Source organism: Lepidochelys olivacea, assembly GCF_965140295.1.
Source record: "Lepidochelys olivacea isolate rLepOli2 genome assembly, chromosome: 19".
Taxonomy (NCBI): domain Eukaryota; kingdom Metazoa; phylum Chordata; order Testudines; family Cheloniidae; genus Lepidochelys; species Lepidochelys olivacea.
The window spans coordinates 16,028,976-16,100,160 of NC_140429.1; the positions used below are offsets into that span (position 1 = coordinate 16,028,976).

The following is a 71,185-nucleotide window of genomic DNA, read 5'->3' on the forward strand; positions in this document are numbered from 1 at the left end:
GGATAGAACCCCAGTTTGGGGAACACTGCCAATCTCGGGTTCTGGCTGCCAGCCCCTTGCCAGCCAGGGCCCCTCTCAGGCCGCTGCCGGCCTAGGTGAACGGAACCCCAGGCTGGCAGTGGGCTGAGTGGGCCGGCAGCGTAAGATCAGCATTTTAATTTAATTTTAAATGAAGCTTCTTAAATGTTTTGAAAACCTTGTTTAATAGTTTAATAGACTTATAGAGAGAGACCCTCTACAAAACGTTAAAATGTATGACTGGCATGCAAAACCTTAAATTGAAGTGAATAAATGAAGATTCGGCACACCACTTCTGAAAGGTTGCTGACCCCTGTCCTAGATGCAAACAAAGGAAAATTTAGACTGAATGTTAGAGAAAACGCCCTCCTTTTGCAAGCTGCAGAATAGGGTGCGCACATGTCCCACGGTACAGCCTGCCGGTTAGGGTGCTGCATTAGGATGTAGAGGTTTGAGGCAGCTGGGCCAAATCGGCAGCCCGAGGCAGTTCTCAGAAATCTGCTGCCTTAGGCTGCAGCTTAAAAGTTGGGGGTGGGGAGGTGAGGGGTGCAAACTAAGGTTGTGGGGACAACTTCTGCCCCTTTCCTCCCCATAGTAAATGACTCCCCTGCTCCCCTCTAGGCACCTAACTTAAAGGGCTGGGCTTTCAGTGTCCCAGTGGGAGCTGCTGAGTGCTTTTGAAAATCTGGCTCTACAATGGGATTTTTCAGTATCCTAAGGAACCTAGGGGAGTCAGGAACCTCAAATCCCATTGAAACTCCATGACAGTGGGGTGCCTTACTCCCTTAGGGCCCTTTCACCACCCTTGTGATTTCACAGGTCCCAAGTAAAATCCCTCCTGCTGCTGACCCACCTGGGGATGCAGCGTTACTGAGTGGGTGACAGTAACGGTTAAGCTGTTTCCTTTTGGCAGATGGGAACCCCCTCACCAAGGTCAAGGGAGCCCCAGGCTGGAGCACTCTCCTGCCAGAGCAGTGCTGAACTAGACAAACAGGGGCAATCAGTTATGTCTGGGCATCTCTCTGCCAGAAGACACTGATGGAGGGAGTTTAGAGAAAAGCAGCACAGATTATATGGGGAAGTGGTGAAGGGCCTGGTTATAAGGAGAAATTCATGTCTAGCTTGGCTAAGCAATGACGTGTTACAGGAGGTGCGGGGGTGGGGAATGTTAAAAGTCACCAAAGACCTGAAGGATGTGAACGTCGAGGGAGAAGAAGAGTTATTCTGGCTAGTGCAAGAGCGTGTAACTAGGAGCTGGGGAGGAACCAAGAAAGGGAAAAGTTAAGATAATGAACATGCAAACAGCCCTGGCAGTGAGATTTGTCAGGGCGTGGAATGGTCGTCTGAAGGGAAGGGGCAGAAGAACCATTTTTCAATAAGACTGCAGGACGGGGTGCTTTTGCAGGCAAGGCAATGCCTTGCAATGCAGGAGACCTGAGCTGAATTTCTGTCTTTGCCCTGAGTTACTGTGAGACCTTAGGGAAGTTACTTTGTCTCTCAGTTTCCTATCTGTACAGTGGGGTTAGTAAAACCCTCCTCTCTGTCATAGATGTTGGGCGATGCTCGGCAGGAAGGCAACAAGGGCTGTGTACATATCTAGTTTGGTTTGGTGGAGAGCACTGCAGTAAATGTGCAAAAGGGAACAGTGCTGCTTTGGCAGAGTCACGGACTAGACGGGATTTATCGCTCTTTCATCTCTAAGCTCTGTGACTTTTTTTTAAGCCACAGATTCTCCTCTCTAGTTCAAGGGGAAGCTGCAGTTTAGCATTTCAACAGGACATGCTACGCTTATAGCCCTTTTCATCAGTAGGTCTCAAAGTGCCTTACAAAGGAGGTCACCATAATTATACCCTTTTTACAGGTGGGAAAACTGAGGCACAGAGCAGTGACTTCACATGCCCTAGGCCACCCAGCTGGCCAGTGGCAGAGTCCCAGTCCAGTACTCTAGCCAGTAGGACATATTGCCTCATTTAACACCCTGCTTTTACCTTCAGATATATCTGTTGCCTCAGGTGAGATTTTTTTATTACCCCTCCATGAATTTCATCTTGCGGATTACTCTGGAGTCTCCTTCTTTGTTAATCAGACAACTCTGGACACTGCAGCTCCTAGGTTTTTGTTTGCACAAAGCAGTTTTCCAGCTTGCTCGGAGTGACTCTCATTAGTCACCATTAGCAGAGTCTGCATTCTTCTCCCAGCGCTGTCAGAATCCGCCTCTCCTCCCCATCCTTCCTGGTTTCTCTGAAGCCATCAGTCCTACCCCTGTTTTGACACCTGCTCATTATTCACCAATATCAGTTAAGGCAGACGCTGCGCCAGATTCTTGGGAATAGGAACCTGCTTATAGGGCTCCCAGTTCCCTAACAAAGGACCTCTGGCTTCAAACCACCCCAGCTTCTTCTTATTACTGTTTGAATTGCAGTAGCAATAGAGGCCCTAGCCAAGACCAGGGCCCCATTGTGCTAGGTGCTGTATAGACAGGCAGTGAGTGATGGTCCCTGCCCTGAAGAGTTTACAACCTAAATAGACAAAGAACTGTTAAAGAATTAAAGGAGAGGGATAGAATTAATGCCCATCAACCTGGTTCTATGGAAAATAGTCTTGTCAAACATACCTGATTGCATTCGTTGAGATTACTGTTTCGGCCGATAGAGGTAACTGTGTAGCTGTAACATACTTAGATTTTTCTAAGGTGTTTGAATTACTGCCACGTGACATTCTAATTACAAAAATTAGCATGATACAATATCAATTAAGCACATGTTAAATGGATTGAGAACTGCATAACTGACAGATCTCAAAAAGCAATTGTCAGTGGGAATCATCACTGAATGGGGGCCTTCTTAGCATCTGCACCTGACATAAGAGCTAATGTGAACACAGGCAGTGCAGAAAAAGGGTAAAACACCCCAATATAAATATAGTGGGTTCCAGTTCTTCAAGCCTCAGATAATAGGGACTGCAGGGAATTGATTTCATGGAATACACTTAATAGGGTTTTAAAACCCTTTTAAATGGAAACCTTTCAAGCCCTTGTACTGGGTAAGAGGGGCAGATAGAAGCTGAGGCCAAGAATTTAAAAGATGAGTGTCTAAAGTTTGCCTGTATAGTCTATAATCGGGTGAATAAAATGCTTTGTTCACAAAACAAATAATGAACATCGCTCTGAAGGTCAGTTGCTGACATAGCAACAATCAAACCTATTTGATGTCTGGAAGTCTGAACAAGAGAATAGAAATAAAAAGCTTCAGAATTTGCAGTTTAGTTTATGCTCAGGCTTATGCAGAACATAACCAAAGAGATGCTGTATCTGTATGTGTGTGCATTATTTACAGATTTCTAGTGTAATAGCGACTAGGGTGAGACCTTCACGGTGGACTGATTATCCCACAGCTGACTAATAACACCTAGCTCTTATACTGTACTTTTTATCCATAGATCTCAAAGCGCTTTACAAAGGACATCAGTATCATTTGCGCCATTTCACAGATAGGAAAACGAAAGCACAGGGTGGGGACATGACTTCCCAAAGTCACCCAGCAGGTGGCGTTTCTTCTGCTTCATCAGGTGCTGGCCACTGTTGGAGAGAAGATGCTGAACTAAATGGACCTCAGGTCTTATCCATTCTGGAAATGCCTATGAAAAATCCACAGGTCCCTGAGGTTTCACAGGGTGCCCATTTTACATGCTGGTTCTCCACATTCCTCATCCAGTCCCCCAGTTTTGGATGTTTCATTGCATTCCTCGTCTGTTTGGCAGGCTGTTCTCCTGGGCTGTAGCCATTCATGGAGGAGAGCTGTTCATTGATAGTTTTTCACTGATTTTTTTTTTCAGCTGCAGAGGCCACATGAAAACCCATACTTCTGTGGTTAAAGCTGTTTAGTTACATTGGGACACATCGTGGCCACATTTGGATATCTAAGAAATTAATTCTACTGTACAGGGAGATGGGGAAACCATCTTCCTAGAGTACATTGTTCCCCAGCGATCTCATTTCTTTAGGGCTCTGCCTGTTCTTACCTTGGGAGAAGTTTTCCATGGATCAGTCATACAACCAACTCTTACAGGGTTTCCCCATCCTAGAGTTTCTCCATGTACTTTCATTGCTTTCCTAGGAGTATGGAGGAGAATGTGGAAATCTGCATTTGACTGGGTCACATAACAACCTCATCATCATACTAACTGTTACCCCTTTTTGATTGGAACAGTTTGCCAATTTTGGAGGCTCTGCGAGTTGTTTCCATTAGGAGGAGAAATGGACGATATGAATCAGGTATTTCTCTGATGCAATCTTGTTTATTTACAAAGAATGTGCAAAGACCTGCTTTCCTGAGCACAGTAGGAATTAAACAGAAGATGGTTTCCTTGTTCAGAGTTCCACACCTCTTTTCAGCTAGCACTCAGCCCCAAAGCTTTCTCTCAAGGTTTTTTCTATGAGCCATGCTCCCAGCACTTGTTCCGTTTATTCCTTAGCATTCTGCTCCTTCTCGGTGTCTGTTTCTGTGTTGCTTCTTGCTGCTTCTCTTTCTTTCTCTCACACACAGACACACTGCTCCAATCCAATCACTCCCCTGCCCCAGCGTTTGTTAGCAGATCACAGTGGAACCCCCTTGGGCTGCCTAGCTCGGCTCCTAGTCTAGCCTTGCACATGGCTTTGTTTTGGGCAGGGGCCCCTATTATTTCAGTTACCTATTCCATGAACAAATTCAATTGCTTCTTACATTTATTCTGGATGAAAGGCAGCTCTTCCGCCCACCGGCTCCAATGAGTTTTAACCCCACTCATAACACACCAGTACTTAAGACTGACATAGTCCTAAACACCTTAACAGCAGCACTTCATAAACATTAACCAGTTAAGCCTTATAACACCTCTCTGAGGTATTTTCCCCATTGTACTCATGGGTAAAATGGGGAAGCTGAGGCTCGGGAGAGCTTTAGGCTAGATTTTAAGGAACTGAGCTGTTTATTAGTGGAAGCAATTTTGGTTACCTACATTATCAACATCTCTGCCTGGGGGCGCTCAGGGTATGTCTACACTGCAATAAAACACAGGTGGCTGGCCTGGGCTAGCTGACTTGGGCTCCCGGGACTCTGGCTCCAGGGCTACAAAATCACAGTGTCTATGGCTGGGCTTGGACTGGAGCCTGGGTGCTGAGACCCCAGGAGCAGGGAGCATCCTCTACACTGTATTTTTACACCTCTGCAGCCTGGCCCTGAGTCAGGTGACCCAGGCCAGCTGTAGGTGTTTTACTGCAGGGTGGAGGTTCCCTCATGCACCTAGGTGTGCCAGAACCCAGCGTGACTATCCCGCTTTATCCTGCTGTAACTAAAGCGGAGTAGACGTGGGCTGTAAGTGAGTGAGGCCGTGTGTGCCCAGGACTCACAGCCAGGGTTGAACGGGGATCCTGCCCTTTGATTAGCCCCGACCCCCCTGCCATCACGGACTCCTTTGCTGCCACATGCAAAATGCACCATCCCGGGGGGATGCTGAGGGGAGCCCTGGCCAGCTCGGAGGGGGAGCGGGGCATTGCACGCCCCAGGCTCTGGCACAGAGCGGGCTGGTCTCTGGAGGCTGCAGGCACCCAGGGGCCGGGGAATGTGGCCGCCCTTCGCCTCCAGCGGGTGCGTGGCCAGCGGCCAGCCCAGGGACCCCGCGCCAGCCCCGCCCGGCCCATGCGTGACTCAGGCCGGCGGGCCAGGTGCTGGGCGGGCGGGGCCCGGCGGAACGAGCCGAGCGCAGGGGCGGAAGGGGCCGGAGAGCGGCCGAGCGCCGGGAACATTGTAACCCCGGGAGCCGGCTGGAGCGGGGCTTGCTGCGCCCGGAGCGTCCTGCGCCATGGGAGCCTGCCTGGGGGTCTGCTCCCTGCTGAGCTGCGTGAGTGCCCCGCTCCGGGCAGCGCCCTCTCCGGCGTGCCCCGCCGCCCGCTCCCCTCTGCCCTTTCTCCGGGGTGCTTCTCTCGATCTGGTCTGCTCCCGCCAGCCTTCTGGGTCCCTCTTCTTCCATCCCCTTTTCGTTCTCTGTTTCCCCCGTCCCACTTTTCCTATCCCCCTCTCCCCTGCTGATTGTCTCTCTCTGCTCCTTTCTTTCCCTCCGAGTTCCCTTTGTTCCCGAGGGCGAAGATCTGCCTTTTTGCAGGGGCTCAGATTTGTTCTTCTCTTCCCCCCCTGAAATTGACTCTGTCCCGCTAAGCCTTGTTACCTGCGCCCCGCTGGCTGTAACCCTCTCTTGAGTTGCTTTTTGTTCTCTGTTGAAATATAAAGAGTCATCTGGAAGTTTGATATTTTTTTCTTCAATAAATGAATGTGTTCTCCACTTCTCTTCAAGACAAAATGCTTCAATCACTATAATTTCTTAAAGAGAACAGGAGGACTTGTGGCACCTTAGAGACTAACCAATTTCTTAGTCATCTTTCCAACCTCCGAAACCTTCAAATAAAGCCAACAGTGTAAATTTGGGGAGTGAGGTCAGAAGGAAGTCCATGTATCACCATATGTTGTGCAACATAAAAACTTGTGTGGGAGCTTTTTTGTATCTCTAAATATTTCTAAAGTGTCTAAAATATTTATTGCAAAACTTGATCATGGTATTTAATTTCCTGTCTACAAATTCTTTGCAAATTTTGGATTCTCCCAATCTCCCTAAACTTAAAAGCCGGAGTGTATAAAATAATACAGAACTGTGTATGGCTTATTGTTAAAGTGACTAGTTAGTTGTTACTCAAAGCTTGCACATAGATATACACACACATACGCACACTTGGTTTTAAAATGAGAGAGGACTGTATAGCCAGTAATTTGCATGAAATTTGTTTCTTGTTCTTTCAAAGCCAGAAACTGCTTGTGTTTGTGGCATGCATCTTTTGTGACTGTTTGAGACAAACCTCAAGGAAGTTCTTTATCAAGAAAGACTGTGTGGTTTTATGGCTTAAATCAGCAGTGTAATGTTTTTACATGTTGACATTTTAAAACAAAATTGCAGATTTTGTTAAGGCAAATAAAACCATGAGGTGTAAGGAGGCAGGACCCAATCCTGCGAACACAAGAATGAGTACTCCCAATGGGACAACTCTCATGACCTCGGGTTTGCAGGATCAGACTCGAAATTGGTAAATGTGGCACTAGCATAAATTCTTCACAACAGAAAGTAAAGAACTCTTAAAAGGTAAAACACCCTTCCACTTCTCAGATAGCCAAAAAGAATCCCCTAACCCAGTGGTTCCCAACGCGGACCAATGCCATGGCGCCCACCAGGGCATTTTTGTGCGCCCACAGGACACCACGCCGTGGAAATGCCACCGCCAAGCGTGGCCACCGGAGAACCGCCCACCGAAATGCTGCCGAGAATATGCTATTCCCACAGAAAGGTTGGGGACCGCTGCCCTAAACATTACTAGTTTTTTTTCTTTAATGTAGGTATTTTAGTTAGATCAAGCTAAAATAAGTAATGTTTGTCTATTAAATACCAGGGCTTTATCAGTTTTTAGTTTTCTTTCAAACTGTGCCATGTGTAATTTTAATGTGTGGGAGGGTCTTCTAGACTTTTGGGGTAATGTTTGGGAGTTTTCTTTAGCAACACTGTCATCTGATCCAGGCTTTCAGTGGCGTGTCCTATCTTCCTAGTCAAATGTTTCCAGTGCTTCAGACCTGTCTATGATAGGCACAGTAGTAGGGTGAAAATGCTTAGGAGCTTGAAAACACACACACACACACACACACACACACACACTATATATATATATAAAATATATGTACAAATGTGCTCTGAATCTTCTTTCTCATCTGAAGAAGTGTTTTTTTACCCATGAAAGCTTATGCCCAAATAAATCTGTTAGTCTTTAAGGTGCCACCAGAATCCTTGTTGTTTTTGTGGATACAGACTAACACGGCTACCCCCCCTCCCCCGATACCTCTTTCTCATTGAATCACACGTGCTTTTGCAATCAACTCACACCCTCCTTGTGTGTGAAAGCACCAAGATATTATTAAAGGGACCTACCCAAGATGGAAGTTTAAACACCAGTTTGTTTTCCTCTAAACACACCTCTATGTGACTACCTGTTGGAAGGAGGCCAATGTAAATTAACTTCAGAACAGGATCACCAGGGCCTACTTGTAGCCGCCAGGCCTAGTAATTATTGCAACACAACTGAGAGTCGTATCAGGTGGCTGATACTGGCTGGAACTGAGATGGTTTCACAACCTGACAAAATGCTCCAAAGGCAGTTGCAACAAGTGGCCTGCAGCCTCCTGCGTTAGGGTGTTTAAAGCTCAGTTTGTATGATTGTGAACAATGTTTGGAGGCCTCAGGTAGGAAATGTATTGCAGACTCTAGCTGAACGTTCTGTGTGCACGTATGTAAGTGCCAGATAATCAGTCTGTGGTCTGAGAGCATGTGCTGGCAGTTTGCAACCCCCGTTCTGGTTTTCTCCCCCAAAAGCCAGAGGGTCATTCTGGGGGCAGCCTGGAGGCTGGGATTGTGGTCACTGTGGCAGATCCGCAGGTAGCAGAAATGGTTGTATTTCCATTGACGTCAGTGGCGCTGTGGCGGTTGACACCAGCTGAGGATCTGTTCTTTTATGGTTACGCATGCGGGCCCCTCACCAAGTGACAGGAACGATGCAACCTCCCTGGCACAGATTATTTGTGCTGCTGGTGGAAATAATCCATGTGGAGGCTGATCCTCTTACCAGCCGGGATCTAGTTCTGTACTATGGTATGTGAGCACATAGCTGTGAGCCTATTTTTACACAGTGCACCAGAATTTGGCCCCCAGTGTCAGGTTCCGTAATATAACAAAACACATTAGCTGCTCAGTTTCATTTTTGTCTTAAAGCAACCCTTCCTCCCAGTCTTCTGGAGGATGCACTGGTGAGGGGGGAGAGATGTGTGTAATGAGTGGGTTCAGCAGGCTTAGGTGAAGTGGTTATGGCCAAGCTTCTTCTGTCTAGAAAGTTTTTAAATTGCAAGCACATGTGAGAATGGAACTGGATAAGTCCCTGGAGGATAGGTCCATCAGTGGCTAGTAGCCAGGATGGGCAGGGGTGCAACCCCATGCTCTGAGTGTTGCTAGCCTCTGTTTGTCAGAAGCTGGGGGTGGACGACAGGGGATGGATCACTTGATGATTGCCTGTTCCGTTCATTCCCTCTGAAGCATCTGGCCATTTTTGGAAGACAGGATACTGGACGAGATGGACCATTGGTCTGACCCAGTATGGCCATTCTTATGTTCTCTCTTAAAGTGCAGTAGCCTGCTCTGTGAACGACGAAAGGTATGGTAAGATATCAAAGAGACCACAGTGCCCAAGGATTCAGTATTACACTGGAGATTAATGATATTTAATACAAAAAAACTGTTAATGCAACACTATAAAGCAGTGGCTCTCAACCTTTCCAGGCTACTGCACCCCTTTCAGGAGTCTGATTTGTCTTGTCTACCCCCAAGTTTAATCTCATTTAAAAACTACTTGCTTACAAAATTAGACATAAAAATACAAGTGTCACAGCACACTCGCATTGAAAAATTGCTGAGTTTCTCATTTTTACCCTATAATTGCAAAATAAACCAATTGGAATATAAATATTGTACTTACATTTCAGTGTATAGTAGATAGAGCAGTATAAACAAGTCATTGTCTGCATGAAATTTTAGTTTGTACTGACTTTGCTAGTGCTTTTTATGTAGCCTGTTTTAAAACTAGGTAAAATTCTAGATGAGTTGATGTACCCCCTGGAAGACCTCTGCATTCTCCTACGGGTACACGTACCCCTGGTTGAGAACCACTGCTATAGAGCACCCAGAATTTAACCAATAGGTAATGAATAGTCATGACAGAGAATTTAAAATTAGACTCTCTACTCAGTATATGCAAAGTTCTGGTATACTCAACCACTGTAACATTGTTTACATTCTTGTAGATGTTAAATGTTATGCCTTTGCCAACCACATTATAATTATTTTGCAGGTCACTTTTTAAATTCAGAATGAGAACTATAACTTGAGTTTCCTGACTTTTGTGCCTGTTGATTCTTGGCAGTAATGCTGCACTTTTGGGGGAGATGGGTAATTTAATTTCTTAAGGGTTTTAAAAAGGAAGAACATGAGTGGCCACTGAAATAAATGTTTATAGATCACAGCATACTTTGGTCTGTAAGGAAAGTAATGTCTGGCACATGTGTCACATGTTAACTTCCTTTATGCAACTTCTTTAAATAACTTTTCTTTTTCAAGCTTAGTAGATCACACATTCCGTAGCGAGAAGACGGTGAATAACTTTTTTGACCGAAAATCACTGTTTCTGGGCTATCCAACAGGAAGAAACAGCTGCATAAACTTTCAGCCCAGAAGTTTTGTTTGAAACTGGTCCGCTGGAAACGGGAACAAAAGTACAGTCTCGGCTGTGAACGTAGCTTTGCTGTCAGGACTGATGTCTCCCAGGCGTATGATGGTAGCATTGCCCTGCAGTCTGGTGCTGATAGTAAGCTGCACAGCACTCTTAACTGTTCCATTCTCAGGTGATGTCTTCCCTACTAAAGAGTCTGTCGCTGTGGGATAACTTAACTGATGTTGGCTATCCTGCTATAAAATCCTAAGTGGAAGCTACACACCTGTAGTGCCTTCCACGAGGTCAGCCCTGTACCTGGCCCGCAGATGACCTCACCTGCCTCACAGGAAGTCTCCACTAGGTTTTTACAATGGGGTCGCTAACATAGTGAAGATGAAACATTGGAGTCTGATCTGGCTGGACTTCAGTTGGGCTACTTGTGTCAGTAAAGTGAGCAGGACTTGGGCCTTTGTCTTGAAAGAGTCTCTCTCTCTGAAGCTGCTCAGCATGCCACAGCCTGTTCATATTGTAGGTGTCTGTGACTCCCTTTCCCCCTCACGGAATAACTTTCTAGCTAGATTTCAGAGTAACAGCCGTGTTAGTCTGTATTCACAAAAAGAAAAGGAGTACTTGTGGCACCTTAGAGACTAACCAATTTATTTGAGCATGAGCTTTCGTGAGCTACAGCTCACTTCTGAAGTGAGCTGTAGCTCACGAAAGCTCATGCTCAAATAAATTGGTTAGTTTCTAAGGTGCCACAAGTACTCCTTTTCTTTTTTCTAGCTAGAGACATTCCCCCGCCACCAAGTTTGCTCTGGGGGCAGTCTGCTGAAATGAAGCCAGCTGTATTTATTTTGCTACTTCTGCCCTGCTAGTGTGAGGGAAGTGAGCTAAACGCAGAGGTAAAACTCGACTGGGTAGAGATTCTATTTTAAAATAACAAATCTCTAGACGCCCTGGCTTTAACGCCTTTAAAGTCTCCGTCTGCTCTCAGATGATACACAAAGCTGAGTGACTTTGCAGGTGGGTTCACTTAAGAAACAATTTATTCAGCTGCTGCTCTCTCTGGAGCTGAACCACTAAATTCTGACACTTGTACCAACTGGCTTATACTTAATTGGATCCTCCTTCACCCCTGTATAAAATCTGCTTGACTTCACCAGCACCTCACCCCCCCAGTAGTTCACACCATGCAGGGTCGGCATATACGAGATTATAGGATCTTTTTGCATTTCTCCATAGATGTGCTGGTACATGGATTTTAAAGACAGACTGGTAACATGTTTGAAAAACGTTTTTCACATTAAACCTGAAGACTAATTGGTGCATTGTTAGGCTCCATTACTTAGTCAGAACTCTTGGGCATAAGCTGTGTGGTGGTGTTTCCTGGTCCCCTTGAAACATTTCTGAAGAAGAGTTCTTGGCAGGTTTTGAGCATGTGCTATGACATATGCTCCTGGAAAATCCTGTGTATTTTTGCCTCTCTATTAGAATCATAGAATATCAGGGTTGGACGGGACCCCAGAAGGTCATCTAGTCCAACCCCCTGCTCAAAGCAGGACCGATCCCCAATTAAATCATCCCAGCCAGGGCTTTGTCAAGCCTGACCTTAAAAATCTCTAAGGAGGAAGATTCCACCACCTCCCTAGGTAACCCATTCCAGTGCTTCACCACCCTCCTAGTGAAAAAGCTTTTCCTAATATCCAACCTAAACCTCCCCTGCTGCAACTTGAGACCATTACTCCTTGTTCTGTCGTCTGCTACCACTGAGAACAGTCGAGAGCCATCCTCTTTGGAACCCCCTTTCAGGTAGTTGAAAGCAGCTATCAAATCCCCCCTCATTCTTCTCTTCCGCAGACTAAACAATCCCAGTTCCCTCAGCCTCTCCTCATAAATCATGTGCTCCAGCCCCGTACTCATTTTTGTTGCCCTCCGCTGGACGTTTTCCAATTTTTCCACATCCTTCTTGTAGTGTGGGGCCCAAAACTGGACACAGTACTCCAGTTGTTTTTAACACTCTCCAAAAATATTGTGGATGTATTTTTTTCCCTTGAGGATAACAGAAATGTAGTGAGGAACTCAAAACAGCTGTATTTAATTTTTTAATTAGCATTTGCTCCCAGTATACTTCCTTTGGAATCAATAACAATCTATACGTTTAACATCCTGCTGCCCAGGCACGTCCGAAACTGCTTATGGCCCCAACCAAGCAAAGCACTGATGTGCATGCTTAACTTTGGTCTTGCACTCTTGTGATTGTTTTGGTTAGTGTGAAGCCCCAGATGCTTGAAAAGTCACTGCATGAGAACCCCAACTGTCTTTTAAAAATGAAAAGTAAGTATCTAGCTCTCATAGTTGTGGAGAAAAGCCTGAAAATGTGAATCAAGTGTGCCCTAAAGGCTCAGACAGCAAATAAAAAGAAACCCAAATTAAAAACAATAAAGATCTCATATTTTTTTAGGCCCTACACTTTAAAAACAAACAAACAAACAAAAAAAATAAATCTTAGGATTGAAATGCACAGGACTATTTGTGCTTAAGGATAAGCATGTGCTTAAGTACACTGCTGGATCAGGGCCTACATTAGTCAGTAGCAATAAATCAGAAAATACCCAAGGAAATTACTAAGAAGTTAAATAGAGAAGCATTGCTTTGTTTGAAATACTTTCTTGCATAAATTGCAAGTTTTCCGATGTTTGCATTATCAAAACCAAACAATAGCTGTTTAAAAATTGGAAGCAATTGACAATGCCCTCCCTCTCCCAGCAAACATTAATTTGCATCTTTCTCCCACACAAATGATCCCAACAGAGCTGAACTGAACATGTCTTCTGTATGTTCGGGGTAGTGATGCTGTCATTTCCAGGGAGTGGCATTTCGCTAATGTGAGCTCCTTGTCACTGGCTTGTTAGAGGGATCAGATCAAAAATATTGTAGGCTCAAGATGAACTCTGGCCTTACATGTTCCAAATTGACTAACAATTATTTGTGCCCAACTTGACACCTTAAGGAGATCTCATTTTCAGAAACCGTTGAGCACTTGCCCCTTCTAAGGTGTCTTGTGTCTGGCACTCAAAACCCCTGTTCTTTTGAGAATTGAGGCCTTTGTGTGTCTAAGTAAGTAAATTCTCAGTGAGCAGGTGGACTATATGGTCAAGAGTCATAAGATCTCTGGCAATATTAGATGATTCTCTAATTTGACGTTTGCATAATTTTTAATTCAGGTGACCTGTGAAGTGGGGCAAAAGTGGGTTTAGTCCATTTTTGCTTTTTAATTAGATACACAAAAAAGTCTGAAAATAGTTTTTTTTCCCTTTCTCTTGTGGGTGTGGGTGGTTCTGTTTGGTTGTTATGTTAGAAATTCAGATGGTGTCAATCCTGTTTTTCCTGTTACTCTGTAAATGCCTGGGGGATCAGTAGCATTATTATGTCACAAATGCCCTGGAAGTGAAACTGTAGCCACTTCTGTACATCATAAAAAAACAAACAAACAAACAAGCCCTAATCTTTCCATATTAGGTTGTCCTTATTGGTGGAACTGTTGATCCTTATTGATGTATGGTCTGGCTATTGTCCGACTCGTGGACATAGCAAGGCTATTTGCTTTGTTACTGCTCCAGGGCCTTGCTTTAGCAGCATAAGATGGTGTTACGTTCTGTGCAGAGAAGTGTTGGGAGGGTGTCACCAGCAGCAGTTATGTTGTAATTCAGTTTCACTAATTCTAACATACTGGTTTCCTGGCTATTTTTATCCCCAAATATGGATGTAACATCACTTGGATGTGTCATGCAATCCCCGAGTACGGTTGTACTGTGCCCGTATCACACAGCAGGAGCAGGACATGTCCACTAGGGTGAAGGGTGGAAAATAGTTTCTCTTCTAGCCCCTTGTTTTCAGATACTCATAATTCTCCAAAACACACAGTTTTAGGACTGAAATTTTCCGTGGCTGATCTCTGACCATAGAATCATAGAATCTCAGGGTTGGAAGGGACCTCAGGAGGTCATCTAGTCCAACCCCCTGCTCAAAGCAGGACCAATCCCCAATTAAATCATCCCAGCCAGGGCTTTGTCAAGCCTGACCTTAAAAACTTCTAAGGAAGGAGATTCTACCACCTCCCTAGGTAACGCATTCCAGTGTTTCACCACCCTCCTAGTGAAAAAGTTTTTCCTAATATCCAACCTAAACCTCCCCCACTGCAACTTGAGACCATTACTCCTTGTCCTGTCCTCTTCTACCACTGAGAATAGTCTAGAACCATCCTCTCTGGAACCACCTCTCAGGTAGTTGAAAGCAGCTATCAAATCCCCCCTCATTCTTCTCTTCTGCAGACTAAACAATCCCAGTTCCCTCAGCCTCTCCTCATAAGTCATGTGTTCCAGACCCCTAATCATTTTTGTTGCCCTTCGCTGGACTCTCTCCAATTTATCCACATCCTTCTTGTAGTGTGGGGCCCAAAACTAGACACAGTACTCCCAGATGAGGCCTCACCAATGTCGAATAGAGGAGAACGATCACGTCCCTCAATCTGCTCGTTATGCCCCTACTTATACATCCCAAAATGACATTGGCCTTCTTGGCAGCAAGGGCACACTGCTGACTCATATCCAGCTTCTCATCCACTGTCACCCCTAGGTCCTTTTCTGCAGAACTGCTGCCTAGCCATTAGGTCCCTAGTCTGTAGCTGTGCATTGGGTTCTTCCGTCCTAAGTGCAGGACCCTGCACTTATCCTTATTGAACCTCATCAGATTTCTTTTGGCCCAATCCTTCAATTTGTCTAGGTCCCTCTGTATCCTATCCCTGCCCTCCAGCGTATCTACCACTCCTCCCAGTTTAGTATCATCCGCAAATTTGCCGAGAGTGCAATCCACACCATCCTCCAGATCATTTATGAAGATATTGAACAAAACCGGCCCCAGGACCGACCCCTGGGGCACTCCACTTGATACCGGCTGCCAACTAGACATGAAGCCATTGATCACTACCCGTTGAGCCCGACAATCTAGCCAACTTTCTACCCACCTTATAGTGCATTCAGCCAGCCCATACTTCTTTAACTTGCTGACCAAAGGAGAGTGAGATTGTTTTGAAGCAGAAAATGGGAGAAACAATATTTGTGTTACTGCCTTTAAAAAAAAAAATCACAACTTTTGTTTTTACCCATTTAAACTATAGGAAAACTGTATGAAATTTTAAAATTGAAATTTGGCCTGGAAACAGTGAGAATTAGCATGGTCCAGTGGACTGAGTCTATTCCTAGTTCTCTCACTTGGGCAAACCACTTAATCTCTCTGTGTCTCAATTTCCTAATCTGTAAAAGGGTTGGTACTCAGCTTTTTTTGAGCTCTGTGGATGACAAGCGCTGGATAAGAGCCAGCTGTTAGTATTAGAGTATGATCTTGATTTGGAAAAAAGTTTTGATTTGCCAAAGTTATGGGCACTGGGCAAATCATGTATGAAGTTATACATGGGAGAGATTTTCCTTAGCAATTTAGCTCGTGTACACTGCCATGTTTTGGTCTCTGCGCTGGGACAGAATTTGACAACCTTAAACACCCTTAAGCTCAAAATTACAGCAGTGACTTTTCATTCCTCATACTTGTCTTAATGTTCAGCTCTTGATTAAAAGACAAGGTCATTTTTTTGATTCCCTTGCTTCTTCCAGAAGTTTTGAGCATGTGTCAGTCAACTAAGGGTGGTATCTTTCTCCTCCATGGTAACTTAACCTTTTCTTCATGGACGTGCTGTCCTAACAAGGACCTACTGCTTGTGTTAGCTTCCTTCCAGATGGGGTAGTGATCGCTGCTTAGGGAGTCATAGATAACAGAAACTGCTTTCTATTTTTTTATTTTGCTTTTTTCTTAAATCCTCTTGTTATTTCTCCTGCTTTAAAAAACAAACCCTTCGAACGTTCCATACAAATGAGCCACATTCAGAGAGCAATCAAGTTGCACAATGCAGGATTGAAAAAGCCAGGAAGTCAGAAAGTTAGAGTAAGACGAACACGCAACTTTAGCTCTTCCCCCTTGTGCGCGTGCAGGGTCACGCTGCCTACTTTAATACAGTACTGACCGTTTTTGCCTAAAAATGTGCAATTTAGTACCCTTTTAACTCCTGACCAAGTGAAAAGTCTCTAAGGGGCCACACGTCCTCCTTTTCTTTTTGCGGAGACAGACGAACCCGGCGGCGGCTCTGAAACCTGCCACTGACCAAGTGAAGTGAGGCCTCAGTATCAGCTCCGGGAGGCATTTCTTGTCTGTAACGTGATTACTCTTGGACACCACTCGGACCAGTCCAAAGTTTCAGGCACCAATAGGCAGAACCCTGTTGATTTGGGTGAATATTGGAAAAGCCACTTCTGCATAATGAGAAGTTTAAAACTAGGCAGGTAAATCGTGGCTGTAATATGAAAGGTTGGGTAACGGAGCCCAGCTGAGGTAAACACATGTAAGCGGGGGAACAGGCCCGCTATTGTGGGGAACTTTCCTGGCTTCTGCACTACCCCGGTGAAGTGGGCTAGCGAAAGGATCCGAGTCCTCGCTCCCACTTCCTTTATCCAGTGGCCTCCCTGCCCTTGAGGACTCCCCTTCCACTCTCCTGCCTGGCAGAGTCCTCGCAACCCCAACAAGGACGGGCCCAGGATTCCTGGGGGGCTCGACCCCCAACCCTGCTGCGGTCACCTAGGACAGGGGCTAGGGTGTCCCCACTCCGGGGTACTCTCTCTGCACTGGGCACTTCTCTGACCCACTGACCATTACATACAAGTTAAAGCAAATGAAAGTTATTTAATCAACAATTAATTTTTTTAAAAAAAAAGGGAAAATGGGAAAGGTTGAAGGAAACACATCACCCTGCTCTGTGGCAGGGAACGTCACAAACAGTGTCCCTGGAGTGTCAGGGCAGTTCACAGTCTGTTCCTTGTAAGTCCCAGGCCTCCTGCTCAGGCCCTGGCCGTGCTGCAGGGCTGCTGTAGGTTGGACACTTGCTCTGGCGGTGGCTACAGGCTCTAGGTGGCAGGGCCCTTCTTCCCAGCTTTGCCCCCGCCCGCTCAGGGTTACCAGTCCCCCTCCGAGTCTGGCCTGCAGAGCCTCCTGGCTGAGGGGTCTCCCTGTGCTGGGCCCACTGCCCAGGGTCCCCCGCGGTCTCCCCAGCTGCTCACCGCACCCAGCTCCTGACGGCTCCAGCCCCAGCTACACCACTCGGTCTCAGCCCTGCTGCTGCTGCTCTGCCTCCAGCTCCCTGGGCTGCTTCTCTGGCCCCTCTGGCTCTGGGGCTGCAGCTCTGCTCCCAGGACAGGTCTGCTCTGCCGGCTGCTTCCGTGACTCTGCTCCCAGCACTGACCTGCTTCCTGGGCTGCTTTTCTGGCCCCTCTGGCTCTGGTTGCTGCTGCTCTGCTCCCAGGGCAAGTCTGCTCTCTTTGGGCTGTGCCTCTGGCTTTGGGGCTGCAGCTCTGCTCCCAGGACAGGGTCTGCTCTCTCTGGGCTGCTTTTCTGGTCCCTCAGGATCTGGCCCAGCTCTGCTCCCCAGCACAGCTCGGGCCCCTGCTTGCTCCTTAGCTCGGCCCCACTCTGTCTGACCCAGGCAATTCCAGCTCACACAGAGGACGGGACCTCCCTGGCCTCCTGACTCCCTGATTAGCCTGCCCGCCCTGTCATTCAGGCTGACCTGGAGCCTTGGCCTCTCCCCATTGTTCCTGGGGGCTGTCAGTCTCAGGGTCCTGATTCCCCATCGACCCTTCCCCCTTTTAGTACTGGGAGCTAGCAACAGTCCTCTTACGCACAGAAGCGTGCGACTCTGCAAAGAAACTCCAAAGAAGAGAACTTCCTTTCCCAGCCTCTGTCAAGCAGCAGTCAGTCTGTCATGCTAGGGGTTTTACGGGTTCACTTTTCGCCCCACAAAAATGCTAAAATTTAAATCCACTTTCAATTCCTGTAACATTCCCCCCCATGACTTAACTTCAAATGCTCTTTTTTCCTTTATGCAGCTTGTCATATAACATATACACACTCCTCTCCAGGAGGCCTCTTCAATTGTGTAACCTGAACAAGACAGTACTTCCACCTCCCATATTACACTAGAGGCTGTCAGGAGTGGCTCATGACTCTGAGTGCCTACCACAGGGCAGACACCCCAAATCAGTAGTGTTGTCAGGGTTCCCTCCCACTCTGAACTCTGGGGTACAGATGTGGGGACCCTCATGAAAGACCCCCTAAGCTTATATTCCACCAGTTTAGGTTTAAAACTTCCCCAAGGCACAAATTTCTTCCCTTGTCCTTGGACGGTATTGCTGCCACCACCAAGTGATTTAAACAAACATGCAAGGAGGGGCCACTTGGAGCCCTATCCCCCCCCCCCAAAATATCCCCCCAAGCCCCTTCACCCCATTTACTGGAGAGACTTGAGAATAATATACCAACCAAATAGGTTAACAAGGTGAGCACAGACCAGACCCTTGGGTTTTTAGGACACTAAAAACCAATCAGGTTCTTAAAAGAAGAACTTTGTTATAAAAAAAAAAAATAAAGTAAAAGAAGCACCTCTGTAAAATCAGGATGGAAGGTAATTTTTTATAGGCTAATAAAAAGATTTAAAACACAGAGGATTCCCCTCTAGGCTCAAGTTCAAAGTTACAAAACAGAAATAAGGCATAGGGAAAATTCACAAGCTAAAACAAAAGAGAATCTAATGCATTTCCTTGCTATTACTTACAATTTCTGTAAGTTTAGATGTATCGTTTCAGTAGGAGCTGAATTACCTGCTTGGTCTCTCTCTTTGTCTCAAGAGGGAACACACAGAGAGCACAAACAAAACCTCCCCCACCCCCCCCCCAGATTTGAAAGTATCTTCTTTCCCCATTGGTCCTTTTGGTCAGGTGCCAACTAGGTTAATGGAACTGATTAACCTCTTACAGGTAAAGGAGGGATTTTATGCTACCCTTAGCTGTATGTTTATGACAGGTGTGTTCTGGAATTAGATTTCACCAAGCCGGTAACAAATGTGATTTCCTGGATTACCATAACCGTCTTACCATGGAGTCACAGACATTCCCCTTAGACTCTCCTGTCTATCTTGTCACCAGTACAAACTGGATTTAGTGATAAATGTTCACTTACCCAAAAAAACACATCAGGTTCAGGTTGCTTCCGGTCCCAAGAGACCAGTCATTTACCCCCAGATGAGTTGGTGCCCTGGATCTTACCCCAAAGACAACGCCTGTAGCCAATCCTGTAATAAACTACCTAAACGTTTATTAACTAGGAAAAAGGAATAGGAGAGTTATTTACAGGTTAAAACAAGCAAACATACACAAACCAATGAGTTACCAGCTAAATCCTAAGAGTGATAGAGTTGTAGTGATCTGTCCATTCAAAGTGTCTTTCAGGGCAGGCCAAGGAATGAGACCCTGGAGATCTTTGGTTTCAGTTTAGAGCCTCTAGCCCTTTAGAGTTTAAACAGCCAAAAAGATGGAAAATTTTCCTGTGGCTTTGTTTTTATTTTCTTCATTCAGCTTCCAAGCTGACAGAAGGAGCTTCCTTGCAGGTAGCATTTCCCAAGTGCAATAGGGCCATGAACCAACCGATCATTCTTTATGGGCTGTTTGATATCGAGAGCCCTTCTGGGTGGACAGGGTGATGATTCCAGAGCCTGAGTTCACAAATTCAGGGCAAACATTTTTTAAAGTTATGAACCAAAACGTATGTGTTTTCTTATAGCCTGGAATCCAGACGTTACGAGGGAGATAAACACAGGCAGCAGTTGACAAGCATTTCACAGAGTCTAAACACTGAATACATTCCTAGGAAACTAATACCTACTTTGAGCAAAACTAACATACAGGTGACCTTTGCTGGTCTCCAGCTACGAGGCTGTTAGTTCTTAGCGAATGCCCGTAGCCTGGGCAAGAGCTGGCATCTGGCCTGCCAGCATCACAGAGTCCTTTTCAGGTATCCTCTCAATCCAGTATTCAGACTCTGTTTGCAGTGCACGGCCCGAAGGGAGGAAGGATCCCCCTTGGCAGTGGAATGACCATGTAGCTGCTCTGCTGCCACTTCTTCAGCCTATGCTGAATTAGCTAAGCCACTGCTCTGCACTCTGGTGCCATGGTGCTGGCAGCCTGGGAATCCAGAGCAGACACGGTCTGACTAGGTGAAAGTGGAATAGGTGCAGTGGAGGCAGTATGGCCTGGTGGCTAGGGCACTGAACTGAGACTCGAGACCTGGGGTCTATTCCTGGCTCTGCCACTGGCCTGCTGTCTGATTGTGGGCAAATCACTTGACAGCTCTGTGCCTCAGTTTCCCCATCTGTAAAAAGGAGGTAACGATACTGACCTCTTTGTAAAGCACTTTAGGATCTACAGATGAGAAGAGCTAAGTAAGAGCTAGGGATAATTATCATCTATACAAGGCAAATTGCCATGCAGAAGCCCGTTATAGTTTGACCAGCCAGTGTGGTTGGAAGCAAACTGTAATAGAACTCACTAAAGCTCTGTGTCAGCACTGGCCTTTCCCCTAGGATTTCCCACTTGGGACAGCTCTCTGGGGGAGCTCTGGTGTAGCAGGCTGGGAGTCCAGTGCTGTTCACCTGTTCAGAGCAGAGTTGGACCACATGGTGGTGAAAACACTGACTGCTAGTCCACACTAGTTCTTCCATCCTCATTGCTACCACTAGTGCTCTAAGACACTCGGGGCCAGACTTTGACATCATTCTGGTTTAATTCCTTTGATTGCAATTGAGTTATTGCAATATTTGATCAGTGTGAGACCAGCATCAGGTTCACAGGCTACAGTGCGCTAAAGGATGGTCTTGTGGTTATGATACCAGCCAGAGACTGGGGAGTTCTAGGTTCAATTCCTGGCTCTATTACAGACTTGCTATGTAACCTGGAAATCAGCTCCTCTGAGAGGAGACTTGGGGGTGGATGTTCAGCTGGACATGAGCTTCCAGTGCGATGCTGTGGCCAGAAGGGCTAATGCAATCCTGGGATGTGAGAACGGGAATCTCGAGTAGGAGTAGAGAGGTTCTTTTATCTGAATTCAGGGCAGTCCTCAGGCCTGTGTGATGCAGGTCAGACTGGCTGAGCACAGTGGTGCCTCTGGCCTTAGAATCTCTCAGCCTGGGCTCTGCCCATCCCACTGCTTGTCAGCCAAACCTTGTCATACCCTGGGTCTCTCACCGCCCTGCCTAACCTGTACCTTCCCCTTTGTATAATGGCCCCTCACGGTTAGGTTTGGGGTGACAGAGGGAAGCCCTCTCCTTTTAGGCAACCAGGTGCCGTTTCTTCATGGGGGCAGGGACTGCGGAGTCCAGGTTCTAGTCCCGTGGCAGGAAGCAAATGGGCCATGGCACCCAATACCATCTCTTGTTCTGCGCTGTTTGCTCAGTTTGACTCTTCCATTGCCAGGTGTCATGTCTGTGCGGCTCAGCTCCCTGCCTCCTGTGCGGCTGCTGCCCCTCCTCAAGGAACTCCACCATCTCCCGCCTCATCTTCACCTTCTTCCTCTTCCTGGGCACACTGGTATCCATTATCATGATCATACCCGGTGTGGAAGAACAGCTGCACAAGGTAAGCAGCATTTCCAATGTCCCGCCCTACCTCACTGACGTGGGACCTCTGAGCAAAGGCAGAAGCAAAGCGTGAACTGAGGTTGTGAAGGTGGGTGTCAGAAAACGTAACGGGGAAAGAGGATTTAAATAATGAAGTCCTCTGACATGTTGAAGAAAGGAAAAATGATATTAATACTTAGCACTTAGTGTTCCCTTTCCACCACCCAGAGATCCTAATGTGCCTTATAAAGAGAGGGTGTTATTAACTCTCCTTTCAGATGGGGAAACTGAGGCACAGTGAGACAATGTGACTTATCACCCAGTTCTCACAACTCGCTGTCCATTGGGCCATGCTGCCTCAGTCCCATTCTGGCATTGTAACTGGCTGAGTAACCAATGGGTCATGAAGACTGAATTAATAGATTAAGTCTAAATTATGCTGTTAGGGGGCTTATTCCTTCACCCGCTTCCTTCCCTGGTCCTTCTCGCATGAACAGAGAGCAACGATACCCGAAGTCCAAAGGTGCAAACAATTCGATATTTATTGGGGTGAACTTCCAGTAAGCATGTTTCCTTCCTTAGTGTCCTCCTTCCCAGCTCTGACACCACAGAGCCTTACACCTGTGTCCTTGTTCCCATTCCTGCCCTTAGCCAAACATGATTCCAATTTCCTTACCCACATTCCCTGTTCCCATCTCTCCCTTTAGCAAAACATGATTCCAATTTCCTTACCCACATTCCCTGTTCCCATTTTCCCCATACACACCCACCCCCTCACTTCCTGATTGTCTGCAGACTATATAATAAAACTTGAGTTCAGCTTAACTATACCTTAACCAATCATTTTCCTGAAATTTAACTAACCAATCCTAACATATTGAAACATGATTATGTAACCAATTATATCCCACCACCTTAATTAGTTTACACCCAGCAAAATTAATTATACAGCAGACAGAAACAATCACAGAACCAGACAGATTATACAGACAAACAGTAGCAAAGTGGGAACTATAACGACAAAACAATACAGAAGTGAGGATTTCACATCCCAGCTATCGATAAATGAGTTCTTGCCAGACAGGATGCTATCAAACTAAGTTTCCTTTTACATTTTCTAGGCACTTCCCTTTCTCTGGAGGTGATAGGCACTATCAGGAGAGGATTGTATTCCCAACAGTTCAATAGCACCTTCTTTCAATGTGACTAGTTTGGAATGTGAGGAGGTGACCAGTCGCTTCCCAGCTTATGGCTGCCTCTGCTGCTTAGCCAAAGGTCTTAGCCTAAGCACAGGACCTCAGACTGTCACAGTAAGAGAAGGCCCTTACACCGGCAGACAGTGATTTTGATTCTTTCTTTTGTACCTCTATAACTAGCCAAGTGATAAGAATACACCTAAATTCTTAGAGTATAGGCCTTTACAGACAGGCCTGAATATCTATATCCTAACATATGCTAAACTAATTTGCCCTGTGTTACGCAGCTCTTAGAATGTCACCCCATAATTCCTATGTGGAGCCCAAGAGCGTGTGGTTCAATGAGGGGGTGTCTTTCAGGACCACAGCCAGTCTTCATTTAAAGATTCCCAGTGATGGAGAATCCACCACATCCCCTAGGAAGATGTTCCAGGGATTGAAGTGTGCATTTTAACTCCCCCCCCACCATTGCTAGAAGTGGTCACTCCATATTAAGGCTGAGGCTCACTGGTGGGAGATGATACTCCCGCTGCTAGAGCTGTCTGTGTCTTGCGGACTGCACCCTTGCCAGCAGCACATTCACTAAATGTTTTCCCCCAAAGAGGAACAGTTACATTTCTGGTGAGAACTCGGGGAATTCTCGTCAGTCCTTGTGTACAAGCTACAAAGAGATGTTGTGAAACCAGTCAGACTCTGGCTACCACCTCCCTTTGCCTAAACTTGTAGAGAATTAAAGGCCCCATGTCCTGCAAATAACTCTGCCTTTGCACAGAAACCGTAAAGGGTTTGCCAGCACAGAGCTGCTTGCAAGACCGGGACCTATTTCCCCTGAAATCCCAGTTAAAAAGGAAAAATAATTACCTAGCATGGTGGAGTGACTAGGGTACTAGACTGGGATATGGGAGGCATGGGTTCTATTCCTGGTTCTGCTGCTGGCCTGCTATGTGACCTTGGCCAAGTCACCTCACCTCTGCTTCCACTCTCACCCCTTTGTTTTGCCTATTAGCTCAAGGGATGGACTGAGTCTTATTCTGGGTTTGTCTACATGGGGAGTTATTCCAGAATAGCTGTTCCTGACTAACTCAGTTCCAGAATTAGAATGCCTTATTACAAATCAGCTGAATGCACTTATTTTTTGAAAGTTGGTTAAGCTAATTTGGAGGCACTTGTTCTGGAATAAGAGCATCCACACATGCAGTTGATCAGGAATCATTAATCTACTTCAGATTCACACCTTACTTTATTCTGGATTAATTTTCATCTGTAGACAAGTCCTCTATATAAATTCACTGCCTAGCGCAATGGTCGTGATCTTGGTGGAGTCTCTAGGCACTGCTCTGAGATAATGTTCTGAGGTGCTCACAGAAGTGTTTTCTCCCCATCTCTCCTTGTAACAGCTTCCTGGCTTTTGTGAAGGAGGCAGTTCAAATCTAGGCATCCAAGGTCGTGTCAACTGCAAGTCCTTCCTGGGTCATAAGTCTGTGTACCGCATGTGCTTTGCAACGGCTGCGTTCTTCTTCCTCTTTGCCTTGATCATGATCTGTGTGAGGAGCAGTAAGGACCCAAGAGCAGCAATTCAGAATGGGTGAGGCTACTGTGATTTATCTCACCTCCCTGATGTTAACAGGAAGCGCTTCACTTAAGTCACAATTATTTTAAAATGTTCTTGGCATGTTACTAACCAAGCCACTGATTGTTCACAATGAAGTAATTAAAAAAAATCTTGTCTGCTTTATATTGCGGATGCTTTTTCATCTCCATGGTGGGAATCTGCTTTTCAGTTTTCAAGACCAGAAAGGGATTCTCTGATCTGACCTCCTGACTAATGCAGACCACAGAAACACACCAAAGATTTCCTGCAATGAAGGCAATTAGGATTCACCCCCTTTGTAGGGAAGGATATTGAGTCCAATAACTAGGCAGCACCCCAGTTTTGTTTTCTGTTTCTCATGCTCTAGCCCAGGGGGTTTCAGACTTTTGAACTGGTGACCCCTTTCACACAGCAAGCCTCTGAGTGCGACCCCCCCCATTATATTTTAAAAACACTTTTTTATATATTTAACACCATTATAAATGCTGGAGGCAAAGCAGGGTTTAGGGTGGAGGCTGACAGCTCGCAACCCCTCCTCCCCCCCCGTAATAACCTCGCAACCCCCTGAGAAGTCCTGACGCCCAGTTTGCTCTAGCCCAATTGCATTGTTTAGTTTGCAAACCCTGCAGGGGAACTGGTACAAAGGTAAATCTCGTAATGGTAGGTATGTAACATTTCTCTTAAAATAAACAAACACTCAAATTTTGGCCCTGAATTCCCTGCAGCTCTCATGGTCGAAGCAGATGTTACTGCAGGGTAATAGCCTCCTGCTGCTAGATAAATATGCGGTTCTTACTCATTTTAAAGCAGGCGTCGCTGATCTATGACTGCTCTATTCCATAAAATGCTGACTAGAGCGTTAATTATTTTCCCTAGTGAATGCTGGTGCAAGAAAGGAACAGTTCTTCTGTCTCGCATTATTTAATAGCTGTATTCTGATTGGCTGCTGCATGTAAACATTCTGTTTTCCAAGCCAATCACAGAGCAGCTTATCTACAACAGCAGATTTTTTTTTTTTTAAAGGTAACTATTTTCCTGACCAGAGAGAGGTGTGGCTTATTTTTGACTGGAAACAGGGCAGCCGGCCAACACCTGCCATGGATTCCATGCGCTATAAATAGCATGAGTCAACTGCACTTCTGCTCGTTGGTTGAACTCCAAGTAGAAGTAAAGAGCGTCAGTGGGCGTAGGACTCGGCCCAGATGGGCCTCACCAGCTTGCTTCCCTTCCTCGGTCTCAGATGGCTTTTCTTGGCTCTTGTCTTCCCATCCAGGTTTTGGTTCTTCAAATTCCTGATTTTGATTGGAATCACAGTGGGCGCTTTCTATATTCCTGATGGATCGTTCACGTCAGGTAAACACACGTACATGTATAAACACATCCATGCCTGTCCACGGGTTACCTGCGACCTAGGCTGTGCCTTAATACAATTGTACAGTCAGTGTTTACAGGCTGCTCTTGCTGTTGGTCCTTGGAGTCTTGAACAAATATCGGGACGTTCTCAGGCGAGGTCATAGAATCATAGAATATCAGGGTCGGAAGGGACCTCAGGAGGTCATCTAGTCCAACCCCCTGCTCAAAGCAGGACCAGTCCCCAATTTTTGCCCCAGATCCCTAAATGGCTCCCTCAAGGATTGAACTCACAACGCTGGGTTTAGCAGGCCAATGCTCAAACCACTGAGCTATCCCTTCCCTCTAAGAGGTCCTGGCCTCTTAAATCCACTTTCCTTGGTGGTCTGCTGGAGCCCAACTTTAGCTAGCTCAGGGTCTTGATGCACTGCTGGTTCAAGCAGGTCTCATACCTGGGGTGGGGTGCGTGCCCTGGGGTGCCCATTGTAGGACAGATAAAAGAGCCACGGAGAGTGTCTTTACCAAGTTGCCAAACTTTTGAGCACTGCTCATTTCCCCCAGCTGAGGGCAGTGGTGCATATACAAGTGGGACTGACTAGCTACAGAAGCGTGGTATTAATGCCTTATTAACTGCTCGTGCGCCTGGCCTTCCAGGGATAGGAAAGTCGCTGCTGGTGGGTGTGCACCCTGCAGAGCCAGGACAGGCCACACACTCTCCTCATGGCTGAGGCGGGTTTTAGAATAGCTTAGCTGACTAACAGCAAGAAATAAGTTATGACGCAAACCCAGTACTGATGCTGCTGTAATCCAGTGGCTGTATTCTGTGTCTTAGCAACTGGTCCTTGTTTGTATAAGGGCTTGTCTGCACAGGGGACTTAATCCAGATAAGATAGGGTGTGAATTTGTAGTACTAGAAATATTCTGCTATAACTGTGTGGGTGGACACTCTGATTCTGGAATAGCTATTCTGGTCAGGTTCCCTGCGTAGACAAGCCAGAAAAGTTAACAAGGGGGAACAACATGGTGTCTTGCAAGATCCATAGCAACTGTAAGCTGGTTGATAAAGTGTGTCCCTTTACACCTGCCTTATGGCTGCATGTTCTTGGGCCGGCCCCATCGCACTCTGCCCAAGGCATTCCTGTTTTGCAGACACAGTTATTTGCCCCCTGAAGTTGTTACCTGGAGCGCAGCTGCCTTCTGTGGTGGGAGTAAATTTCCCAGCATCCCTCTCTACCGAGAGAGCAGGGCTTTTATGGCTCCAGCAGGGTGAGATCTTGTTGCACGGTAAATTGACAAATCCGGCTCATCATTCTGGTGCAGCAGTTTTCAGTGCTGGGAGAAAGCCCTTCAAGGTGGGAGTGGGGACCAACTCTGTCCTGTGTATACTTTCCATGCCACACTGCTGCTGTGTCTGTTACAGCATTGTCCTCTGGCCCTGGATTTGTCATGCACCCTTTCTGTTCATGCTTCGTATTATGGTTCTGTGTATAAAGTTTTCATCTATGTTTGAATCAATTGCAGATTGTCCAGGGGGTCACTAAGTTGCTTATAACCATTTACAACAGCTTCTACTGCTGTGCTTATAACCCTTTGTAATACGCCCTCACTCCTGTCTGCAACATGCTATAACAGTGTCCCCAACCTTTCTTGTGGGAATAGCATATTGCTATTCCCAGAAGACTGTGGCGGGCGCCAAACACCCCGCCGCCGAAATACCGCAGAGAAAAAAGCAGCTGTGGGAAGAAGCGCCACCGCTGAAATGCCGCCGAGAAAGGGCAACGCTTCTCAGCAGCATTTCAGCGGCAGGGTGCCCTGCGGGCACATAACAATGCCCCGAAGGGAACCATGGCACCCGCGGGCACGCGTTGGGGACCCCTGTGCTGTAACGTCCATTGACCCGTTCTCAATGGGGAGCCTTCATGCGAAGTGTGGCCCAGTTTCCTAGGGAGTGGCCACGGATGGGAGTAGTCAGAGTGCTGCTAGGGGAATGTGAAGTGGGGGAGGCGCCGGGGGGGGCTTTCCGGGCCACCCTGGGATTGCTCGTGCCGCCTCCGCAATGTGAGCGATCGCTTCAGAGCCGACTGAGCAAGGAGAGGCGGGGAGAACACACCCAGAGCCCGCAGTGACCCTCCCCCGGGGCAGCAGAGCCACAGCTTCTGATTTCAAGAAAGAGGAATGGTTTTCACGCCTCCAGTAACCGTGCCTTTGTTGCCCATTATATTCGCTGGAGTTGTTTGCATTGTGAATCGCAAGTGATGGCGTATGAGAGCGTGATATAAGTATAAAACCAAGCCCCTCCATTAGCTGGGGTGGGGACAGAACGTCCATTAGTCCCTCCATAGGAAATTATCTCCCATTTCTCTGCCAAAGCAAAATTCCCATTTGGGGGAAAAATATCTAACTAGCCCCTGGCGCAGCCTGAGCCTTTGGGAGCAGGCTGGGATGTAATAGGATCAATACTGTGTGTCTGATCACATGGGCACACTGGCAGCAGAGCGACATAAGAAAATGACTCTCCAGGACAAAAGGGTTTGCGTGTTTCCTGATCTGGTTCATCTGTGCGGTTAGTGTGCTTGTGCTTGGCATAGCAGTCACGTGTTTGCAGTCTCACGACTGTGAGAGAAAAAAAGCAGAGATCTGGGAGGGAACATCCAGCTGAAAATAGAGCCAGGAGCAGAGTAAGAAACCAACATAGCAAGGCTGTGAAAAAGAAGCAGGGAGGGAGAGAGCTCCATTAAATGGAATGATGCGGCATGGTGAAGGATCCTTCGGGTACCAGCCTGGCTGTCTGTTGCAGGTGAGAGGGGGTGGCTGTCTCCAGTGCAGTCTCAGGCGAGGTTAATTGATTGTTACAGTGACTCTGTCGCTGGGCTGTTTGATCTCAGACTGGCAGATCAGTCTGTCTATTGCTGGGTGCTCTTTGAAGAGGCTGCGAAAGGTGACATCCGGAGCATTGTATGGAGGCTCTTCAGCTGAGCTTTTACCACTCTCTACCGGAACAGCATAGAGAGGGAGAGCGAGCTGCTCTCTAGCTTGAGACACGTGGTAGTTTTTTGACTCTCCCTTGGTGGGTGGGTTAAGATTACAGGTCAACAGGTTCACAAACTCAAGCTAGTACTTCAAACCCCAGAACAGCAGTGTGAGGCATGTTCCCCCAGGTTGGTCCCATCCTCCCCCAACCCTTCCCGATCCTGCCACACCTCTTTGCTGGGCCCAGGTCTTAGGGCTTATTTGTTTTTGCTGATTAACCCAGGTCTTTACAGACATGTTAACCACCTCGCCCCAACACTCCCTGAATGCTTGTTCCAGGGCACAAGCTCTTGGGGCAGGGATCGTCTTTCTTTTCTGTTTGTACAGTGCCTAGCACAATTGCGCCCTGCTCCGTGACTGGAGCTCATAGGCTCCAGTGCAATACAAATAATAACTAATGTTCTAAGCTGAGCCCTAGGATACCCCATGGATGTTTGGGGAGTGCCAAGCTAGCCTTGTTAGATGTGTTCATTACGCTGAATTAACTGGTAATGGGGTAACAACTGGTACAGTGTTATCTACACTCAGGAGAAGTTGTGTCCTTGACTCAGGTTAGCTAAATCTGGTTAAAATGGCATTGATGACATGGAAATTCTGCTTTTAACTCAGGTTAGCAGCATGAGTTCATCTCCTGCCTCCCATGTAGACTTTAACCTGTGGTACAAGACAAGTGGCTATGTCTTCACTGCTGTTTTAACCCCAGTTAAGAGCACACCTCTTTTGTAGTTTAGTCAAGGTCCCAGCATGAGCCAGTATGTGGGGTGGGGGCTGAGGGAGAAGAGAAGCTAGCCTAAAGACTTATGATGAAGTCTTAAGCACCCCTTTCTGCAATAGGAACCTTCCCTCGTGTCCCAGAGGACAGACAATTGCCCATAAGGTCTCCTTGGAGCTGATCTCAGTAGGATGCACTGTGGAGTGCTTGCTCAGAAAGGATGCATCACTGACATGCATCACTGTCCCCTCAGCAGCTCATTGCTTGGGCAGAGAAGCTAGGAAGAAGTCTCGTCTATTGGCTTCATCCCCAGGGGACTCATTGGTATTATAGAATCATAGAAGATTAGGGTTGGAAGAGACCTCAGGAGGTCATCTAGTCCAACCCCCTGCTCAAAGCAGGACCAACCCCAACTAAATCATCCCGGCCAGGGCTTTCTCAAGCCGGGCCTTAAAAACCTCTAAGGATGGAGATTCCACCACCTGCCTTGGTACCCATTATCAAAAACTTATAAAAATTCCCAGCATTAACTCCTTTCTCTCTTTCTCCCCACTCCAGTGTGGTTCTACTTCGGTGTGGTGGGGTCTTTCTTCTTCATCCTCATCCAGCTCATCCTTCTGATTGACTTTGCCCACTCCTGGAGTCAGATCTGGCTTCGTAATGCGAACGAAGGCAACGCCAAGGGCTGGTATGCAGGTCTGTACAGAGCGTATTTTGCTTGATCCACCCAAGTAAATTCCTGTCTCTTTGTGAAATGGGGAAGATAAGTTGATGGGGCCCCTTCAGTGTTAAAATCCAATCAGCTTAAAAGTTGGGTAAGACCCTGCTCCTGCCCGTTGTGGTGGCTTAAGGATCACGTTTCCCTGCCGGTAGCGTTTCTCTTCCCTACAGCTGTGGGACCGTGCAGGAAGACAGTGAAAGTGACTACACACAAGCTACAAAAACAGACTAACCCCTTTCTGTGAGTTCTAGGGATCTCAGCGGTAACCTGTGCCCATAGCAGGTCAAAACTTCACAGGGTGTGAAACCCATGCAGGGCGTGTGACGTTTAACTCTGGGCTGGTGTCTGGGCTCAGCCAGGTTCTGCCCCCTGTACAGGCCCCCAGAGAGCACTGCACCTAGTTCCATCCTCTCTCCTCCCCAGCCCTCTTCATCTTCACCTTCCTCTTCTATGCGGTCTCCCTCGCGGCTGTGGTGCTGCTGTATGTCTACTACACCAAGCCTGACGGCTGCACGGAGAACAAGGTGCTGATCAGCCTCAACCTGATCTTCTGCGTCATCGCCTCTGTCGTGTCCATCCTGCCCAAGATCCAGGTGAGGGGGAACCGGGCGGCTGTTGGAAGCCTGCCAGGGCACAGGCTGCTTCGCCCCCTGCAGCTCGCACACCATCTGGTGGCTGAGCAGGGAACAGCGGCTGAGCTGCATGCCTGGGTTAGGCCCAACGGCAGGCCCAGTTCGCAATGGTGATGAGTTACCGATGCTGAAGTCGGTTCAGCCCAGCCTCTGTGAAACCGTCTCTGCTGGACTGGCTGACATGAGGGACTCTTGAAAGCAGAGTTAATATTCAAGCAATGGTCTGCAGCAAGGCTGCTCAGATCTTGGCTCACAAGCGGCATGTGGCCACATAGAGCGTCTCAGCAGCTCCAGCAGGGTGTGCTGGGCTCCCTGCACTCTGCTTGTGTCTGTCCGGCAGAGTGCTGATCACAGGAGCACTCTCTGTGCTGCCTGATATGGGCAGTGCAGAGTGACTGGGCCTGTAATACAGGGCCCTGCTGTGGGATCCTCTAGTTCCTTGTAGCAGCCAGGAGAAGGGGAAGAGGCGAAGGGAACTTCTGCCGCTCCTCCTGGCAGCCAGCTTGGTGAGATGGGGAAGGGTGGAGACGCTCTAAGGCTGTGCCATAAGCTGGCATTGGTAGGCAGCGCTGGTCCAGCCTTCCAGATTGCTGAGCCAAGGTCACCTGCTGCTTTTTGGTCCCTCTGGTTGCTCACCACTGAGAACCCCTGGCTTGCGGTGTCATCAGGATTGGGAGGGGACATCTTGCAGGATTGTTTGATGCTTCTAATAACCCGGCACAAAATTAACCTGTGGAATTTGCTGCCACAAGACCTCACTGAGGCCAAGCGCCTAGCAGGATTCAAAACGGGGTTAGCCATGTCTATGAATGATGAGCATATCAACAGTTGCACTACGTAGGGGTATAAAACCTTCTGCTTCAGGGCATAGGCCAACAACTGACTGTTTGGGGTCAGGAAGAAACTCTTCCTTCGGGCAGGTTATCCCAGAACTGCTGCCGCAGGGTTCCTTCGCCTCTCTCTGAAGCATCTGGTGCTTTCAGTTCAGATTTGCTGGGTTTGAAATCAGTGGCTTGTCAGGGCCTGTCTGGGACAGGGGGCTAGTCCAGTTGCTCGGGGTCTGTTGGGCAGGGGTCAGGCTAGCCCTAGCTGTGCTGGGGCATACTCAGGAGCAGTAATGGGAGGAAGACTTTTTCCTTTCCCTCCACATCCCCCAGGAGTCTTTTGCTGGAGTTGCCCTGGGCTGGGCTGGTAGCGTGTGGTGCTTTGCCAGTGCCGGCAGTGATGCTGCCTGCTGGTCTGAGCCCTGTGGTTGGTTGTGCTGGGGACCGGGCCGACTTTGAATGACCTGCTCCTCGCCTTTGCAGGATGCTCAGCCTCACTCAGGCCTGCTGCAGGCCTCCATCATCACCCTCTACACCCTGTTCATCACCTGGTCAGCCCTGGCGAATGTACCAAGTAAGTGATGCTGGCGCTCGAGGACTTGCAGCCGATGTCTCGAGGGTGAACCTCGTGAACCCTGCCTCAGCCTCTGGGGAGACCCTGCCCATGGAGCCTGGCAAACCAGCTCCTCTGACGAGCAGGGGGAGGTAGCATTCGAAGGCGCGGATGCTGGCCAGCAGAGGCTGCAGGTAGCCTTGGATCAGCCTGGGATGGCACAACACCGTCCAGAAAGGCTAATGCAGGGGGTGTCTGTCTCCTAACCCCCCTGACCAAGTCCTCTCCTTGTTCATTCCCCTCTCCCAATGACTATGTGACCTTTTACTGTCTGGCATCCAGCTGGCTTCATTGCCCCTCATGCACCCAGCTCCCCTCACTGGCGATTGTTACCAGTTACCAGCTAGAACCGAAGCCAGCGAGTCCCAGGAGCTGTAACTGCTGCTTGGTGCTGACCCTTTCCAGTCCTGCGATGGGTGGGTTGTAGCTATAGGCCCCACTGGCTGGGCATTGTGACGCATGCCCAGATCCAGCCCAGCCCAGCGGGTGAGGGGTGTGCACCAGCCCGGCACCCCGGCCAGTCCGGGGCTCGTGTGTGTGTTGCATGAGGATTGTTGTCCCCACTCCAGCGTGAAGGGGGTCTGAGCTTCAGAGGCCGGGGGGTGGGAGGGGGGCAGTTCAGTAGTGTTGGGCTTTCCCCTTCAGGTCTGTATTGGAAAGCAGACCTGGGGGGAAGGGACACTGGTCTCTGTGAAATAAGCCCGGTGCAGTGCACACCGAATACCTTTGCAATTGGCTCTCACCTCAACCTTTGTTAGCAACCTCCGCAGGGCTCCCTGAGCTGGTCAGTGCGTTGCTCCTGACCCTCTCTCCCCGCAGCAGGGGTCCTCCCAGGGCCGGGTTCACTGGGATGGCCGGAGGAGGAGTAGGGAGTTACTGTGCTGCTGGTTGTGCCTTTTCTCCAGCCTCCAGGGCCGCCAGCCCAACACCTCCCGCCAGAGCCGCAGTGACCTGCTGGCCTGAGTGGGTGGAAAGTGTCTTGCTGCGTACGCTGGCTTTTGAATTCCTTTTCAGACAAGTACTGTAACCCGACGCTCCTGGTGAGGAACAGCACCGCCGGCCTCGCGGCTGACGGGCAGGTGACTCAGTGGTGGGATGCCTCGAGCATTGTGGGATTGGTCATCTTCCTCCTGTGCACACTCTTCATCAGGTGAGGGCTGAGGCTGCTGCGGCTCTCCTGCCGTGGCCGACGGGGAGTGTCTGCTCGAGTCTCTGAGCCATGCGGGAAACCCCCTGGCTCCTCCTCCCCAGCGGTGCTCAGCGTCTTGTCCCCTGCCGCGGAGCAGCCAGAGCAGGGGGACTCCGGAAGTTGGCGTGAGGCATTTTAGCAGTGCTGGCCTAGGAGCTCCTGTGCAGTGTCCCCCCACGCAGGGCTTTCTCCTGAGGGTCGTGCAGCCCGGGCTTGACAGAGACGTCCCCTGAGTGAGATGTAACTGAGGGCACAGCCTGGCCTGCTGTGGCATTTGGCTAACGACCCGTTTGTCGTGAGTGAGCCACAGGGATGGGCGAGGAGGGGAGGGGAACTCACCTGCAGGCAGCGTCCAAAGCCGGCAGGAGTATAGAGCTTCTGAGCCTCTCTACAGTGGACTTAACTTCTCCCTGATGTCTCTGCTCTCAGCATCCGTTCCTCAGACCACAGCCAAGTGAACAAGATGATGCTGACTGAGGAAAGCCCGGCCATGCTGAGTGGTGGGGCCCTGGGCGTGGAAGATGGGGCACATCGGGCCTATGACAACGAGCAGGACGGAGTGGCCTACAACTACACCTTCTTCCACATCTGCCTCTTCCTGGCCTCCCTGTACATCATGATGACACTCACAAACTGGTACAGGTAGGAGCTGCCACCACCTCCCTCTGAGTCCGCACTGGTGTCCTGCTGCGAGTGCCAAGAGCCGGTGCTTCTGGCTGGGGGCTGCAGGGCAGAAAAGGGGGCCATGCCTGCATGGGATCCGTCTTGCTTGGCAGCACAGCACAGTGCCCCAGCAATGACTGGCTGTGTCGAGGCATTTCCGCGGTGATTTGGGGTGGAGGGAGCAGTCAGTGGAGCGTCTGTGTCCCCAACCCATGGTGTGGCTGTTCTTCCTCCCACTCACACTGAGCTAAGGAAGTATCAGACCCCTCATTACTGCCCACAGGAAAGGTTAGGCCTGCAATGGGGTTATCCCTGAAGCATTTTAATCTCCTCATGTTCTTGGGTTGGTGGATGAGGCACTGGGCTGGAAATCAGGGAAGCTGGGTTCTATTCCCAGATCTGCGTCGCAAGAAAAATACTTCATTGCTCTGTGCCTCGGTTTCCCCATCAGTCAAACAGCGATGATGCCACTGAGTCACCTTTGATTTCAATGGCAGGGGAAGACTCCCCCAGACGCAATCTGTGTTGTAAACGTGCCACTGAGCCCCCATCGCAGATACTGAGAAGCACAGGGACAAACGCTCCCATCTATTTAACCATAGCAAGAGATCTCTGAAGGCAAAATTCACGCCAGGCAGAGCCCTGTGAGGCTCCAGCAGGACTTGAGTGGTGCATAGGCCTTGCGCAGGTCCTCTGCCCCAGGAGAGTTTCACCCTAGCTGGCTCCAGCGCTGGTAATACGGCCCAAGGCTCCATGCCTTTCCCCGTCCCGTCCCTGCCGCTCCCCCCAGCAGGCCCATAGGGCGAGAGGCAGAGGAGTATTAGGCGCTCTTGGCCTGGTGTGACTGACAGCTTTCCCAGCTATTCAGCAAGCCCTAGCTGCGTGCAGCCTCCCAAGCGACTTTGTGGCTCTGCTCTGAACGTGGAGTTTGTGAGCTGTGCAGCTCGGCTCGCTGGGGGCATGCGGCCCATGGCAGGCTCCCCCCCGCCTTTTTGCTGCCACAGTAGCAGGGTTGCCTTGGTAACCAGTGCAGAGCGGGGGCAGCAGCGGTGCAGGCTGGGTCCCCTTGGAGGTGTCCTCAGCTGAACTCTGCCAGACCTGCGAGCAGGGAGCTTGCAATGGAGCGTAACCTCTGGTGAGAGTCTGGAGATCATTGCCTGGTGGGGGCTCTGCAGGCTCCATTGAAGTCAAGATGATCTGGCTGTTGGAGAACTTCACCTGGGAGACTAACTGCCCCCTTTATCTGGGTCTGTCTGTCGCTGCCCCATCCTGCCCCTCCCCGCTCTCCCTGGCTATTTCTAAAGCACTAGTCACTCAGCCGCTTCTCCTGTCCCCACTCTGGCAGCACAGTACAGCTCCTCACTGCCCTCAGCTCCTCGCTGACAGTCTGCCTTGTCAGTGCACGCGTCAGAATGAGCTCCAGTTTGCTCCCCAGCAGCTGTGCAGTGTCCAGCGTGCTCTCCCCTTAGCTGGGCCCGTGTCCGGCTCTCGCTGTCCATGGGGCAGCCTTGGCTCTGCAAGGGGAAGTGGGGGCAGGTGGTTTCAATTGGCAGTAACGCAAGCTGGTGTGGAGTGACCCTTGTGCTCACAGGGTAGCACCCGTTTAACGAAAGGTGGGAATTTAAACTGGTGCACGACTAGTTAATGGAATCCCCCACACTCCTTGCCCCATGCATGAATGACCCCTACAATCAATGTATCCACTTGGGTACAGGATTTCAATTCCTTATTTCTCCCCCAGCTACAGAGCTGGGCACAGGGAGGGGAATGGGCAGGAGATACTAGTTGGAACTAGCCTACCCGGTACATTGCAGTGACCCAATTTCACCTTACTGCGGGAGGCTTGTGTTTGGTGTTTCAGGCCCGATGAAGGTTCCCAGACAATGACGAGTCCGTGGACTGCAGTCTGGGTGAAGATTTCTTCCAGCTGGGCTGGTCTCCTCCTCTATCTCTGGACCTTAGTGGCCCCCATCCTACTCCCTGGCCGAGAGTTCAGCTAAAAAGGACCTGCAGACCACCATGATCCAAACCTGCTGGACAGCTCGGACTCTCCAAGCCAAGGAGCCCTGTTGCCAAAGGCCAATCCCTGTCCCTATACTTGTGTCTGTAGCTGGGTTTGGTTCTCATGGTGGGAAAAGCCTTAGCTATGGATGAACCCTGGACTCCTGTTTCTGCACGGAGACTTGTTCCTCGGAATTGTGCCTTTCTTTGTTTATTGTTTTAAAAGGGAAAAAGTGCCAAGCAGGGAAAGTCTTTAGCTTGTGGGTGAAGTTGGAAGTGTCTGAGGAAATGGGTTTATGGGTTGTTTTACTATTGTAGATCTCCAAGTTTGTCTGGTGTTTCAGCGTGGCCTCCATGCTGCTCTTTTGCAAGGAGGCAGTTGAATCACCTTTGAGAATTTTTGTTTTGAATCAGATGCTTGTACAATGCATTCTTTGACTCATGTTACCCAGGAAGCATTTTGTATAATTCTTGCAGAGCCCATTTTGGCATGTACCTGTCTATAGACCTGCAAAGATTTAAATAAATGGCCAGAATTCAGAATCAGTTGGCATTGGTTGAGTATCAGCCATCCCTGTATAATCAGCGATCGGCGCAAGGGAATATTCTAACTTCATAAACCGGCTTTCAATAGATCAAACTGTCTCACTGTTACAAGTCTCCAGACACGTGGCTGAGGAAGAGCTGTAGCCTTGGAAACATAGCAGAAACCTTTCACAAATTACACCAGATTTACACCATCCAATCGCATCAGCCTTTCTCCACACAGGCCTCTCGCATGAGCAGTCAATGCACTCGAAAGCCCCTCCCTCCAAATCATTATTCCCTGAAGCCCCGAGTCCAAACTGACAGCAATGGCCGCCACAGGGAATTCTGTGATGCTCACAAGCCATTGCCTTAGAGAACAAGAATGATATTTATGATATAGTTGTGATTCTGAAACCTCCTTGCCACAGTGCTCTCTGCTGTTCATGTTACCCCTTATGTGCTTGGCCCTGCACAGGTTGTACAAGGACAAAGTGGGGTGAAATGACATGCTGAAATCCATCCGATCTTTCCCCATTAGCGTTCTAGGATGAGATGCTTCAACAGAACTAGGAGCAGAAATGAAAACGGTTGCGCTGTGACTGAGAGAGTCTTGCGTGCCTCTTCAACCCCATGGCACCGTAAGGTCCTGATCCTGTAACTGGATCTGTGTAGGAGCAGCCTACACCCTGGGTACTCCAATGGGAATTCATGTAGGTGCAAGAATCCTCCCTCTCTGGCTGTTTTCAGGATTGGGGCCGAAATCCTGGTTCCTGTGTCCTTTGAGGCAGGTTTTCCTTTTGGCTGTGAAGCGTCTTTGCTTGTTTTGTTTTTTTGAAAAAGGGAGATTGTGCTGCCAATAAAAGAGTGGTTTGAATTTTTTTTTTTTTTGCAAATCCCTTTGTCCAGCAACGTGTGATGTGTACGGTACTTAATGCCCAGGGAGCTCTAGAGTAGGCAGCATGTCCAAACGCAGTCCCCATGGAAGAACTGACACTAAGGTCACGATGGGCACAGGTAGCAGCCGGCAAATGGAGGCGTGGTCAGTGTGGCTGGAATGTTTTGTGCAGCAGGTGAGTTCTCGGAGGCAGGAGAGGCGTTGTGGGCCTTTTGGATAGCTCAGTCGTAGAGCTGGGTGGAAAAGAGTTTAGAGATTTCTCCTCTTTGGTACTGAGACCTTTCACTGTTTGATAGGAGGGCGGGGGGCAGAGAGAGGGAGCAAGCCCGCTCCCTGGAACAGCCAATCACCTGCTGGTTAGGGTACTCGTGGGATGTGGGAGACCTGCGTTCAGGTCTTACACCCCCCCAAGAGACACAGCTGTGCCGAAGTAAGTTGTCAGTGTAGACCAGCCCTAGTCACTGGGATTCGAGAGACCTGGCTTCTATTGCCAGCTTCACCCCTGACTTGCTGTGTGGCCTTGAGACACAGAGTGCGACCTACCTCACTTCCCCATCTGAAGAAAGGAGGAAGATGGGTGCTCTCCTTTGTCAAGTGCTTTGACAAGTGCTGCTTCAGTGTGGTACATTATTTGGGACACTGTAAGGGTCACAAGGCTCAATGTCACCTAGTGGATAGAGCACTGGGTTAGGACTCGGGAGACCTAGGTTCAGTTCCTAGTTCTGGCCTGCTGGTTACTGCCCCATGCCTCAGTTTCCCCATTTGTAAATGAGGCTAAAGATACTGACCTGTTTTGTAAAGTGCTCTGAGATCAATTGGAAAAAAGTGCCATGTAAGAGCTAAGTATTAATGTTAAGTGTAGAAGGCAGCAGAAGGCTGAGACTGGGAAAAGCAGACACAGGAGTTAAGAAAGGAGTGGGACCGGAGGCGAGAAAGACATTAACTTAGGCAGGTGTTGATTCATGGGGATTTTTGAAGGTGACCTTCATGCAGAAGTGTCTCATACTTCATCCCAGCAAATGATGTCTAGAGCAGGAGGCAATGTTCTCTTTCTTGTCTGCACGGGGGCCTGTTTTGTTCCCCCAAAGGGGTTTCTGCAGGTATGGGGAGAACTGACCATGAAGCAATATCTGGCTTAGTCCTAGTTTTTGCAGTTCAGGAAGCCGAGGAACTCCCACCTCTCCTCCCTCCCTCCCATACTCTGGGGATTCTCTCACCATTCTTACTCAGTGTTGCAGGATCCTGCAGCCTCCTTGGCTATAGCTTTGGGGGGGGGGGGGGATTATACAAAAGATGATAGAATCGTAAGTATCTTGTTTATAAAAAGCACAACCATAAAGAGGTTATGAAGCATCACAGCTAAGTTAGTGCACTTCAGCTGGGCCCATTCTGCGCACAGAAATATCCAGGGTCTGATTCTCCCTTGCTCTGCAACTTGTATCATTTACACCAGGCAAAAAAGGTGGAATGTGCCCCCCATGCAGGACAGCTAGTGCTGTGCCCTGGTGGCAATGACAGCACAAAGTACAGGGAGACAGGATCTGGCCCACAAGCTCCTCAGCGGATTCAGAGCAGGCCAGTGCTGATACAGAGGCCCAAGTTCACGTGTTTGTGCTGGCTGCTGCCCCATCGTGAGTTTTCTCCATTGGCCTGGTTCTTGTTCGAGGCAGAAGAGCAACCTGAGGAACTGCTGAGAGCCTTGTGCTCCCTTTGAGCTGCAGCCATTCCTACAACACGGCCTAGTGATTGCATGGCTGCGCTTTGGGGCCCGGGACTGGAAAGTCCCAGGCCTTCAAAGCCCATGACCGCTCAGACTCTGGCAGTTCGCTCTGTCTTGAGGGCATGTCTACACTACAAAATTAAGTCAACCTAACTTACACTGGCATATAGCCACCACAGTAATTACATTGCTTGTGGCTGTCTATGCTTTGCTCCTTGTGTTGGCAGTGCACATCTTCATCAGCAGCACTTGCACCAACTGAACTGCCAGTGTGGGGCATTGTGGGACGACTTCTGAAAGCCAGCAACAGTTGATGTAAGCAATGAATTGTCTACACTGATGCTGCATCGACCTAGCTACATTGACATTGAGTCTGTGTCTCTCGTGGAGGTGGAATTATTGTTGACATAGCAGGCAAGTTATGGTGGCGGGAGCAAAATTTTACTATAGACACTTCCATAGTTAGATGATGTAAAGCTGCCTTCGTCAACCAAACTCTGTAGCGTAGATCAGGCCTGACAGGGATTCTCTGGAGCTTTTGTTGCTTGGTGCAGAGAGAGTCTCTTGTATAGAGCAGGAGCAGCAGAAATCTGGGCTGGGGACCTTAGCCTAGTGGCTCTCAACCTTTCCAGCCTACTGCACCCCTTTCAGGAGTCTGATTTGTCTTGCTTACCCCAAGATTCACCACACATAAAGACTACTTGCTTACAAAATCAGACATAAAAATACAAAAGTGTCACAGCACATTGTTACTGAACAATTGCTCACTTTCTCATTTTTACCATATAATTATAAAATTAATCGATTGGAATATAAATACTCTACTTCCATTTCAGTGTACAGTAGATAGAGCAGTATAAACAAGTCATTATCTGCATGAAATTTCAGTTTGTACTGACTTTGCTAGGGCTTTTTATGTAGCCTGTTGCAAAACTAGGCAAAGAGCTAGATGAGTTGCTGTCGCCCCTGGAAGACCTCTGCGTACTCCCAAGGGTATGTGTACCCTGGGCTGAGAACCACTGCCTTAGCCTACCCTAGGACTCGGCAGCAGTCCCTCCTCGCCCCCAGGCAGTTGGCTGGAGTGCTACAGTCAAGTGGATGTTCTTGTTCCAACGCTGTCACCAGCACTGTTCTACCCCCCACATACACCAGCCCTAATCATGGGCCAGGACCCCATTGTGTTAGGATCTGTACAAACAATAGTGAACAGTTCCTGTCCCAAATAATTTTACAATCTTAAATCTTGTCTATCTAGATTGTACGCTTCAGAGTGGTCTGTCTACTGCTCTGTGTTTGTGCAGTACCTGGCATGGTGGGGCTCCAATCTCGGTTGGTCACTCGTGTAATAAAGGTGATTATGTATAAGTGCCTGTGTTCATCCCAGTACTCACAGACAACGAACAGCAGGAGCCTGTGAATCAGAGTGAACCTGAATTGGTGCTGTTATTTATGGAATTATTAATGAACAGGGGGATTTACAATTCACCCAGCTCTAATCCAGAACACTTTATTAAACAGAGGCAAGGGAATGCGAGGAACCAGTTGACTCTTGCTATGGATTGAAGGCAAGTATGAGTTCCATGTTCTTGCCACCAGATGGTGCTCTCAACCTACCTTTGTGAACCCCTGTGTTGGCGTCCCCCGCAATCAGCTAATTCCAAGGGAGACTGGAATAAAGGAAGATGTTTTCGTGCAACACGCTTCAGTGATGCATAACAAATTCCATCAGCATTGGCCACATGCTCAATACAGCAGCACTCCACGCCCTGCCATAGCAGGGCTTTCTGCTCCAGTGGTGAAGGCAACTAGTGTGAAACGCTGATCTTAGCTTCTGCTTCCCCGGGGCCCCATGGAGAATGCTCAGGTCAGTCATGAGCTGATGTGCAGATGCTTTTAAGCTCTCCAGCAGGACAAGGCCGCAGACTTCGGCGTACTCTGAAGGTGGAACGTAACCATTGTTTCCCTTCCACCAACACTCATGCACACTGAGGAGCACTTCATTGAGTGCCAGGACAGGTGGGAAATGGCACAGGTTGGGATTTGGAGGATAAGTGATGTCTGAGCTTGATTTGCTTCAGGCTCAGTTGTTTGTGTGGCAGGCTGGATGTGTCCCCTTGGCACAAACACTGGGCTGGCACCTCTGGGAGCTCTCCCCTGTGGCAGATCCCAGAGCTGGCAGCTCTCTTCAGCCGCCCAACTTCCTGAGCTGTCTGGCTAAGAAAACGCTAGCTGCCCATTCCCACAGCTCTGTGCACCTGCCTACATCCCTACCCTCCAAGAAACCCTGCCCACTTCCACCAGCTGGCAAACCACAGAGATTCATGGGCTGAGGAGGGCATTTCTGAGGGTTTGCTGAGGCAGAGAAAAGACTGAGCTGGTGAACCAAAGGTTTGGCGATGGAGGTAGCTGTCATCTTTGCCTGCTCTTAGAGAGGGCAGCCTCCCCCTGGAATCAGGTGAGAACAGAACCTTGGGTGGGCATAGGGCAGAACTTAAACCAATTCACAGTGTCTACTCTGGGCATGCTGCCTTGTTGGTACTTTCACTGGTTCAATGCGGCCATGTGAAGCAGAAACAAGTAAATGCTCTAGTGAGAGGAAGGATGGTCCAGGGGTTAGAACACTAATCTAGGATGCTGGAGAACTGGGATCATTGCTCTGCCATAGTCTTCCTGTGTGCCCTTGAGCAAGTCATCTACCCTTTCAGTACCTCAGTTTCCCATCTGTACAATGGGTATAATAGCACTACCTCCAGGGCTGTGTGAGGGTAAATATGTTATATTGTGAGGTGCCCAGCTCCCCCAGTGATAAGCACGTTCAAGAGAGAGGATAGGTACAGGTCCAATCCCTTATTTATTTCCGTTTGCTGGCAAACTGCGGTTAGTCCATGAGACTGGGACTTAGAGCTCATGGGCTTTAATCCCAGCCCTGGCACTGACTTACTGTGTCACCCCTGTGAAACCACTGGAGCATGGGACCTGGTCTGCCCACGGCTCGGGGCAGCTACGGTTCATGAGTCAGCTCAAAGCCATTGTTCGGTTTCCCCACTACCCCCTTATCAGGCAACAAAGATCCGGAGACTGAGTCGGAGCTTGGTCCCTGCCCCTGAGGCTGAAACGGCAACCACCAGCACAGAAGCATTTGCCACAGGCAGGGCACAGGGACTTGCTGCTGTTCCCGGCGCGGGGGTGGCTCGGCAGCGGAGCAGTCTGACAGCCTCTGGGCAGAGACTTGACCTCTTCACCCCACTGCATTCACCACAGGGCACCTCAGGCTGAGCTCACGGCCCTTCTGTCTGCAGCCCTGGCTGAATCAGCAACTTGAATCCAACCGGGGAGGCGGGGCACTGGGCCCAGGGTGTGAGCCCAGAAGTGGAGGGCAGGCAAGAGAGCTGAGTGCGAAGGGGGGCCCTGCCTACCGGGAACCGCCATGGCAGGGGGATGAATCACGCGCCGGCTGCTGTTATGACGTAGCTCTGACGCAGGGCACTTGCCTGCCCCGCTGCTACGGAGGGTTAACGCTGGACAATGGGGCATGGCCATGGGCAACTTCCCCAGGAGGGAGGGAGTCCGCTCAGCTGAGCGCTCATGCTGGGGGGGCCAAGCGCTGACGGATCTGGGCCAAGGCCTCACCCCATCGGGTGGGAGGGATTGAAAAACCAGCCCCATGGCCCTGAAGGCTCCCCTGCCTTTAAAACACCCCCAACCCAGTGCCTCCTGCTCACACTCAGGCCCCAGGGGCCACTGCTGGGGGGCAGAGAGGGGGCAGCCAGGGCCTGACAGGCCTGGTGGTCCGAGGTGCTGGCACTCTGTCCAGCAGGCCAGGTGAACTGGCCCTGCTCCCTCACCACACGGAGCTCAGCCTATGCGGGAGACCCAGCCTGGTGCTGTGCCCCTGCCGTGGGCCTGCGGGATCCCTCCACTGCCCAGGGAAACTCCCCCAACCCCCCGCAGTGGGCAGCCTCTCAAGGAGAAATAGTCCTTGTCCTGGCCCCTTGCAGAGGGAGGGCCTGAGGCTGCAACCCCCCGCTCTCTCCTGAGGCCAAAGGATGGGGCAGAGTCTGTGTGTCATGTGGCACTGGGGACAAATCCACCCCGAGCTCCCAGGACACACCCAGCAGCCACGTGGCGATGCCCAGGACTGGGCTAGGGTCCTCAAGGCCAGAGAAAGTCTGTGCCCAGCACTTGTCCTTGCTGCCCCTTCAGCCCCAGTACGCAGCCCCATTTGCCCATGCAGCTCCGGCTCATAGGCCCGTTGCTATGGTGCCTCTGCCTGCCAGCCCGAGTGCCGGGCTGGAGAGCCCAGGGGGCCGGGAGTGGGAGCTAGGGTTGCCAGGTGTCCGGTTTTCAACCAGAACGCCCTGTCGAAAAGGGACCCTATTGGCTCCGGTCAGCACCGCTGACTGGAGAGGTTAAAAGTCCAGTCAGTGGGGCTAAGGCAGGCTAGTCCCTACCTGTCCTGGCTCCACGCGGCTCCTGGAAGCAGTGGCTGTCCGCCCTCCAGCTCTTACGCCTGGGGTCAGCCAGGGGACTCCGCACGCTGCCCCGTCCACAGGTGCCAGTCCTGCAGCTCCCATTGGCCGGGAACCGCAGCCAATGGGAGCCGCGGGGGCGGCGCCTGTGGACAGGGCAGCACCCAGAGTCGCCTAGCTGTGCCTCTGTGTAGGAGCTAGAGAGAGGACATGCCGCTGCTTCTGGGAGCTGCTTGAAGAAAGTACTGCCCTGCCCCTGCACCCCAACCCCCTGCCCCAACCCTGATCCCCCTCCCACACTTGGAACCCCTCGGTCCCAGCCCAGAGCCCCCTCCTATAGCCTGAATCCCTTATCAACACCCCACACCAGAGCCCGCACCCCCAGCTGGAGCCCTCACCTCCTCCTGCACCCCAACCCCCTGCCCCAGCCCAGAGCCCCCTCCTGCACTCTGAACCCCTTGGCTCCAGCCTGGAGCCCCCTCCTGCAGCCTGAATTCCTCATTTCTGGCCCCACCCCAGAACTTGCACCCCCAGGCCAGAGCCCATACTGCTTCCCACACCCCAACCCCCTGCCTCAGCCCAGAGCCCCTTCCCACACCCTGAATTCCTCATTTCTGTCCTGACCCCAGAGCCTGCACCCCCAGCCTGCACCCCCAGCCCTCACCCCAACCCCAACCCCCTGCCCCAGCCGGATGAAAATGAGCACGTGAGTGAGGGTGGGGAGAGCGAGTGATGGGGGGGGATGGAGTGAGCGGGGCAGGGCCTCGGAGGAGGCGCAGGGCTTTGGAGGAGGGTGGGGGGCAGGGGTGTTTGGTTTTGTGCATGCATAAAGTTGACAACCCTAGGGGGAGATGCATCCTGGGAGGTGGAGGGGATGAAGGTACCAAGGGCTGGGAGGCTCAAGGTAGGGCTGATGGGGGCAAGGGTGAGCGCTGGAGGTGCAAGAGGGGCAATGGTATGGCTTGTAGTGGCGAGCGAGGGAGTGATGAGGGCCGGAGGGTAATGAGGCCACAAGGGGAGACAGCAGGGAAAGCCAAAGGGATGGGTAGGGGGCATAGGGAAGAGAGTCAAGGGGAAAGAGAGGTGGTAGGGCCCTGTGGGTGAGGAATGAAAACACCTTGGAAAGAGGTGAAGACACCCCAGGAAGGGGAGCAATGCGGGGGAAGGGGGGGGTTGGAAACCCAGCATCTACATAGAAAAGTGAGGTAAAAGGTGAAACCAGAAAGAAAAAGACACCCGCTAGAGGGACTGGGAAGAGGAAGAAAGGGCTGGAGCCAGAGTGGGACAGACTTAGGGTGGGAAAAGAGGAAGAGGCCAGCAACTTGGAGGGAAAATGCCCCAAAGCAGGACAAGAAAAGCCACTGCAGGAGGGAATGTAAAACAGGAGCAGAACTGGAGGCTGTGAGAGCTGATTCATTTTCAGCAGCAACTAGACACCAAAATATTACACTGGATCCCCTGCAGCGTGTTTCGGGGCATGTACTGGGGTGATGCCATAGGGTGAGGTGGGCTGGGAGTTGTGGCTGTGGCTAGGAGGGGATGCAGGTGCCCAGTTCCTGTGTATGATGGAGTGAGCTGCCTAGCCAAAATACAGGGTGTACGCTGGCTATTTTTTATACTGTGACCTGATTCGCATTGCCCTCCATACCCAGCCCTGGGTGGGTGTGCAAATCCCAGGTTATGGACACCACTGCTTAGTTAGCCAGGTCCATGTGCAAAGCAGGGATTAGCTCACACGCTCCTGGTTGTGCACGGACAGTTGAGTGTGCACAAATGCCTCCTGGCTGTGACACTGAACATCAGAACCATGGCATTTCTATGGCCGTTGATGACCCTGAGATGTTGTGATGTTTATATCTGCCTACTATGGGGTTCTCACATCTATCGCTGAAGCATCTGGAAGGGGCCACTGTCAGAGACAGCACACTGGCCTAGCTGGACCTTATACCTTAGTCAGTCTGATAATTCTTTATGTGCACACTCCTCTGCATTTTAACAGCCCCTGACTTGCCCACTAGCAAGTTCCCCCAGTCCAGGTCTCCAGCTAAATAAAGGAGGGGCTCTGACTTTATTGTGGACTAAACATTTTATTTCTAACTCTTCTAGAAGCAGGAGGTTGCGTCTGGTGCTTCAGCCTGTTCCCACCTTGTCCTTCATTCTCAGCCTCTCTCTGCCTTCCCATGTTGGCCTGGGTAGCTCTGGGCCTGGGGACAAAACTGACACGGCAGCACAAGAAGACAGCTTACCTACCAGCAGCTGAACTCAGGCAGGTGTCTGCACTTATCCCATAAATCCTATTCTCTTCTGATCAGCAGCTTTAATGGGTGAAGCAACTGCTCTGCCTGGGAGCACCCAGAGAGGAGGGCTAGGAGGGAGTGGAAGAGGGAGAGAGATCCTGGCTAGGCCATTCCCACAGCAAAGACTAACAAGGGGAGCATGCTAACTAACTAACTAACAAGTCTGCATGCCCTCTTCTCCACACATCTGGGCATGGGGAGCTGGAGTTGCCCTCCTCCCAGGAGGACCACAGATATTTAGGAAACATACTAGTTTAATATCAAATCTTAGGCCCCAATTCTCAGGTGTGGGTGACTTCCTTGGGTGCAGGGACCAAGGTGGGGACATAAGTGGCTTTACACTTGTGACCGGGGTCCTAGTGGGGAGCTAGCTATGGTCATTCAATAAGGGTGAACTGCAAAGAATGGGGCCGACAATCCCCATAAAGCTGGTGGATATTCCAATACTTAGATTCACCAAGCCAGCATAAAAGAGCTTCTTTATTACCTTACTGGTTACTCAGAAGTCCAAACAACACAGATCCCTTAAAGTGATCCAGCCTCAGGCCTCCATCCAGGTACCCACGTCAAATATGATGAAAATTTCTGTAAATCTTATTTCATCACATAAAAGAAAAGGTTCTACCAATCCCAGAGGATCGGGCACATCACCTCCTGGGTTAATGAATGTTTCAGATCTTACCCAATACACGCTATGGCCAATTCTTATTAACGAAACTTAAATTTATTAAAAAACAAAAGAGAGAGAGAGAGAGTATGGTTAAAAGATCAATATACATACAGACATGAATTCAATCCATTGAGGTTCAGATTCATAGCAGAGATGGTGAGCTTTGTAGCTGCAAAGAGTTCCTTTAGAATTCAGTTCATAGGTTATAGTCCAATGTCCAAATACCATATTCAGGGTGTACCAGCATAACTGGGACCTCAGTCTTGCGACTCAAACTTCCCCTGACGAAGCCTAAGCAGATCTGAGATGACAGAATCAGGACCCAAGGATCCTTTAGACAATTTCATGTCTTTTGACAAGTTGGGAGTTTAAAGGTAATTAGGATGACTTTGAAGGAGATCCATCACCAGCAATAAGCTATAGAATTAACATAAGGCAATTTGCTTGTTCCTCCACCATTCACAGATGATTTGCTATAATTTCAAAGAGAGATGAATACAGAGATATCCCTTGTTTACAATTCATTTAAATGCTAGGATCTTCTTTTGACCTCTGAATTATCAGAGTACAGCATAGACAGGGACTGTTGATTACATTGTCGACCCTACTCATACATATGTAAATACACAAAAACACAAACATTATCGCCCCTCATGTCTTTCGAGGGTTATTTATTTTGCAGGTTGTTTAACCCTTTCTAGCCATGCGTCACAACACTCCTTTGTGCTCCCCCACTATGGGGCCTGCCCTGGCGTACATTAGAGCAGCCCCAAGGCCAGGCTGTCCCAGCTCCAGGAACAGCCAGAGTGTAGACATGCTCCAGCTACATCCCCTTGCCCCGGTTATGTCTCCTACCTGCCCCCTATGCCAGGAGCTGCAAGTAGCCTTTACCCTGGCTGTGTCCCACATAGGGATTCCTTCTGCACCAGGGGAAAATTCCACAGTAGCCAGACCCACTGACACAGTGGCACAAAGGGTCTGCAGTATGATGAAAAATCATGCCCTTAGTCACTGCAGCAATGAACCCATTAGCTTTAAATCCTAACCCAGGCAATTCCAGCCTTTTCCTCTGTCTGGGAAAGAAGCTGCTAGATGCTCCCTCCAGTCATTTCTTGGGCAGCCAGCTCTGGGGATTGTAAGGTTTTTCACCCCCACGGAAAGGGAATTGCTGGGTGGAGGGTAGCCATTGGGATGCTCGGTCTAGGAGCCTTCCCCGGGGGCAGTGTCTGGGTGCCAGCATTGGGTATTTGGAAGGCTAATTAGCAGATTGAACACCCAGCTCTAACTCATTAGCAGAACCATGAAACATGCGCGAGACAAATACAGCATCACAGGCAAGAGTAGCTGGGTAACAGCATGCCCTGGCATGGTCGCAGGGGCTCCAGAGACCACTACCAAGGCCATGCCACACACAGCTTGGCCAGTGGGAGAGACCCATGCTAGCATGTTCTGGGAATTGCTGGGTGATGGGGCTGTGTACCACCAAGCAGAGAAAGGGAGGAACACGAGGAGACAGGCAGTGCCCAACATCTCCAACAGCAACACTCCCCAGCTCAGAGGAACCAGTGGCCACCAGGACACAGGCCCCACGCTTCACTAGGAAACCAGGGTTTCACAGCACACAGGCAAGCATATCATCTGCCAACCAAAATTCCCAGAGAATCGGCCAGGGCCTGTCCACCTCTACCCGCCCTTCCGTGAGCAAGGCACAGTGTGCAGGATAGGCGCAAACACAGCACATTGGCCCTGCCAGGGGAATGGCTGCAGGAGCCTAATTCCCTCTGGGAGCAGCCCAGCCAAAACACGTACATGGACTGGCAAGTCAGGTCTCTAAACTGCTGTGGGTTTTTTGGTATCTGCCCCAGGAAGTGCTCAGCCTAGGGCCGTCTCAAAGCAGGGAAGAGAGGCTGAGCACTCTCACCTGCATGATATCAGAGGCAGTGCATGTGGAGGTTAGAACAGAGGAGTAGGAATCAGGACTCCTGGGTTCTTTCTTTGACTCGTCGTGTGAGCTTGGGCAAGTCATTTTGGGCCAGATTTGTAAAGGTGTTTAGGTGCCTAACTCCCATTGATGTCTATGGGAGTTAGGTGCATAAAACTAGCTCTTTAACTCTGTGCCTCAACTATCTCCTCTCTAAAACCCAGGCAATAATGCTGAGCTGGCTGGCAGGGCTACAGGCTGACTTAATGAACCAATGTTTGTAAAGAGCTCTGAGATTGTGGGCTAAAGGCTGCTATTAAAGTGCCACGTATTGTTCCCACATTAATACTGTAATTGCCTGGCACGTGTGTGTGTATTGCTGTCACCCTCTACTGCCTCAAATCTGCACTTCTGAGCTCTGTGTCGTATGCCCTGTACTGCCAACGGCTGACAGGGATTCTCAGTTACCTCCAATGGCCGGGCTGGTGCTTTTGGAGCGGGAGGATCTGGGTCTACCCCTGCCACCTCACATGGTCTTGGGGGAGGGGGCACAGTCAGCTGTGCACTCCTACCTGGCCAGGCTTGTTTCACACTGTTGGCACCTCCCTCCTGCAGGGGTTGAGATGACAGGCAAGATGGGACTCCCTTGGCAAAAAATGTTTAACTTCAAGTGGAGAGACAGCAACTTGGAGGTTGGGCTCCTAGAGCTTCAAGCATGGTTCAGGAAATGGCCCAAGCCATCTGAGCAGTTCCTGCTGGTGACCCCAACCTTGTGCCCTTGGGCTTTGACAGACTTGCACGGAGCTGGTTCCAGTGAGCTGGGACTATTGTTAGTATTGGGATAAAAGTAGCACCTAGAAGCGCCAAGCAAGATCAGGCCCCATTGTGCTAGGCGCTGTACAGATGTACAAAGAGAGACAGCTCTGGCGAGTTTACAGTGTAAATAGGCAAGACAAAGGGTGGAAGGGAAACAGAGACATAGCGAGGTGAAGTGATTTACCCAAGGCCACCCAGCAGGGCAGTGGCAGAGCTGGGACCAGAGCTCAGGTCTCCTGACTCCCAATCCAGTGCCGATCCACTAAACCATGCTGTCTCCCTGACCCAGGCTCTCAAGCCTAAATGCCTTAAATACAAGGACAGTGATGCAGTGCTGTAAGAGTAGCCCAGCACTCTGGAAGCTCCTCTCCTAGAGCATAGATGGCAGGTGCTGGAAAGCAGCCAGCAGCATGAACTTGCATCACAACTATAGCCAAGAGATTGTCTCTTGGTACAGGAGCTGTGGGAGCCTCTGTCCAGGTCTGCTCCGCATGACCTGGAATGAACCCCCATGAAATCCCTCCACTGGGCATGGTCTCCACCCAGAACCATACATCAGCCTAGACTTCCTTAAATATCCAGCCTAGGTCTAGAGACTGTGGGGATGGGTGCATTAGAGAGGCCACAGGTTAGAACTGCTCAAGCTCTCTGCAGGTTCCCACCCCCAGGGCCTTTCTCTAGGAGACGGGGGACAAAGGACGTATCCCTGAAGCTTCTCTTCCAGACTGTTCCTGGTGCCAGTTCCCCTTTGCAACTTCTGCTCCTCCTGGACCCTGGGCCATCCTTGCTGAGAGCTCCCTGCACTTTAGCAGCAGCTCCCCAGGTCTCTCCTTTTCCAGGGCATATCTCTGCAGCAGCATCCTGCTGATTGGAACACGTGTGGGCAGCTGCCATTGCAGTCTCCTCGGCCGAGCTCTGAGAACGCAGCTCAGCACCAGCAAATCCCTGCAGGTCTGGCCCTACAGAAACACTTACCAAAAGGTGGATTCCTGTAAAAACCCATTTACGGCAAGCCAGAGGCGCTGCTAACAGACCAGATATGCCAGGTGGCCGGAACACAGGAAGGCTCAGAGCCTGCGGTCCAGACTGCCGTGCTGGCTTCTCCAGGAGCAGAAGCCACTCTCTTCATGGTATTGATCACTGCACTGTGGAGCTCTGAGGCTTTCTCCACCTCCCCACAAATCAAAGCCACTTTGCATCTTTACCTGCAATTAGCAGAAGCAGACACTTAGTGCCCCAGCTCTAATCTCCTGCTCTGGGAGCCAAGCAGATGAATAGCACAGGTGGGAGCCATTTAGGCTTTCAAGAACTCTCCTTCATTCCCAGCGTGGTGGGATGCTATGAAGAGCTGGACCCTCAGAGGAGCCTACACTGGATGGGGATGGACACATTATAACTCACTAGAGATCACTCCCGTTGCCTTTGGTGGGAGCTGCAGGTTCCCACACAGCCCCGCTCCATCCCTGCAGCCTATCCTGTACTAAAGCCATCACAACTACATATGCAGCTAAAAACCATCTCTATGCTGGGAGACTTAGGGTATGTCTACACTACGGAATAAGGTCGAATTTATAGAAGTCGGTTTTTTAGAAATCGGTTTTATATATTCGAGTGTGTGTGTCCCCACAGAAAATGCTCTAAGTGCATTAAGTGCATTAACTCGGTGGAGTGCTTCCACAGTACCGAGGCTAGAGTCGACTTCCGGAGCATTGCACTATGGATAGCTATCCCATAGTTCCCGCAGTCTCCACTGCCCATTGGAATTCTGGGTTGAGATCCCAATGCCTGATGGGTCTAAAACATTGTCGCGGGTGGTTCTGGGTACATATCATCAGGCCCCCGTTCCCTCCCTCCCTCCGTGAAAGCAAGGGCAGACAATCGTTTCGCATCTTTTTTCCTGAGTTACCTGTGCAGACGCCATACCACGGCAAGCATGGAGCCCGCTCAGGTAACCGTCACCCTATGTCTCCTGGGTGCTGGCAGACGTGGTACTGCATTGCTACACAGCAGCATCAACCCCTTGCCTTGTGGCAGCAGACAGTACAGTACGACGGGTAGCCGTCATCGTCATGTCCGAGGTGCTCCTGGCCACGTCGGCTGGGAGCGCCTGGACAGACGTGGGCGCAGGGACTAAATTTGGAGTGACTTGACCAGGTCATTCTCTTTAGTCCTGCAGTCAGTCCTATTGAACCGTCTTATGGTGAGCAGGCAGGCGATACGGATTGCTAGCAGTCCTACTGTACCATCTTCTGCCGGGCAGGCAAGAGATGAGGATGGCTAGCAGTCGTACTGTACCATCTTCTGCTGAGCAGCCATGAGATGTGGATGGCTTGCATCTGCACCGTCTGCTGCCAGCCAAAGATGTAAAAGATAGATGGAGTGGATCAAAACAAGAAATAGACCAGATTTGTTCTGTATTCATTTGCTTCCCCCCGTCTAGGGGACTCATTCTTCTAGGTCACACTGCAGTCACTCACAGAGAAGGTGCAGCGAGGTAAATCTAGCCATGTATCAATCAGAGGCCAGGCTAACCTTCTTGTTCCAATAAGAACAATAACTTAGGTGCACCATTTCTTATTGGAACCCTCCGTGAAGTCCTGCCTGAAATACTCCTTGATGTAAAGACACCCCCTTTGTTGATTTTAGCTCCCTGAAGCCAACCCTGTAAGCCATGTCCTCAGTCGCGCCTTCCTGCGTCAGAGCAACGGCAAACAATCGTGCATCTGAGAGTGCTGTCCAGAGCAGTCACAATGGAGCACTCTGATGGGGCTAAAACATTGTCGCGGGTGGTTCTGGGTAGATATCGTCAGGCCCCCGTTCCCTCCCTCCCTCCGTGAAAGCAAGGGCAGACAATCGTTTCGCGCCTTTTTTCCTGAGTTACCTGTGCAGATGCCATACCATGGCAAGCATGGAGCCTGCTCAGGTAACCGTCACCCTATGTCTCCTGGGTGCTGGCAGACGCGGTACGGCTTTGCTACACAGTAGCAGCAACCCATTGCCTTCTGGCAGCAGACAGTGCAGTACGACGGGTAGCTGTCCTCGTCGTGTCCGAGGTGCTCCTGGCCACGTCGGCTGGGAGCGCCTGGGCAGACATGGGCGCAGGGACTAAATTTGGAGTCACTTGATCAGGTCATTCTCTTTAGTCCTGCAGTCAGTCCTATTGAACCATCTTACGGTGAGCAGGCAGGCGATACGGATTGCTAGCAGTCATACTGTACCATCTTCTGCCGGGCAGGCAAGAGATGAGGATGGCTAGCAGTCGTATTGTACCATCTTCTGCAGAGCAACCATGAGATGTGGATGGCATGCAGTCCTTCTGCACCGTCTGCTGCCAGCCAAAGATGTAAAAGATAGATGGAGTGGATCAAAACAAGAAATAGACCAGATTTGTTTTGTACTCATTTGCCTCCTCCCCTGTCTAGGGGCCTCATTCCTCTAGATCACACTGCAGTCACTCACAGAGAAGGTGCAGCGAGGTAAATCTAGCCATGTATCAATCAGAGGCCAGGCTAACCTTCTTGTTCCAATAAGAACAATAACTTAGGTGCACCATTTCTTATTGGAACCCTCCATGAAGTCCTGCCTGAAATACTCCTTGATGTAAAGACACCCCCTTTGTTGATTTTAGCTCGCTGAAGCCAACCCTGTAAGCCGTGTCGTCAGTCGCCCCTCCCTCCGTCAGAGCAACGGCAGACAATCATTCCACGCCTTTTTTCTGTGCGGACGCCATACCAAGGCAAGCATGGAGGCCGCTCAGCTCACTTTGGCAATTAGGAGCACATTAAACACCACACGCATTATCCAGCAGTATATGCAGCACCAGAACCTGGCAAAGCGATACCGGGCGAGGAGGCGACGTCAGCGCGGTCACGTGAGTGATCAGGACATGGACACAGATTTCTCTGAAAGCATGGGCCCTGCCAGTGCATGCATCATGGTGCTAATGGGGCAGGTTCATGCTGTGGAACGCCGATTCTGGGCTCGGGAAACAAGCACAGACTGGTGGGACCTCATAGTGTTGCAGGTCTGGGACGATTCCCAGTGGCTGCGAAACTTTCGCATGCGTAAGGGCACCTTCATGGAACTTTGTGACTTGCTTTCCCCTGCCCTGAGGCACATGAATACCAAGATGAGAGCAGCCCTCACAGTTGAGAAGTGAGTGGCGATAGCCCTGTGGAAGCTTGCAACGCCACACAGCTACCGATCAGTTGGGAATCAATTTGGAGTGGGCAAATCTACTGTGGGGGCTGCTGTGATGCAAGTAGCCAATGCAATCAAAGATCTGCTGATATCAAGGGTAGTGACCCTGGGAAATGTGCAGGTCATAGTGGATGGCTTTGCTGAAATGGGATTCCCTAACTGTGGTGGGGCCATAGACGGAACCCATATCCCTACCTTGGCACCGGAGCACCAAGCCGCCGAGTACATAAACCGCAAGGGGTACTTTTCGATAGTGCTGCAAGCTCTGGTGGATCACAAGAGACGTTTCACCAACATCAACGTGGGATGGCCGGGAAAGGTACATGATGCTCGCATCTTCAGGAACTCTGGTCTGTTTCAAAAGCTGCAGGAAGGGACTTTGTTCCCAGACCAGAAAATAACTGTTGGGGATGTTGAAATGCCTATATGTATCCTTGGGGACCCAGCCTACCCCTTAATGCCATGGCTCATGAAGCCGTACACAGGCAGCCTGGACAGTAGTCAGGAGCTGTTCAACTACAGGCTGAGCAAGTGCAGAATGGTGGTAGAATGTGCATTTGGACGTTTAAAGGCGCGCTGGTGCAGTTTACTGACTCGCTTAGACCTCAGCGAAACCAATATTCCCACTGTTATTACTGCTTGCTGTGTGCTCCACAATATCTGTGAGAGTAAGGGGGAGACGTTTATGGCGGGGTGGGAGGTTGAGGCAAATCACCTGGCTGCTGGTTACGCGCAGCCAGACACCAGGGCGGTTAGAAGAGCACAGGAGGGCGCGGTACGCATCAGAGAAGCTTTGAAAACCAGTTTCATGACTGGCCAGGCTACGGTGTGAAAGTTCTGTTTGTTTCTCCTTGATGAAACCCCCCGTCCCTTGGTTCACTCTACTTCCCTGTAAGCTAACCACCCGCCCCTCCTCCCTTCTATCACCACTTGCAGAGGCAATAAAATCATTGTTGCTTCACATTCATGCATTCTTTATTCATTCATCACACAAATAGGGGGATGACTACCAAGGTAGCCCAGGAGGGGTGGTGGAGGAGGGAAGAAAAATGCCACACAGCACTTTAAGCACAGCACTTTAAAAGTTTACAACTTTAAAATGTATTGAATGACGGCCTTCTTGTTTTGGGCAATCCTCTGTGGTGGAGTGGCTGGTTGGCCGGAGGCCCCCCCACCGCGTTCTTGGGCGTCTGGGTGTGGAGGCTATGGAACTTGGGGAGGAGGGCGGTTGGTTACACAGGGGCTGTAGTGGCAGTCTGTGCTCCAGCTGCCTTTGCTGCAGCTCAACCATGCACTGGAGCATACTGGTTTGGTCCTCCAGCAGCCTCAGCATTGAATCCTGCCTCCTCTCATCACGCTGCCGCCACATTTGAGCTTCAGCCCTGTCTTCAGCCAACCACTTACTCTCTTCAGCCCGCCACTTACTCTCTTCAGCCCGCCACCTCTCCTCCCGGTCATTTTGTGCTTTTCTGCATTCTGACATTATTTGCCTCCACGCATTCGTCTGTGCTCTGTCAGTGTGGGAGGACAGCATGAGTTCAGAGAACATTTCATCGCGAGTGCGTTTTTTTTTCTTTCTAAGCTTCACTAGCCTCTGGGAAGGAGAAGATCCTGTGATCATTGAAACACATGCAGCTGGTGGAGAAAAAAAAAGGGACAGCGGTATTTAAAGACACATTTTATAAAACAGTGGCTACACTCTTTCAGGGTAAACCTTGCTGTTAGCATTACATACATAGCACATGTGCTTTCATTACAAGGTCGCATTTTGCCTCCCCCCACCGCGTGGCTACCCCCTCAACCTTCCTCCCTCCCTGTGGCTAACAGCGGGGAACATTTCTGTTTAGCCACAGGCAAACAGCCCAGCAGGAATGGGCTCCTCTGAGTGTCCCCTGAAGAAAAGCACTCTATTTCAACCAGGTGACCATGAATTATATCTCACTCTCCTGAGGATAACACAGAGAGATAAAGAACGGATGTTGTTTGAATGCCAGCAAACATACACTGCAATGCTTTGTTCTACAATGATTCCCGAGTACGTGTTACTGGCCTGGAGTGGTAAAGTGTCCTACCATGAAGGACGCAATAAGGCTGCCCTCCCCAGAAACCTTTTGCAAAGGCTTTAGGAGTACATCTAGGAGAACCGCGAATGCCAGGGCAAAGTAATCCTTTCACATGCTTGCTTTTAAACCATGTATAGTATTTTAAAAGGTACACTCACCAGAGGTCCCTTCTCCGCCTGCTGGGTCCAGGAGGCAGCCTTGGGTGGGTTCGGGGGGTACTGGCTCCAGGTCCAGGGTGAGAAACAGTTCCTGGCTGTCGGGAAAACCGATTTCTCCACTTGCTTGCTGTGAGCTATCTACAACCTCACCATCATCATCATCATCATCTTCTTCGTCCCCAAAACCTGCTTCCGTATTGCCTCCATCTCCATTGAAGGAGTCAAACAACACGGCTGGGGTAGTGGTGGCTGAACCCCCTAAAATGGCATGCAGCTCATCATAGAAGCGGCATGTTTGGGGCTCTGACCCGGAGCGGCCGTTTGCCTCTCTGGTTTTCTGGTAGGCTTGCCTCAGCTCCTTCAGTTTCACGTGGCACTGCTTCGGGTCCCTGTTATGGCCTCTGTACTTCATGCCCTGGGAGATTTTGGCAAAGGTTTTGGCATTTCGAAAACTGGAACGGAGTTCTGATAGCACGGATTCCTCTCCCCAAACAGCGATCAGATCCCGTACCTCCCGTTCGGTCCATGCTGGAGCTCTTTTGCGATTCTGGGACTCCATCATGGTCACCTGTGCTGATGAGCTCTGCATGGTCACCTGCAGCTTGCCACGCTGGCCAAACAGGAAATGAGATTTAAAAGTTTGCGGTTCTTTTCCTGTCTACCTGGCCAGTGCATCTGAGTTGAGAGTGCTGTCCAGAGCGGTCACAATGGAGCACTCTGGGATAGCTCCCGGAGGCCAATACCATCGAATTGTGTCCACAGTACCCCAAATTCGAGCCGGCAAGGTCAATTTAAGCGCTAATCCACTTGTCAGGGGTGGAGTAAGGAAATTGATTTTAAGAGCCCTTTAAGTCGAAATAAAGGGCTTCATTGTGTGGACGGGTGCAGGTTTACATCGATTTAACGCTGCTAAATTCGACCTAAAGTCCTAGTGTAGACCAGGGCTTAGCAAAAGCCAAGCAGAACTGTCTCCAATAGCAAGTCCAACCCATCCTTCCAGGGCATGGAGGGGGGCATATGCGTATCTGGGAGTTCCTGTGTTTGGGCTCATCGTAGCGTCTGTCTCACAAGTACCAAGCCCCACAGCAAACACCATCCACCTTCCCCAGTATCCCTAGGAGCCAGAGCATCACACACGTCAGGTCCATCAAAGCACCCCATACGTCCAATTTACAGCCTGAGATTAACAGGCCAGGTAAGTTAGTTCTGTGCTGTCTGCTGGACAGCACAGAGGCCACCCAGTGCGTTATGCGCCTCCATGATCTGTCCTGAGCCAAATCTAGCATGTTATGAGGTAGGATGGCTGTGAGGACAGGTATCTGTTGACATCGTCCAGCCATTGTGTTTTAGGTCTTCTGGCGGGGGGGGGGGTCTTTTCCATCCTGCTTTCCTTGGTCCAACTCGAAGATGGTTCTCATGGGGCAGTCAGTAGGCATTCGGCACAGATCACCATGCCACCTTGGAGAGCATTGGGTGACTGTTTGAGAGAGTGGGATCTGTTTAGTGAGGAAGAGGACCTCTTCATTCAACTTGAACTACCACTGGATGTTTTCGAACATTCGGAGATGCTTCATCTGACTGGTGTCCAACTTCTTTTCAATCCACGTTTCAGTCTTGTAGGTCAGAATTCTGACCACAAAGGATTGTATAGCCTCAGCTTCGTCTCTCTACTTATTAAGGATGCTCTTAATGAGGTGTTCCATTACTGACGATGCTTTTGCAGTGCAGGCTTCAAGTTCTTTCTTGATGCCACCCATGTTATCAACAACAGAGCCGAGGTAGGTGAAATCACTGACAATCTCGACTGGGTGGTCACTCACTGAGATGCTAGAGCCTGCAGCATGTTCAAAATCGCCAACTGGAAGAATAATTTTCAGGCCAACTTTCGCTGCTGAGCTTTCCAGGACTTTCAGCATCACAACTAGCTCGTTCATTGATTCAGGACCTAGTGCAAGGTCATTGGCAGTATCAGCGTCATCAAGGCACATGCCTAAACCTCGTTCACTTAGTGTCTGAAAAAGCACATAGTCTATGACAGCACTGAAGAGTTTTGGGGCAACAACACAACCTTGTTGAACACTCAACCTAATTCAGAAGAAGGCAGGACTTTTCCCAGCTACAAGAACACAGCTTGAGGAGCCGCCAGACAGAATGTTCTGCAGAGCTTGTCAAGGAGGCCTGTGAGTTTCAAGGTCAGCCAAAGCAACGCCCTGCCAACAGAGTCAAACAAGTCCTTGATATCCATAAATACAATGTGAACGGGGTGCTTGAATTCTTGAACCTTCTCAAAAAGCTGGTGAACTGTGAAGATTTGCTCCATCATGGAATGGCTGGGAGCAAAGACAGCTTGTTGTGGTCTTCTTGATATCCGCGGCTTGGGCCAACAAGATAGGCAAAACTTTCCCCAGGACGGATAAATGAGTAATGCCACGATAATTACAACAATCCCATTTGCCACCACCTTTTTGTTTCCAAAGCAGTAAAATAATGCCTTTTGCCAATAGGATGGGACTGACCTGTTTCCCAGTTGATACTGAACAATGTCTGTAGCCACAAAAGAATAGCTGGTCCAGCACTTGTTATGCAGAAATTCCACAGATTCCTGCCACCATATTTCCCATAAGCATCTTTACAGGTCTGTGGATTTTGTCAATAGTGAATTGGCCAGGATCATTTTTTGCAGAATGGGTCAATTCCGCAACTGCTTTAATATCAGGGTCCAAACATTTTGGGGGAGGGGGCAGTTAGCAGCTGGCTGAAATGTTCATTGCAGTATGCCAGGCACTCCACTTCTGCACTGATTAGCTGGCTAGGACTGGAGTAGACTACCCCCCAGCGAATGACCTTTCTCATCAGTAAGGTTGCACAAGTGTTTATACAAGGAGACAACATTGTTCCTGGCAGATGTTTCCTCGAGTGTGATGGCTTACATAGTCCACAAGGCACAATGGCCTTCCCTGTCCAATAAACAGCATCACCTGACTCACTGTTTCACACACAGTCGATGAGCATCACACTCAGGTCCAGCTTCCTCTGCCCCTCACCCCCTTGCAATTATCTGTTTCACTGAAGTACTATAAACAAAACTAGCGTCCAATTGTGGATTTGTACTGTTTGGTAGCATGGACTGTTCATAGCTCCTTGCACAGTTATATCCTGAGGGCAGCAGCTTGGTACCAGAGAAATTATTTCAGTGGGAGAGGGAATCAGGCAAAGAGAACAGGTATTCACTACTGCTGTGCTCAGCTTTTAAAAAGAATTGCACCACAACTGACAAACAGTGTTTCACCCAGATCTATATTTCCATGCAATCAGTTAAAGAGGACTGGTACCATAGTGCTGTCTGGGGACTCTCAGCAATGCTATAGCGATGCAGGGATGGGGTGGCTCCCATGTAATGAGAGATGACTCCAGGCATACAGATAGCACAGCCAGCAACAAGTCTCAAATCTGGTACATCTTAGCACTGATACCACCTCACACCTGAGCCAAAGGAATTCTCCCTCAGCTGTGAGGTGGTATCAGGCTCTGTCAGGCTGGGCCAGCCATAAGCTCTCATACACAGGACAGTGGTGATAATGGATGATAGCGCCTTTTGCTGCTAGGGCATCAGTAAAATCCAGCTCCAGCCAGTCATTACTGAACAATGTTACTCTGCTGGCTGCTTGATGACCGATATGAAATGAGATGTAGGACGGACACCATTGCAAGTGGCTTTAATCATGCTCTGTATTGGGAGTCTCAGGCCAAAGGTTAATTAGGCCAGTGACACTGAGCCACTCTTGCAGGGGGTCCCTCAAGAGCAGGTCTTGGGGAGGATTGCGCTGCTCATGAGCAGGACTTTGGGCTCCAGGGCTATTGACGCAACCCCTTTAACCACATTCCTATCTTTGAAAAAGAGGTTGCAGGACACTCACACAAACAAGTGGATGCTCCATTAGGAATGGTCAGTGGCTGTACAAGGGAGAGGGGCCTGGGCCTGGCGCCTAGCTCCTGTGCATGGATAGATGCCTGCTGGGTTCTTGTTCCAGGCTGGCTGTCCCCTACACAAGCTCATTGTTACTGTTGCTATGCAGATGGGTCTGAGCTCACCCGGAATGCAGCGAAGGTGAAGGTGACTTATTGGTCCATCCTCATGTCCCCACATAGGTTCAGCTGCATAGTCCCCTTTGAATCATGCAGCGGAATGCCCCCCTCCCCCGCCCCCCGGCTGAATGGGGACCCTGTTGTGCTAGGCACTGTACAAACACAGCACAATGAGATGGTCCCTGCCCCAAAGAGCTGACAATCCTAGTATACGACAAGAGACAACCAATAGATACAAGCTGACGGGGGAGAGCAAGGCAACAACGAGCCCTTCAGCACTGAGGCATGTTAGCGCAGCAGGGTGGACGATACTCATGCTGCTGTACCTTGGGCTGTACCTGTTCAGGGGGCTTTGGACTCCAGGGCTGTCAGATCAGCACTAAACTCACCGCAATCCCCGGAATGTAGCTAGCTCATACGAGCCTCCATGCTGGGTCAGAGTGTGGGCCACCTTGCCAGTATCCAGTCTCCAACGGCGGCCTGGAGCAGGGCCTCCTGGGGAGTGGACACCGTGACGTGAGGACCAAGAGAGGCTGGAATAGCCAGTCACAAGAATTAACCTCGGAACGGAAGAGGGGCTAGTAATGCTGTTAGTAAAAGCATCTGTGCAGCTGGAAGTCGGGAGTTTCCACTTGAGCTAATGGGAGACACTAGCCCATGGGCAGGGGCAAACAGACCCTCAGCGGCGAAGTTGGAGATGGCAAAGATCTGTCTGGTCAGTCGCTCCAGTACAGAATTTCACCCTGCTCCAGACTCTCATGGGCTTTGTCTTGCCTTGCAGGCCAATCCCACCAACAGAGCCGATTGGCTCATTTCCACCCATTTACTCCGCTTGCACTCCTTGGGCCACCTTTCCTCCCTGGTAACAGTCTGCAAACCACCTGGTGTGGACGATTCTCAGGCTAGACCATGTTCAGCCCAGTGAAGTCAAGGAGGTTGTGTGTGGAGTGAATGAGAGCAATGCTAGGCCCTCCAGGTCCCTCAGTGCTACGGGGTCATCAGCATCCCGGCACTCAAAGCGTAAAACCAGCACGGGCTCAGGGGACACAAAGCCAATGCCCTGCATCTCAGGCGTAGGCCATACTCCCAAACTGGATCCCCTTCCTCGGCCTTTCATGCCTTATGGCAGCATCTGCGGTTCTTTCCTTCACCAAGTTCACATCCCGTTAGCATCTATTATACACTGTCAAGGGTTCCCAGGCTAGCCTGCTCTTAAAGGGCTAGCACTCTATCGCCATCTCCTTCCCCACCACCACATCTGTTAGCCAAACAGTGCCTTTTGGCGTCCCAGATGAACACTCAGCAGTTCAGTTATACCTGCAGCGCTCTGTACAAATGTGCACGGATTAAGATGTGATTGGAATAACAGAGACTTGATGGGATAACTCACATGACTGGAGTACTGTCATGGATGGATATAAGCTGTTCAGGAAGGACAGGAAGGGCAGAAAAGGTGGGGGAGTTGCACTGTTTGTAAGAGAGCAGTATGACTGCTCAGAGCTCAAGTATGAAACTGCAGAAAAACCTGAGAGTCTCTGGATTAAGTTTAGAAGTGTGAGCAACAAGGGTGATGTCGTGGTGGGAGTCTACTATAGACCACCAGACCAGGGGGATGAGGTGGACGAGGCTTTCTTCCAGCAACTCGCAGAAGTTACTAGATCACAGGCCCTGGTTCTCATGGGAGACTTCAATCACACTGATATCTGCTGGGAGAGCAATACAGCGGTGCACAGAAAATCCAGGAAGTTTTTGGAAAATGTAGGGGACAATTTCCTGGTGCAAGTGCTGGAGGAACCAACTAGGGGCAGAGCTCTTCTTGACCTGCTGCTCACAAACCGGGAAGAATTAGTAGGGGAAGCAAAAGTGGATGGAAACCTGGGAGGCAGTGACTATGAAATGGTTGAGTTCAGGATCCTAACACAAGGAAGAAAGGAGAGCAGCAGAATACAGACCCCGGACTTCAGAAAAGCAGACTTTGACTCCCTCAGGGAACTGATGGGCAAGATCCCCTGGGAGAATAACATGAGGGGGAAAGGAGTCCAGGAGAGCTGGCTGTATTTTAAAGAATCCTTATTGAGGTTACAGGGACAAACCATCCCGATGTGTAGAAAGAATAGTAAATATGGCAGGCGACCAGCTTGGCTTAACAGTGAAATCTTTGCTGCTCTTAAATACAAAAAAGAAGCTTACAAGAAGTGGAAGATTGGACAAATGATCAGGGATGAGTACAAAAATATTGCTTGGGCTTGCAAGAGTGAAATCAGGAAGGCCAAATCACACCTGGAGTTGCAGCTAGCAAGAGATGTTAAGAGTAACAAGAAGGGTTTCTTCAGGTATGTTAGCAACAAGAAGAAAGTCAAGGAAAGTGTGGGCCCCTTACTGAATGAGGGAGGCAACGTAGTGACAGAAGATGTGGAAAAAGCTAATGTAAACTCAATGCTTTTTTGCCTCTGTCTTCACGAAGGTCAGCTTCCAGACTGCTGCACTGGGCAGCACAGTATGGGGAAGAGGTGACCAGCCCTCTGTGGAGAAAGAAGTGGTTCGGGACTATTTAGAAAAGCTGGACGAGCACAAGTCCATGGGGCCGGATGCGTTGCATCCGAGAGTGCTAAAGGAATTGGCGGATGTGATTGCAGAGCCATTGGCCATTGTCTTTGAAAACTCATGGCGATCGGGGGAGGTCCTGGACGACTGGAAAAAGGCTAATGTAGTGCCCATCTTTAAAAAAGGGAAGAAGGAGGATCCTGGGAACTACAGGACAGTCAGCCTCACCTCAGTCCCCGGAAAAATCATGGAGCAGGTCCTCAAGGAATCAATTCTGAAGCACTTAGAGGAGAGGAAAGTGATCAGGAACAGTCAGCATGGATTCAGCAAAGTCAAGTCATGCCTGACTAATCTAATTGCCTTCTATGACGAGGTAACTGGCTCTGTGGATGGAGGGAAAACAGTGGACGTGTTGTTCCTTGACTTTAGCAAAGCTTTTGACACGGTCTCCCACAGTATTCTTGCCAGCAAGTTAAAGAAGTATGGGCTGGATGAATGGACTATAAGGTGGATAGAAAGCTGGCTAAATTGTTGGGCTCAACGGGTAGTGATCAATGGCTCCATGTCTAGTTGGCAGCCGGTATCAAGTGGAGTGCCCCAAGGGTCGGTCCTGGGGCTGGTTTTGTTCAATATCTTCATAAATGATCTGGAGGATGGTGTGGATTGCACCCTCAGCAAGTTTGCAGATGACACTAAACTGGGAGTTTAGTACTGTGTCCAGTTTTGGGCCCCACACTACAAGAAGAAGGTGGAAAAATTGGAAAGAGTCCAGCAGAGGGCAACAAAAATGATTAGGGGACTGGAACACATGACTTATGAGGAGAGGCTGAGGGAACTGGGGATGTTTAGTCTACAGAAGAGAAGAATGAGGGGGGATTTGATAACTGCTTTCAACTACCTGAAAGGGGGTTCCAAAGAGGATGGCTCTAGACTGTTCTCAGTGGTAGCAGATGACAGAACGAGGAGTAATGGTCTCAAGTTGCAGTGGGGGAGATTTAGGTTGGATATTAGGAAAAACTTTTTCACTAGGAGGGTGGTGAAACACTGGAATGTGTTACCTAGGGAGGTGGTGGAATCTCCTTCCTTAGAAATTTTTAAGATCAGGCTTGACAAAGTCCTGGCTGGGATGATTTAGTTGGGGATCAGTCCTGCTTTGACCAGGGGGTTGGACTAGATGACCTCCTGAGGTCCCTTCCAACCCTGATATTTTATGATTCTATGATATAGGGATGTTAATTCAGATTTGTTTGTTTGCTCTAAATACACGAAACGAACTATATCAGACCGAAGTGCATCTGCACCGGTTTGTTATGCCAGTTTATATTGGGTCCACACAGCTCCGCCCTTCTTCAGATTAGCCACACAGCGCTCTGGGCAGATATCCCCTTGTGAGGTGGATAATTATAATTTTTGCCATAGTTCAGAGGGGGAAATTCATAGAATCATAGAATATCAGGGTTAGAAGGGTCCTCAGGAGATCATCTAGTCCAACCCCCTGCTCAAAGCAGGACCAATCCCCAATTTTTGCCCCAGATCCCTAAATGGTCCCCTCAAGGATTGAACTCACAATCCTGGGTTTAGCAGGCCAATGCTCAAACCACTGAGCTATCCCTCCCCCACCATTGATGCCTAGCAACATGAAGTGACCAAGGTCACATAGGGAGTCCCTGGCAGAGCGGAGGTGAAAACTCAGGCCATGCTGACTCCTAGTGCCCTGTTCTCCCCAGAGCTCTCTGTAGCTAACTGCAAATGACACCTTGAGGTGTGACACCTTTACCCAGCAAATGCAATGTGAAACAGCCACATGGACATAGTGGGGTCCAAATAATCATTTTAACTCTGGGCCCAGCTACGGATACACAGAACTTCACTGGTGTGTGTGTGTGTGGGGGGGGGCGGTTGGGGGGGGGTGTCTGCTGACTTCTGAAACAGTGAGCACCACTAGAGGGCTCATAAACTATTTAAAGGTATACACCACCCAATTCCTGGACACTGCCTGCATAAAAGACTCTCACAGCTCCAAACTCAGCTGTGTTTCTTTAAGGCCTCTCTGAAAGCTGAGACAAGTGGGCACAGGAGGCCGCTGAGAGATTGATCACCTGCCTCCCCTGCTCAGTAAATCGCAGCCAGTAACACACGGAGTGACTTGCTCTGCCGAGCTTTCCTCTCCTAGCTAGAGACAATGCTTAAGAGCATTAACAGGCTCCAAGGGCAATTATTTACTAAGCGCTGTGTAATGATGTGTTCTCTTTTGATTTGATTGCTGTAAAAGGTAATAAGTGGATTGCCTCCCTATTAGCCTCAATCAAGCCAGCGCGGTGACATCATGTACATTTCCCACTAATTGGTCTTAATCCACTTGTTTCAGTTTTGGTAGGTTTTGATGACTCAAGTGGGAGAGGAGGTTGGGAGAGAAGGGCTACGGGGGGAGGGAGTTTACACTTGAAGGAATTTTTAATATTTAAGTCCCCTTTGGGGGAAGGGCAGCAGGAACAATTAGCGAGGCCCAAGGAAATGGGAAGCTGGCACTAGCCTGGCAAGAAAAACCTGAAAGTGGCTCACAGGCCAATGCTGAGATTTTTTTTGTCTGCGGGGGTGGATGCTTTGGGGGTGGAACCCAAAACTCAGGAGGAAAGCACAGGCAATAGCAGGGAATTTTAACTTCTCTGAGTCCAGACCCCACATGGCTGTTGTGGGACTGGCTTTCCAAAGGGCTGAGGGCCAGGTTCTCAAGGGCTCAATACCCACAAGCAGGGCACGATTGTGAAAAGCGTTTTAGCACCCAGCATGCAGAGCTCCTGTGACGCTCCGGGTGACTGTAAGGGGGTATTTATGCTGGGGTTTGTGTCTGTGTGGGTCTGCTGGTGTGTTTGCAGATGGCTGTGCATCTCTGTGTAAGCGGGGGAATAGTCCCGCTATTGTGGGGAACTTTCCTTGCTTCTGCACTACCCCGGTGAAGTGGGCTAGCAAAAGGATCTGAGTCCTCGCTCCCACTTCCTTTACCCAGTGGCCTCCCTGCCCTTGAGGACTCCCCTTCCACTCTCCTGCCTGGCAGAGTCCTCGCAACCCCAACAAGGCTGGGCCCAAAATTCCTGCTGTGGTCACCTAGGACAGGGGCTAGGGTGTCCCCACTCCGGGGTACGCTCTCTGCAATGGGCACTTTTCTGACCCACTGACCATTACATAAAAGTTAAAGCAAATGCAAGTTATTTAATCAACAATTAAGTTTAAAAAGAATAAGGGAAAATGGGAAAGGTTGAAGGAAACACATCACCCCGCTCTGTGGCAGGGAATGTCACAAACAGTGTCTCTGGAGTGTCAGGGCAGTTCACAGTCTGTTCCTTGTAAGTCCCAGGCCTTCTTCTCAGGCCCTGGCTGTGCTGCAGGGCTGCTGTGGGTTGGACACTCGCTCTGGTGGTGGCCACACGCTCTCAGGCTCTAAGAGGTAGGACCCTTCTGCCCAGTGTCGCCCCCGCCCTGTCGGGGTTATGATCGAAGCCTGGCCTGCAGAGCCTCTTGGCTGAGGCGTCTCCCTGTGCTGGGCCCGCTGCCCAGGGTCCCCCGCGGTCTCCCCAGCTGCTCACCGCACCCAGCTCCTGACGGCTCCAGCCCCAGCCCCACCACTGAGTCTCAGCCCTGCTGCTGCTGCTCTGCCTCCAGCTCCCTGGGCTGCTTCTCTGGCCCCTCTGGCTCTGGGGCTGCAGCTCTGCTCCCAGGACAGGTCTGATCTGCCGGCTGCTTCCGTGACTCTGCTCCCAGCACTGACCTGCTTCCTGGGCTGCTTTTCTGGCCCCTCTGGCTCTGGTTGCTGCTGCTCTGCTCCCAGGGCAAGTCTGCTGTCTCTGGGCTGTGCCTCTGGCTTTGGGGCTGCAGCTCCGCTCCCAGGACAGGGTCTGCTCTCTCTGGGCTGCTTTTCTGGTCCCTCGGGATCTGGCCCAGCTCTGCTCCCCAGCGCAGCTTGGGCCCCTGCTTGCTCCTTAGCTCGGCTCCACTCTGTCTGACCCAGGCAATTCCAGCTCACACAGAGGATGGGACCTCTCTGATTAGCCTGCCCGCCCTGTCATTCAGGCTGACCTGGAGCATTGGCCTCTCCCCATTGTTCTTGGGGGCTGTCAGTCTCAGGGTCCTGATTCCCCATCGACCCTTCCCCCTTTTAGTACTGGAAGCTAGCAACTAAAACACCCTGCACTGAGTGTCAGTAAGGGGGCAACAGTCCCCTTACACCTGCATTTGTGTGTGTGTGAGTGCACACGTGCATTGGAAAGGTGGGGTGGAGGATCACCAGGTACAGAAGCAGTGACCATCAACAAGAGGTGAATATCAGATGGCACAAAGCATGGTCCCAAGCCAGAAGAGAGTGACTGTGCAACCCATAGGACAGAAGAGAGCTAGAGACACCATGACACTTTCTACTCCCGTGTCCCAAATATGAGGGAGGACAAGAACGAGAGTTCCTTACACGGTCAGGGATCATAGACGAACATGTCATCAAAAGCTATGCCTGACCCCAGGGGAAAGGAGAGAGATGCATCATGTTACGGCACAGCCAGCAATGAGCACAGCTGACAAATGGACCCAGGAAAGCAAACCCCAAACAATGTATAGCCCCGCCTTTGCGGGTCAGACACTCCTCAGACAGAGACTGGAGGGGCCTGTCTCTTTCTTACACTTTTGCAACACTTGCAGAACTTGCCATGCCGTACGAGGAGATCTAAGGTGGAGATTTTCTTGCACACTTGCCGGACATGTTATAGTTTGCTTTTTAATTTGTTCAGACTTTTTCCCACCCTGTACAGTTAGTACTTCGCTGCTCCTCCCGCTGAGATGCAAAATGAAATGGTCACGAGCAATAAACCCACTTGGCAGTGGGCCGGGGAACAGTTAGCTGTGAATTGTTAAAATGCCCACCAGAGTGTTAATTGTTATAACTCCTAATGTATGTAGTGCTGCAAATGTGCCCTTTTTTCCAAACACACTCAGACCTGCTCCCTGCCCTGGAGGTCTTCACCTGAGACAAACAACTCACAGACAAGGCAGGGCATGTGGGAAAGGTGAGGGAAGGACTGTCGGTGAGAAGGTAGGCAAGTTTCTTGGGAGAAACAGGATTTAAGGGGAGACCTGAACCAGAGAAGAGAGGGCGGTCTTGGGGCATCAGATCAGGGGAACTGCCTCAGGCACAGGGGCAGCATGACAGAAAGCAGAGAAGCCGTGATTCAGCAAAGCAAATTCTTCAACGGAAGTGTGGTGCTTTGCTGACTCCTGGGCAGAGCGGGACATGGAACTAGGGTGACCAGACAGCAGGTGTGAAAAATCGGGACGGGGTGGGGGGTAATAGGAGCCTATTTAAGAAAAAGACCCCAAAATCGGGACTGTCCCTATAAAATTGGGACATCTGGTCACCATACATGGAGCAAACCATGGAGGAGATTGGAGGAGGGATGATGGAGCAATTCAGAGTTGGATTAGGGCAGAGGGCTGGGGAGTGCAAGTAAGTGGGGAGATAGGAGACATAGAGGGAAGCAGCAGCCTCTCTTACATTAGCAGATATACAAATTATTTGAGGGCCTGTCTCTAACCAAGATCACCTTTAAAAAAAAAATTGCATTCCTACAGGCATAGGAGTGACTTGCTCAAGGTTACACAGCAAGCCAGTGGCAGAGTCAGGCCTACACCCCAGGAATCCTGACTCCCAGGTCCCTGCCTTTACCACTAGTGATCAGCACTGTAAAACAATCCCAACTCATGAGAGCCAACCTCGAAACATGCTCCAGCGACAGGCTCATCCTGAGAAATCCGCTGAGTTGGATCCTCTTGTCGAGATTAATTACCCTCATTATTCCTGGCCTTGTCATAACAGACTCTGCCTGTAAGAGAGTCGAGTGTCTACTGCCCCGTTCTTCAAACATCTCACTGCAGAATGAGCTCTGCACTCCGCCAGCCCGGTTTTTCACAGGGCTGATTTAGAGACGGTAATTACTGCTCACTGCTAACAGAATCGCACCAGATAAATGATGCTTGACTTCAGGAAAGAGAACGTCAGCCTGGGAATCAACGTTCGGAGGACAGGGAAGGGCTCTGGAACTCATTGTGACATTCAGGAAACTATAATGGCTGACCCTGGCCGACTGAACCCCAGGTGTTTGGGTGCCAGCATGATGTCAAACGTGAGTTCTAAGAACCAGCAGAGAGTCTCCTCTTTAGCGCTGCAAATCATGGCAGTGGTTATTTCTTCCTGATGCCCAGATGAGAAGTGCCTTGTCACTGTTCTTGGGCTTGTTGTCTCATGAGGCTTAGTGGAAAGTAGAATTTGAACAAATCCAAAACGACAGGCCATGGCCCCGGATCAGGATGTCTCTCTTCGTCATACAGGCCTGGTACAATTCTTTCCCAAGCCCTGCTGGGTAACGCTGTGGGTATGAGATGGTTAAGACATGTCTTTCTGATCATTCGGCAAGACTGCTTCTGTACTGGGTATTAGATTGCCTTATGCTGGGCCAATCACACCACCATTCAGACTCATTCCTGCCATTTTGTGAAGTTCTGGTGCTCTCCATACACCCTGAACTACATATCGCCCTGCAAGGACCCAGGAATTGCAATGAGATTGCAGCTTCAGCTTCAGAGTCCTCTCTCACTGAAATCACTGGATGTCAACCCCTCATAAGTAACCAGGCCAAACATGGTTTGCAGGTGTGTGGCATTGCTAGTCGCTTTTTTACTTAGTTCTAATTTCTGAGGGGAGGCTGGGAAGCTGCTGAAAATGGCACCCATGTTTATCTGTATTATCCTGAGCCTCTGGAGAACCCGGGTGAGCAATAGGGCTCTTTGATAAGGTGTCAGTCACCACCAGGGAATTCATTGTGCATAGTCTCCATTCTGCTGTCTGTCTCTGGGAAACTGGGATGCCTCTTTTTTTCTGTGTACTGCACCTTTACATTTCTAAACATTCTCCCTGTGTGCGGAAAGAGCAGCCATTTTATTCACCTAGTTGCTGAAGACTGTCACATGGGAGTCACACACACTGTGCTCACCCCTAGTGACTTTAGTTATTTTCTTTCTTGTTGTTTTCTTAATATGAAATAAAAGCTATTTTCACCAAAAGGATCTGGCTGCTCTTTGGGGATGGCAAACCCTAGCAGCCAAAGGCAGGGCCTGATAGTGAGTACAGGCGTTGGGAGCTAGAGCTCCTGCATTCTTTCCCTGACTTGGGCACTCATTTGGTATTTCTCCTTGGGCAAGTGTCTTGTACTTCATTAACTGACTGAACAATGAGGATAATAATAACTAGCATGTTTTTTCCATAGCTCACAAAGAAGGTCATAATTGTTAGCCCCATTTTACAGATGGGGAAACTGAGGGACAGATAGGTGAAATGATTTACCCAACATCACATGGCAGAACCAGGAATAGCACCCAGGTTTCCTGAGTCCCTGGGCAGTAGTGTATCCCTTGTGCCACCCCTGGGGGTTTGTGAGGTTTTGTTGGCATGTGCAAGGCTCTTTGTGTGAAATTATGCTCTATGTGGTTCAAACTGCATTCTCAGATACCTGGGTGTAATTACAGTATGTGCCCATTAAAGGCAGTGGGGTTATACTGCTTTACCATTTTGTAGCAGGTGAGGGGACATTGCACCTCAGCTTTCCACTGCTGGAGTGATGGGGATAGAGCTGGGCAAATACAGGATTTTTCAGTTTGTGGGGGAAGGGGAGAGGTCAAACAGCAAAATCTGGGGCGTTAGGGGGTGGGGAACAGGTTTGATTCAAACCAAAATAAATTTGTTTGACTTTTTCATGGAAACAAGAATCCAAATCAAGCAAAATGTTTCAATCTCGTCAAGCCAAACTATTTTTCGGAGGTTTTCGTTTGGATCCAGCTGGTTTGGATGGCTTTCCTCCTTCTTCGTACTTTTTTTTTTTTTTAAATTGGACGAACTTGAACTCAAACCAATGTTTCAGATCAAAAAGGCAAAACCAAAACATTCCAATTCTTTCAAAACAATTTCTCATCCAAAATTATTTGGTGAATTTGACCTAAATAATTCCGGGCCACAAAAAATGCATTTTTTCAACAAAAAACAGTTTGTTAAAATTGTTTTGCCCTGGTCTAGCCGTGGATTCTGGGCACTTTCTTATGTAACTTGCTTTAGCTACATGTACCCAATCGTGCTGGGACACATCATCGTGAAAGGCACACAGGCAATCCCGTTTCAGAACTCTCAGCCAAACACCAGTGGCTGGTTCTCATGGGGCCACACTTTCCCAAGCACGGACTCTAACTACTTGACGGCAGAGACCAAACACTTGCTGCCTGCGCTAGCTACCCCAAAGATAGGGCATCGCAAAAACCTGTCAAAGACTGAACAGTGCTTGCATGCTAAGGAAATCATCTAAGACCCTGGGTATGTCTACA

The 71,185-nt window shown here is 49.7% G+C and overlaps 1 protein-coding gene across 1 annotated transcript; it reads left to right on the forward strand.

The window, feature by feature from the left end:
* The first annotated feature begins 5,706 nt into the window (after positions 1–5,706).
* SERINC2 (serine incorporator 2) lies at positions 5,707–36,955 on the forward strand. The gene is made up of 10 exons (XM_084652598.1): positions 5,707–5,895; positions 21,745–21,906; positions 24,481–24,668; positions 25,948–26,027; positions 30,325–30,462; positions 30,911–31,080; positions 32,427–32,517; positions 33,571–33,706; positions 34,175–34,387; positions 36,270–36,955. Exons 1-10 carry the CDS (start codon positions 5,857–5,859, stop codon positions 36,406–36,408), a joined length of 1,356 nt encoding a protein of 451 aa, XP_084508724.1. The 5' UTR covers positions 5,707–5,856; the 3' UTR covers positions 36,409–36,955.
* The last annotated feature ends 34,230 nt before the right edge of the window (positions 36,956–71,185 follow it).

Excerpts from the sequence above, each read along its gene's own strand:
- SERINC2 (XM_084652598.1), top strand. The coding sequence starts at position 5,857 with ATGGGAGCCTGCCTGGGGGTCTGCTCCCTGCTGAGCTGC. Across the intron at positions 24,669-25,947 it reads AGAGCAGCAATTCAGAATGG|GTTTTGGTTCTTCAAATTCC; the intron begins GTGAGGCTACTG and ends CTTCCCATCCAG. Across the intron at positions 30,463-30,910 it reads CGCCAAGGGCTGGTATGCAG|CCCTCTTCATCTTCACCTTC; the intron begins GTCTGTACAGAG and ends TCTCCTCCCCAG.